Source organism: Mesoplodon mirus (genome assembly GCF_964341445.2).
Source record: "Mesoplodon mirus genome assembly, chromosome: 3".
NCBI classification, from domain to species: Eukaryota; Metazoa; Chordata; class Mammalia; order Artiodactyla; family Ziphiidae; genus Mesoplodon; species Mesoplodon mirus.
The window spans coordinates 144,261,566-144,333,420 of NC_138978.1; the positions used below are offsets into that span (position 1 = coordinate 144,261,566).

Below are 71,855 nucleotides of genomic sequence, written 5' to 3' on the forward strand. Positions count from 1 at the left end.
CAGAGCAGCTGCACCTGCTCCCTGGGATTGGCAGACAAGGTGGAGGGCCTTATGGGGGCCAGGGTGCAAGCCCCATCCCCCATGTGCTGCCAGGACCCAGCTCTCCCCTGGGAGGCTGCCTACCCGAGCCCAGCCCACTACACTGCCGGCAAGAGCAAGAGTGGCCAGAGGAACAAAAAGGCTGATGCTCACCTTGCAGACTTCCCTTTCTGGTGCTTCCTGTGCAGCGTGCAAATTTCAACACTGCGCCCTCTCTGCCACCTCTTTTGTGTGGTGCAGGAAGGAAAGAAGGTCACTTCCGGGCATGGGCCCACTTGGGCCAGGCTGAGCTGCTGCAGTGTCGCCCCACACCGCTCGCTGCTGCTTCTGGGCCTTTCCTCCTGCCTTGCTGCCAGCACTCCTACCGCCCCCCTCACTTCCTCCCAAGGCCCATCACTGCGCTCTGTGTGGTGCTTGTACTGGGAGGAAGGAAGGCATCTCTAACTCTCTTCTATGTTCTAATTTTCTTTCTTTCAATCAGGCTCAATAAACTCAGTTTTAATGCTTTGATCAGTAGATCTTAATGAAGGCAGCAGCCAATAATTACATAAAACAATGTATTGGAGAACTACTTTCACTTCCAGACACCATGCCTAATTTAGTGACTGTAGGCAGAATTTGGCTGGTTTCGGATTCGTCAGAACAGGAGCTTGCAAAGTCATGAAGATGGAGAGTTCCGTCCCCACACGCGCTGCGTGGCTGGTGTCTGCGCCCCTGTGCCCCTCTGCTCACCTCACTCTGCCCTGCACTCTACCCCACCCTCCCGGCCACCTCATCTACACCCACATCTGTGGCTGCCACTACCATTTACCTGTTGATGACCCCATATCTCTATGTATCTCCTTCCCGGATCATCTATCTGCCTTGTGTCAGAATCCCCAGTGGGAGGGCCACAGGCACTTCAGAGGCTCCACGTCTGGGTCGGCATGAGCTCCTCACCAGAGCTGCCTCTCCCTCCTCCTTACCTCCAAGGATGGTGCCATCATTTGCCCGGCCTGCACACCCAGGAGCCTGGGTATCTGCCTCAACTCCTCCATCCCATGGGCGTTGATTTTTCGTGATGCCATTTCATCTCGGTGGTCAGAAGATACAAGACCATTAAAAATCATGTCCAAGCATGTGCTGGTCTATTTGTATTAAATGCCTATATCTAAATCTTACAGGCCACTTTCTTCCCCTCATGCCCACGGCAGGTGACCTGGCCCTGCACAGAAGTTGCCCTGGCGTCCCTGCCCAGGCGGCTTCTGGACAATGTCACACAGTGCAGCAGTCTGATGACTGCAGCCCTGGTCTAGATTTGGTCCTGTCTCCACCCTGCCATGTGCCCTGTAATTTGTGTAGGAAGGGGGACAGTGTCCCCCACAAGCATGACAGTGTCATGCTGGTCCTCTTCCCCTCACAGGGCTGATGGCGGCATGAGGGCCCTTAGGGGCTCCTGGAGACACAGGACTTCACCAATATTTGATAGAGCCTGGGAAAGCCTGGACGCTGCTCCAGGAAGGCTCTCACACATAGTCTACACACAGTGTTTTGGGGAATGCAGCCATACTCTGGCCCATGGGTTTAGATTCCTTGAACTCAGAGTGTGTGGGTTTGGAATACAGTATACTCTGGGCTGGGGTAGGGAGAGGCTTCTTAATTATAAAATATATTAAAATAAGCACAGCTTTATTTCTTTAGCAGTGGTTAGGATATGAACTTTGGAGTCGGGCAGAAGCAAAGGCAAGGTCAGTTCTGGCATTTTCTGGTGGTCTGAACTTGGCAAATTACTTAACCCCTGGACCCTTGGTTTCCTCATCTGTAAACAGAGATTATTATAGTATCTGGTCTTCAGGTTGTGGTGCCTTGTGCCTCGGCTGGCACACAGTCAATGCCCCAGAAGAGTAGCTACATTATTGTCACTTAGTGTCACAGTTTCACAGGCCGCTGGAGAAGGCGCCTGGCAGGACCCCTGATGGGCCTCCTTTAAGGAGCCACTTGTCATTGGCACACAGTTAGTAACTGAAAGCTCCAAGATGCTGCCAAGCAACTTGAAAAGATGTGTTAAAAATCCACATTTGGTAAAGGAGAACAAAATTCTCAGTTCGCAGAGCTTAGAGATCAGGCTGACTTTTTTTTTTTTTAATAAATCTGTTCTTTCTGAAGAGTTTTCAGTTTGTAGAAAAGTTGTAACGCTAGCACAGAGAGTTCTCACATACCCCACACCCAGTTTTCCCCCATTGTTTACGTCTTACATTAATGTGGTCCCTGGGTAAACGGGTGATGCTGCACAGCCTCATCCTGCCCCAGCCTTGTGTGCCCAGGGCAAGTCCTCCTTATCTCACCAGCTCCCTGCTGGGCAGGGCTTGCTGTGGCCCAGTTGTTCAGTTTCTGTCTGGCTTACCTTTTTCTGTGGCAAGGCTGTGAGAAGGCTGCAGCCTTTTCATCTATAGAAACAACCCTCGTCCCCACCTGTATCCTTCCCTCTGTGTGCGGAAATGCCTACCCTTGGTATATAGCCATCCGGGGTGATGAGCACGCCCACCGAGCCAGGGGTCTTGCTGACCCCTGACTTGTCCCCTTGCAGGCACTAGTTCCGACAAGAGTCCTTGCAGGAGCCTATGATTTCTAGGTGGTCCGGAGTGGAGGGGCTGGGATGAGGGAGCTTCCTCACAGACTCGTGAGCCAGACCTCTAAGAATCTGTAAGGTGGGTGGGCACATTTCTGCTTTCTCTTTTTCAGATGAGAACTGTTATAGTGGCCTGAAACCTTAGGCTTAACCATCCTGAGCCTCGGTTTTCTTTCCTGAAAAATGCGAATAAACTGACACTCCAGTTATGGGTACGTGGTGAAGAGTGAAGGAATAAGGTGAAAGGCACATTGCCTGGCACAGAGGAGCGGCTGTTATCATTCCCGGCTCCACGGGCCACATCCATCAGGCCAGGTATACCTGTGCCCTCAGCTCACCAGATGCTCCAGGACAGCCCTCTACTGCTGCCCAGGGTCAGGGTCAGTGTGAGGGTGGCAACGTGATGATGCAACCGCCTGGCCTGAACCTGAAGAGTTGTATGTTTGACAGTTGCCAAGACCTGCTCAAATTAGGTCTCTATGCACGACAACATTGCTCCAGAAAAACAAAAGTGCAAAGAACATTTTCTACTTAAGCTGTGTTTTAGGAGGACTCGGGAAGATTGGTATTTAAAATAATCAGTAGCAAATTCTTTTATAAAGTGATGAGTGGTTTGTGTCTCCAATCATCCTCTTCCCAGTTACTGAATTCTAATTTCAGGTGTTGTGGTCTCTTAACTAAGAGATTTAACTAACAACATTGTGCTTTGGGTTCAAGCTATGTATTTGGGAGACAGATATATATATATATATTTCTCATAATATTCAACAAACAAAGAACTCTGGCAGAATTATGCAGGAGTCTGAAGTTCACTAGAAGCCATGTGACAGATCTCCCCAGCGGAGCTTCCAGATGTTTCCTGAAAAAGAAGAGAGGAAGAGTGAGGTCTCTGCATCATGTCGCAAACCTGAGTGAAGCCAGTTCTGGAACTCAAGGCTTGTGGGAGAGGGAATAAAGTCTGAAGGGCCGAGGACCAGGGCCTCTCGTCTCCTCAGATACCCTCTCTGCCCTGTATGGGTAGCTGAGGATGGGAAGAGAAGGAAACAAGGGAGAGAGAGAAGGTAAGAGCAGAAAAAGAAGGCTGGCAGGCACCTGGGGGCTGTTTGCACCTGCTCATCAATGGGGAAGTGGATTTTAAAACACCCCCAAAACAGCCATGTCTTGGCCTTGCTCCCCTTGCCTTGTCTTGAGAGATATGTGCTCGAATACCCTCGAATGCAGGCTTGAGAACCCACCCGAGGCAGGATGCCACGTACGGGCAGAGAGAACAGAAGCCAAGGGAATGAGCCAGGCCAGCGGAGGAAGTGTTTGCCCTTAGTCATGCTGGCCAGGGTGGCCAGGTTGGATAAAATGCCCCTCAGGAAACCTTGGCAGTCAGCAGAAAGTCTAGGGATTGCGCCGTCCTCCAGGGTTCCATCCAGTGAGAGAATTGCACGAAAGACCCTAATAGCCACCCTGTCTGGGGCATCTGCAGTGGGGCAGACACTATATACATTATTGCATCCAACCTTCAGTGAAGCCCTGGGAGGTTGGCACCATCTTCCCCCCTCTAGAGGGTCACTGCCGTGGTCTCACCCAGCTTGTGTGCCAGGCTGGGCATCCACCTCAGGTCCGGGTGATTTGGGAGCAGAAGCTCAGAGCCCCTCTCACCGCGGTGTCTAACGGTTGCAGTAGCTGAGCTCTCTGGGGTCCAGTGAGGGTGGGGAAGCCTGATCAGCAGGCAGATGCCAGGCCTCGAGGCACAGCTGTTAAGACAGAACCTAAAGTAGACGTTTGGTGGTTGCTATTGCTGTTGAAAATCCTCTCCCCCTTAGACGAGACCAGTTAAGTCACACAAACTAGCTGTCAAGATCCTGGATCCCGTACTGGACGCCACCGGGCCTTCAGTTTGGATCTGCCACTCAGCACCCTGAGTCAGTTACTTAACATCTTTGTGTCTCCAGCTCTCCATGGGCATTTGTGAGATGGAACGAGACAGGTTTACCGGATGCTGGACCTGAGCTCAGTGACCGGTCACTGGTCACCGTAACAGGCTGTTGCTGCAGGCTTTCCTTTCTGCCTCTGCGGCGTCCTCCCTAACGAAAGGCAGCAGCATGGAGGTGACTCTCTAGCTTGGCTTTGTTAAAGGATTAGCGCAGAAAAGCAACACAAAAGGCGCGGGGCTCTTCCGGGCTGAATCCAGACTCAAGTCGGCTGCTGATGGGGGCACCGGGGAGCTCGTGGAGGGCCCTATAGTGGAACAGGCCCAAGCCGGTGTCTTTGAGGTCTGCCTCCTAAAAGTCGAAATCAAAGTACCTCCTCTGACTTCTTTCCAAACCCTCCTCACTAAGCAAACGCAGCCTCTCCCAAGGTCTCCGTGGGTTACATTCAGGTCGCCGTGGCCACCGTGCTGGCAGTGGCTGGCAGCAGCTGGGAACCTGGGGCAGGCGTTGGCTGTGAGGAACCACTCGCTCCTCTGGGTGACATGTCATGAGTGTGTTACATGACATCACCTGCAGGCTAGTGTCATGGGAGTGGTGACAATGAGGGTGGAAATGCCTTGGGGAGAGGTCACTCATTCTCCAGGGGCACAGGACCAAGGTGCAAACAAACAGAAAGGCCGGGCCCGCAGCTGTTCTGGAAGGCTGTGCGGGGCTGTCCACACACACACACTCTGTTGCCCGCCCTCCCCATCTGGTCCAGCGGCAACCCCCGCAGGCTGGTCTCTGCCCCACTCAACTTGCAAATGCTCTCAAGGAGGTCACCTGTGCTCTCCAAATGACCAAATCCACTGTTTCATTTCTCCCCGTCCTTTCTGTGCTCTTTTTGCAACATCCGGCCCCATGGACCACTTCCACATTCTTAAAAACGATCTCCTCTATTGGAACCTGGGTTGGAGATTATTTCCATATTGCCTTCTACCCCTTTGGTCATGTTTCTTGGTCTCCTTTGCTGACTTTTCTTCCTTTACAGCCCAGTATAACCTCCAGGCTCCCTTCTCTGCCACTCTTGGGGCATATTCATCCCCACACCTGGCTTCTGCCACCACCTACTCCCAGTTCTCTGGCTCCAGCCTAGACTATTCTGTTGAGACTCTGTATCCAGCTGCCCACTGGCCAGTCCCCCCACAGGCCTGCGGGCTCATCATGCTCTCAGTGTCCCCCACCCCAACCTGCTCCTCCTTCAGCATCGCCTCCTGCAGTGGAGGACACCGCCATCCATCTGGTCACTCAAGCCAGGAGTTGTCCTCCCGACTTCCCCTACATAGGGTTGCTCACCGTATCTCATCTAATCTACCACCCAAACGGTTCTAGACTCCCTCCTTCTCCTCCATTGCCTCATTTCAGCTGATATCATTTCCTCCTGAGTTGTTACCATAACCTCTCGTAACATATTCCTGTCCTCCCACGTTCATTCTCTATCTTGTTACTGGGGTGATCTTTCTAGAGCACAGCCTGGTAATATTCGTCTGCTCAAAGCTTCCACTGTGACTCCATCACCTTCAGAAGATTGCCTCAACTCCTGGGTCATCCTGCTTACCTAACTGGCTGTCTCACGAGGTAACCACAGGCAGCCTTTGGTCCACTAAGCTGCAGGCCCCTGCATGCCTTCAAGTTTTCACCCACAGTCTCCTCTCTCCTAATTCTAATTCATCCTTTAGATGTAGTTCAGGGGTCACCTCCCCCAGGAACACGTGTCCTGATCTGCACTCCCTGCCATCCCTATCAGAGCCTGGCTCCTCCCTCTGGGTTCCCTTGACATTTAGGTCAAACTTTCAGAGAGATTATCACACTGAATAGGGATAGCTGATTTACACGTCTCACCTTTCCAGGGGAACCTCTTTGAGAGCAAGTGCTGATCTTTTATCTTTCTATCTCCAGCACCTGTCACTGTGTCTGTTACTCAATAAATGTTGCTGATAAAAGTCAAGAATGAAGAGGATGTTGAGAAAGCTAATGCAGACATAGCTTCTTAATAAAAACTGTTATCTGGGGTCAAATCAAGGGCTAAGCAGACCAGCTTTCTGGCTCTGATAGCAGTTCCGGTGAGTTTTCAGGAGGAGGGTTTTCAGTTTTCAGTTTTCATGTGAAGCTGGAAGGATCATTAAAGGTCATCACATTTAAAACCCTCATTTTACAGGGAGGTGAAGTGGATTCCCTAGGTCATACAGTTCATCAAAACAGAACTAGCCGAACCTGGGTTCCTAGACCTCATGCTCACTGCTCCTACAATTTCACTGTGCTGCCCGCTGAAGGGAAAATTAGGAGTGTTCTCTAAAAGCTCCTGAAGTCCCTTAGATACACATTATGGCTTCAGCATCTGTGATTCGTTCTAACTTTCTTCTTAACCAATTTATATTATCAATATTCTTAGAGATTTGATAATATATATCCTGAATATACAAATATCATTAAAAAAAACATAGAATTTGTGGGTGGCTCTTTGTCTGAAAGTTTATCCTTGTATTGAACAGAAGCCAGCCTTTCCCTAACTTGTACCCTTGGGTGCAAGCATGATGCTATCCCTCTTTAAAATGTGACAGAGCTAGAACTAACCACAATGTGGTCTCAAAGAAAAATTTCTTATCATCCTTTTCCATCAGCTGCCTGCCATTAAACCCAAAGCTATCTCTTAGCTTCATCTTGTCCTTCTGTTTAGATCAAGTGGTGGGTCGCTATTAGGGTCAGTTTCCATAACATCTCATTCTTTCCTCTAGAACATGGTTATTTATGTCGTGCACCTTTCTTTAACATCTTTTAGCTTCTACTCTTTCTAAAGAATCTCTCTCTCTCTTTTATTTCTAGAAATCTCTAGTAAGCACTTTAAAGAATTTCCATAATCCATGACTTCAAATGGCTCCAAGTAATTGTGGAGATAAGACACACAAACATCTTCTCTGAGATTTGACACGCTAAATATGCAAATCTCGTAGTGACCTGTCAGGAAAGGTCTGGGGGTGGGCTGGGGCAGACGTACTGACTCCTCGTTTATCATGCAGTGATTTACAGCCCTCTAGTGGGTCTTTAATGTAACATATAAAGGGAAGCCGAGGGCAATGGAGTATGATGGCTCATTTGTTTGTTCCTTCGCTGGTACATTCTTTCAATGTACAAATGCCAACTGAGTGCCTACTATGTTCCAGGCACGTTTTAGGTGCTGGAGATATTGCAGTGAACAAAAGAAACAACAAAAAAATCACCTGCATTAGTTACTTAAGACGAAGAAAACAGTGAGTAGAACAAATCTGGGACAAAGCTCAAGAGTATGATTTTGGACATGTTAAGTTGGAGGTGCCCATTAGTCTTCCAAGGAGCTTCTTTTAAAAATTTGTTGGTGTCTTTGGGAACACCTGTAGAGCACTTGTGAGCAGAACACACAGACATAGTGCAAATAATCTCTTTATTTGAGATTTCACCAAATTTAAATTAAAACTGACAACAATGAGCATATTTAGCAAGAAAATTGTGATGACACTGAATCAGACCCTGGGTGTGGGAGCCTGGTTATAGACAAGTTCAAGCCTTGGTCCCACCCTTATGGAGCTGGTCATCTCTTAGTTCTCTCTTTCAGTGTAGTCTTTGTAGTCTTCTCCATTTCTGTCTCAGTTCTTTGTTTTCTTAATTCTTAGCAGAATTTGTAATGGTTGCATTTCTCTGTCTCCTTGGTACATCTACTGTCTCCACCTCCAAGACTGCACGTCAGTCCCACTCACTGGGATATCTTCAGCACCTGGCGGGGCCTCGATTTATATTTGTTGAAGGATGAGTTTTCGATTTAATAGGTCAGGTAAGATAGATATACATGAGCAGCAAGTAATTCAGACTATTATATGGCACATCCTAAATGAGTAAAGAACACAGTCAATTGCTCTTTTAGGAGGGCACCGTGGGTTGAAGGCAGCCAGGGAAATTTTCAGGGAAGTAACTGGGCTTGAGCTGAGTCTTACAGGATGGGTGGAATATGAAGGAAGGAGGGAGGAAGTGGTGGGGGAAGGGGTATTTCCTCTAAAGTGTTCCTGATCGACCTCCACATGTTCCTCAGCCACCAATGTCTCTTTCTTCTCAACGTCTAGGCTGTCCTGCCCCTCACTCCCACCCAATGATATGGGCTAACTTTGGCATGTTTTTAGGGTTTGTCATGCCATACCCATGTCACTCTTTACCATCTCTGTCTCTTTTCTAATGAACACTCAGCATATTAATTCCTATCATTATATCTGGCACATAAAAAGTGCTCAATAAATATTTGTTGAATGAACATATGTGCCTAGGAGCCACTCTCCATACTCTTGGGATGGCTCTTTACCCAGTATTTAGTCTCTGCCACAGGGCTGGAGGCTATCAAAACGTGAGTACTTGAGGGCTCATCCAAATTCTTTCATGATTATTAATAAGCTGCTTTCTCATACTTTCATTTAACAAAGATTTTTTGCATGCCTCTTTTATTACAGGGCTTATGCTAGCTACAAAGAATTTGAAGTTGAGCCACTGTGAGATCCATATAAACAAATAATGTTAAATAACAAGTTAAAGTGGACTTATGTACAAAGTGGTTTATGAACACTATAGATGGAGGAATTGCTTGTTCTAGGATGCTAGGAAGGGCTTTCCACGGTACAGGAGAGAAAGTTGGCACTGAGTCTTGAAAGACAAGCTGTGTCCTCTAGACAGACATGATCAGGGGTAGGGGAGTGGATAAGGGAGTGGGATCGATAGTATCCCAGACAAATGGAGTAACAGGTGCAAAGGTGGTGGTGGTAGGAGGGAACTGAGAAAGTGTGCCGGGTTTGGGGAACTGGGGCAAAGCATCAGAGCATAAGAATGGCCAGAGAGAAGGTGCAGGGTTGGATTTGAGGCGGGCCAGTGAAAGAGCTCCAGGGACGTCAATCTTTAAGAGGTACTAAAATAAAAAAAATATGAAGCCAATTAACTGAGCCACTTGTGGCTCCTTACATAACTTTTGAAAACTAAACTGGTTCCATTCCCTTGAGGTAAGACAGTGCCCTTGAATGTTACTTTAAAAATCTCCTGGCTGGCAATTCCAATTATGTTATATTCAGTGCAGGTAATAAATTCCTTATTTTTAACATAGAGAGGTTTGTAACTCTTATTAATAGGAAATCAAGTTACTTTCAATCCCATGCTGAACAGATATTTAAAGAAAATTGACCTATTTATGCATTGCCAAATTATTAGCCTTCTTGTAAAGTACTCCTCCACCTTTGGATGGAGGTCTCCAGGTCCCCTCTCCCAGCTAAAAGTGGGACTGTTCCATCTGGCTGGGCGAGCTGAAAATGTTGGTCTCTGTGCATGCCCAGAAAAGGCTGCACTCAGTGAAGTATTGTCAATCAGCTATGTGCTTGGCACCACTGATAACCTATTTGGTAGTCTTTTCTAATAAAAAAAGAATTTGTAGGAGTCAAAGGTAAACCTCTCTCTGCCTTAGAGCCACCATATTCTCCTGGATATTCCAAAACACCAGGGACTTCCATATTCCACCCTGAGATTTTGTACACATCCTCGCACGTTAAACAGGCCTCTAAGTTTGGTGTTCAAAGATATAGTCTCTCTATGAGGACTACATCCTAAAGTCATGTGTGAACTTTAAATCATTACTATGAGTATCCACTGTTTTTGCATTTATCCTTCTCTTCCTGGATGTTGGACCTAAGCAAATACTATAACCTTCCTGTGCTTCCATTTCCTCATCGGAAATAACGCCAATTCCTGCTTTATAAACGAGACAATACATGTAAAGTGCTTGTCCTGCAAGCACTTTACACAGTCCCGCAGCACTGTCAGCACTTATTCGCGCACCCTTCAAGGAGAGACAGTCCTTTTCATCTCTGTACTCAGCTCTTACCCAGACTTTAGCGTGACCCTGCCCCGGGCTCAGGGTACAGGAACCTGAGAGAGGAGGGCGCGTGCAGAGAATGGGTTGTGTGAGAGGTCAGAGTGCAAAGGCAGCTGGTTGAGGCAGTGTGCAGAAAAGTCTGAAAAGAGGTCTCTGGACTTCGGTTGCCTTGGCGATCTCAGCCAGAGGAACAGGGTGGCGGATTACCGCCTGGCACTGCGGCTTTCTGTGCCCCGCCCTCTCTTTGGTTTTAGCTCCGCCCCTTTCTCCCGAGACGTCGGAAGCGGACGTCGACACCGACGCCGACGCGGTTGCCTAGCGATACACTTTTCCCAAGATGCCCAGGGTGTTGTGTTCTTCTTAGCCAATCAGAAAGGCGAAGCGGCCTTACCGCAGGCCAATAGACTGCGAGGCGGGGGCCCGCGACGGTTAAACGGGCCTGGAGACTGGGGCGGCCTGGTGCTGTGGCTTGAGGTCTCCGACTCGGTGGCTGCAGCTCCGCGACGGTGGTGCGACGTCCAGGTGTCCTGCGTGAGTCCGGCCATGCCGACTCGGGCGGAGGACTACGAGGTGCTGTACACCATTGGCACGGGCTCCTACGGCCGCTGCCAGAAGATCCGGAGGAAGAGAGACGGCAAGGTGAGCGCCGGCTCGGTGACTGTCTCCGCCCCCGCCGCGGTTGTGCAAACTGCGGGGGGCGCGCCCTCTGCCCCCGAAGGGAAGCGAGGGGCCTGGGGCTGTGCGTCTGGAAGGCAGGGTGCTCAGAAGAGTTAGCCATCTCCCCCCAGGTCTGTGTCGGTCCTGGGTCTCTAAAGGGATGGGAAACTGTGTCCCTTTTTCCTTTTTTTTTTTTTTTTTATTTGTGAATCTGTCCTTAATCTTTAAATAAAGTTAATAGAATGTGCCAAATAGAATATTGTCAAATACATAACACCGCTTTTGCTATTTACACGAGACTACGTATTTTTATATATTTATGTTATATATATATTTTTCCATCTTTTTTCCTTTCTCTTCCATTTTCTTCCTTTTTCCCAATTTGACCTGCTAAGGGCCTTCAGTTGGTGACAGCTAGCTGACTCCTGAGCTGTTTTTTGTTGTTGTTTTTTTCTTTTTTTGCGGTACGCGGGCCTCTCACTGTTGTGGCCTATCCCGTCGCGGAGCACAGGCTCCGGACGCGCAGGCTCAGCGGCCATGGCTCACGCTCACGGGCCCAGCCGCTCCGCGGCATGTGGGGTCCTCCCGGACTGGGGCATGAACTCGTGTCCCCTGCATCGGCAGGCGGGCCAGGGAAGCCCTCCTGAGCTGTTTTTAGAGAAGAGCCCTCTCGGTCATGACCATCAGCACCTCGAACTTTTATGTCTTGTAGTCAGAATTCATTTAAAATACCCATTATTCAGATTGTTGAATTCAGATTTCCCAAGGTGTGTAGGTAGACTTTACGCAAAGAAACAATGGAGAGGAAATTGGCTCTGACGGGAGGACCTTTACTAAGTTCTCTTACCTTGGAAATCTTGACTTGGAATGCTCGAGGACTTTGACTACCTCTGCACCAGCTTTGACTAAGCAACGGAGGTTAGGGGGTTGGGGGAGGCCTAATGTACCTCGTCACCCTCTGTTGCATCATTTACTGCTGAAAAATTAGGGGAAGATTATGAAAGTAAACTCAGGGGTCCTTAGGTTCATTGAACTACATTAGTTGATGTCACTGTATGATCTACTTACTAGAGAAGTAATTTTTAAAAGTTTTAAAAAAGGTTTTGAGTATAATGAGTTTATTTGTACCTTGGAAATTTTTATTTCAGATATTAGTTTGGAAGGAACTGGACTATGGCTCCATGACAGAAGCTGAGAAACACATGCTTGTTTCTGAAGTGAATTTACTTCGTGAGCTGAAGCATCCAAATATTGTCCGATACTATGACAGAATTATTGACCGAACCACCACAACACTGTACATTGTAATGGAATATTGCGAAGGAGGGGACCTGGCTAGTGCAATTGCAAAGGGGACCAAGGAAAGGTAAAATCTCTTAAATGGGCCTAGTTTTGCTTCTGTTAAGCATCCTGTATTAGGATCAGGGACAGAGTACTTAGTAATGGGGAAGAGTCTTCTGGTGTTTGTTTGGTGGGTCCACGGTACTTTAGAAAATCCCTGGTATGTCAGCACCCATATTTCATATCAATTTATTTCCCTATGTGTACACTTTGAAAACTAGATAATTCACATCATCCCATCTTTGTAATGGTTTTATTCAGAAGTTATAGGCTATATAACTGCTTTGATTTTAGACAATACTTGGATGAAGAGTTTGTTCTTCGAGTGATGACTCAGTTGACTCTGGCCCTAAAGGAATGTCACAGACGAAGTGGTGGTGGTCATACTGTGCTGCATCGGGATCTGAAACCAGCCAATGTTTTCCTGGATGGCAAGCAAAACGTTAAGCTTGGAGACTTTGGGTTAGCTAGGATATTAAACCACGATACGAGTTTTGCAAAAACATTTGTTGGCACACCTTATTATATGTCTCCTGTAAGTATTTCAGAATTTAGATGCTTTTTAAACATCTTAATGCTAAGCACCCAACTTTTTGTTTGTTTAGTAATATCCAATAGCCAGGAATTAACAATACTGTTTTATTTTTAATTTATATTTTTCCAAATGGACCACCAGACCATTAAGTTCCTGTATTAGCAATATAAATCAAGCTTTCATTGAATGACTACCGAGTGCTAAGCTCTGGGATCACAAAGATGAGATAGGTTTTGTCTCTGCCCTCAAGAGCAGCACTTCCCAAAGTGCCATAGGTCCTGGACACCAGCTGGAACTCATCTGGGGTGATCGTTTGAAATGCAGAGTCCTGAGCCCCAAATCCAGTGAATTTGGATCTCTGGACAGGTCTTTGCACTCAACTTTTTTTTTCTTTGTTTGTCCTCCACCACTTTTTATTTTGGACTTTGTATTTTAACAGACCTTCTAGATGATTCTTACGCATGGAGATTCAGGGCTCAGGAGACTCACTCACTTCTGACAACATATTTTTGCAGTGTTAACTTTTTGTACTTATTCTTTTTTTATTGCCTTTTCCTACAGTGCAGCTGCAGAGTCCACCCATTTACCTGTTTCCTCAGTTGCTGAATATTTTGTTTCCCAAATGTCTCACCATTCTAAAGAGCACTGCTATGCATGTCTTTGTATGAATGATTCTTTCTTCCTTTTTGGTTATTTCCTTGGTGTTTAGATCTCGAAATGAAATTTCTGGGTCAAAGGGTATGAACTGTTTATGGCTCTCTAGTGACTTTTGAAAAGCTTGAATCAATAAGTGATAGCACCAATGTGTTGTATATGAAAGATGAGCAGATAAAGATGGAGACAGATTTATTTTTTTAGCTGTTCACAAACATTTTCAGGATTTTCTCAGTCTTTTTTAGTTATGTTAACCAATCTGACTACAGTATAAAACTTTGTAAATTAGTGATTTTGTTTTTGACTCAGATTAGACATGGCCAGAGCAGTGTCATTTTCTCACTGGATCAGATTCCAAATAGAAAGGCTTTGATATAAAGGAAAATTATCCAGAGGTGGTTCTTGGAAAATTTGAAACCTGCACAATTCTTGTGTTCCTGTTCCCTCCTGCCCTTGTAAATAGATCAGTTTAACCTTCCCTATGGGATTGATTGTCAGGAAGTGGTACCAGACTCCCCTGTTGGACTTTAAATTACTAAGAAGACTCCTGAAGATTTCAGTACAGTACTTGCCTCTGTGCCCTCTGTTGAGAATAAGAGCCATGGTGGACTCTTGTTACTGTAGGTGTGGAAGAAAGGCAAACAATTAAAATAGGAAGTGAGAATATTACTTACTACTGTGGTATATAAGTGGACTAAGGGAAAAATATATAAATGAATGATTCAATTAGCCATTTATGTCTATATTCATTTAAATGTGGGCGAGATGTTATTCTAGAATTTTCTCTGGTTCTTTTAAAATGGAGTTTCTAGATTATGAATTCTTTGAGGGTAGAGGGTAGAGCTATCTCATGCTCACCTTTAACTTGCCAGTGCCTTGCCTGTAGTAACATAATAAATATTTGTGAATGAAAAATAAGTGAATGAATTATATATGACAAAGTGTATTAGGATAAGATCATTGCCTTTTTTCCATTATAAATTTGAATATAAAGTATAAAGTACCATCTTTTTGTTGTTATGACACAAGATCTAATGTAAGAGGAATCAGCCTTTTGTATTTGAAATTTTTGTTATAGATATAAAATATTTATAATATAAAGTTTGTTCCCTTCTTTTCCTTGAGTGAATATTACCAAACTTTAAGGTTCCATTTTTGTCCCAGGACTAATTTTATAAGTTTTAAAACAAAATGAACTTTAAACTCCTGTTTTCTTACCTTTTTCTCCCCCCTTAAGGAACAAGTGAATCATATGTCCTACAATGAGAAGTCAGATATCTGGTCACTAGGTTGTTTGCTGTATGAATTGTGTGCATTAATGTAAGTATAATGAAGACAGATTTTTAGTCTGAGGTTTACACTTAGAGAGATTTGTCACCTTTCACCGGGTTCAGCTTTTTGAGCATCCATGCACATTCAAGTCTGAAAGAATCATACCATAGGTTAAAATTAAGGTAGATGGACAGGTTAAAAAAAATTATTTACAAATTAATAATATAATCCCTGAGGTTGGATCTAGACTTGTTCAAGCTTCTAACCTGGTTAGATGTTTCTCTGTTAGACTGAGCTTAGCTCAAGGGGAGAGCATATAGGTCAAGCCTGTGGAAGAAATGAAATAAAGATCTAGAGAAGCAGTCTAGGGTTTGGACAGGAAAGAGTTCTGATTCTTTCCCTTTTTTCTTTCTGTTTTTTCCCTTCTAAAGTATTCTGTAGAGCAGTGGTTCTCAACCAGCGAAGGGGAATTTTGCCCCCCTGTTTTGCCTCCCATGGGACATTTGACAATGTCTGGAGACATTTTAGTTGTCACAACTAGGGATAGCTACTGGCATCTAATGGACAGAGGTCAGTGATGCTGCAAAACATACTAAACAATGCACAGGACAGTCCCCATAACAGAATCATATGGCTCCAAATGTCAGTAGTGCCAAGGTTGGGAAACTTAGCTACAGAAGAAGATCCCAGAAGTAGAAACATAAATACAAACTGGAACTTAAACTCTGCTTTTGGTTTGCTTCTTATTATATATCTTCATTTTTACATTAAAAAAAAATTTTTTTTCCCCAGGCCTCCATTTACAGCTTTCAACCAGAAAGAACTAGCTGGGAAGATCAGAGAAGGCAAATTCAGGCGAATTCCATATCGTTACTCTAATGAATTAAATGACATTATTACAAGGATGTTAAATTTAAAGGTAAAGTTTATAAGATGATATACTGTATGTTTCCATCTCTCAGTTAAGTTTTGCAGTGTATGCTCTCGTGGAGCAATGAGTCTAAAGAAACATTAAATATATTTCTTTAGCTAAATCTACTGTTACCACGAGTGAAAACATGTATCCTTGGCACATTGCTGGCCTGCCTTCTGTGCTTTCTTTATGTCTCCTCCCACTCTGCCATGCTAACAGATGGTTGGTAGCAAGCAAAGATTGCAATAAGGATCCAAATCCTCAGTTCCCCTTGTCCTTGCCTACCTCAAAGAGGCAGGTGGTACAGGAAGGGGCCAGGAATAATACCTTATTACTCTGCCTCTAGCTCTGAGAGATTAGAGATCATTAGAGATGGGAATGGTGGGGGAGGGCTGGCTAAAAAGAGTAGAGGGGAAATCAAGAGATTATGTAGAAAAAAAGCTGGCAGTGGGATGGGGAGGGAGATGCCCTAGGGATCAGGCTGTGTAAGAATAGAGTTAAATGCTGTGGGAGTTCAAAGAGAAGGAAGGATGCAGGTAAAGTAACAGGATTGAAGGTCGGTGAGAGAGCATCCTGCTTAATGTAGTTTGGAGATGCAAGGGCAGTACGTGCCCTGAAACAGACCGACCCTAGCAACGCTACCCAGCACAGCACAGGGAATGAGCCTTCTTAGGCTAAAAGGGGAACAAAGGTAAGTTAAAATCTGCATGACTTTGTGGACCCAGAACCTCATGAGTTAAAGCTACCAGTGAACTTATTTTTCAGGTGTTTAAGACCCATGTGTGTGTGTTGGGGTGGGGGGAATGGGCAAAATGGGCGAAGGGGGTCAGTTGCATGGTGATGGATGGTAACTGAGCTTGTGGTGGTCATCACTCTGTAGTATATACAGATGTTGAACTATAATGCTGTGCAACTAAAAAAAAAAAAAAACCATCTGTAAAGGAGTCCTTTCTTTTGCCTTGGAAATATATGCTGTTTTAGATGTAACTGATCTTTCAGGATGAGTAGTCCATTGTGTAGTGTGCCTGTAACACTGAATATTTTTTTCCCAGGATTACCATCGACCTTCTGTTGAAGAAATTCTTGAGAATCCTTTGATAGCAGACTTGGTTGCCGAAGAGCAAAGGAGAAATCCTGAGAGAAGAGGGCGGCGATTAGGAGAACCAGGAAAGTTGCAGGACTCCAACCCTGTATTGAGTGAGCTGAAACTGAAGGAAATACAGTTACAGGAGCGGGAGCAAGCCCTCAGAGCAAGGGAAGAAAGCCTGGAGCGTAAGTCTGAGTGGGGGTGAAGCACAGAGAGCTCCAGAAAGCTTATTCTAATGTATGTGAAAATCTATCTGAACAGAGGATCTCATGTCTATGTTCTATTAGAGCGTTTTTATAAATACTTGCGAAACCAAGATATTCACATCAAGCTTGCTGCATCTTCATGTTGAGCCTCTTTCTCTGATATCAGCTGTTGTCGTCACATTGTCGGGCCCTAACTGTGACAGCCCAGCACGGTAGCCATCACACTGTACTGTAGAGTCATTCTTTTCTTTATCTTTCTTAATATACGTACCCTGAGGTTTCGCATTGTAAAGAAGGTCTTAGAATTTGCCAGCGCTTCTCCCTTCTGATACGCTGCTCCAACACAGCCCGGGTCTGAAATCCTACAGTGTGTAAGACTAGATGTATTTGGGCAGTTCCACAAAGCATGTGGGTACAAGATATTTAAATACTCTGATGGGTATTGACGGACTGGGTGCTAATGAGTTTTTGATGTTGAAACTCTGTCTACCCCACTAAAGTGGGAGCTGCTACCCAGGTTTTAGGACTCCGCAAGGCAGCAGCAGTGCAGCTCTGCATTTTGACACCGAGGGATGAGACGGGCCGCAACTGTCTTCTTCCCCCCCATGGCTCACCCGATCTCGCTTCTGCAGCTCTATGCCAATGCAGACTTCACAAGTGTTTTTCTATTTAAACGTACTTATAAAGCATCTAAATGCGTTTTTTAATGTCTTACTTCCTAATGATAATTGTCTAGTACTGTGAGATACGCTGTCTGTGGGAGGTACAGCCTGTGCTTACCTGAAAATCTTTGTCTCTTCTGTCAAAAGAATTCTTTAAAAAAAAAAAACAAACCCACAAAAAACAAACAACCAAAAACTTTGCATGACAACTTTCCCCAGTGTTTTGTAATTTCACATAGCAGCTGAAATCTGAACTCTCTGAATGCTGGGCCGTGAATAAATAATAGCCTTTGTTACTGATCTAAAGAAGTACCACCTAACTGAGCTGTGGTTTTTTCCCTTCTATTTGGGTGCTGTCCTTCACCCAGAGGGCGAAGGGTTTGTACCGTGCAGCCGGGTAATGCCCGGAAAATGAACTGTTGCCCCTTCTCCGCGGAGAGCGGGGTTGGCAGTAGCTCTTTGTTTTCCCCCATGAGTTAGTCCCACAAATCACAACCAAAGGTTGAAGCTGACTTTGTCCTTGTGCTTAAGCCAGTCCTTAGGAGAAAACCTAAGACAACATACAACATGCTAACCACACAGCATTATGAAACGGGAACAGTCTGGTTGGCTGGAGTATACAGTAGGAAACCCTTCACAAAGCATGACTCATCGGAGGTCAGGCTGTTAGCCTTAGCGATAAGGAAAAGCGGTAAGATTACCAAATGTGAATTGTTTATGCCACTTGTTAATTTCTTTCTTTCTCGTTCCATTCCCTTCTTAAAGAGAAGGAACGTGAGCTTTGTGTTCGTGAGAGACTGGCAGAGAGCAAGCTGGCCAGAGCAGAAAGTCTGTTGAAGAATTACAGCCTGCTGAAGGACCAGAAGTTCCTGTCTCTGGCGGGTGGTCCAGGTATGAGAACCAGCTCAGAGAACAGAAGTTGGTGCCACAAATGAGGAAATGGGCACCAGTGTTGCCCCGAAGGTGGCTTTGGCAGCCCTTTAAATTTCCAGAGTCTTGAATTTTATGATGGAGTTAATTGAATATATGCGTTTCAGTGGAGATAAAAATTCTGTTTTAGCAATGACTGACTTAACTGTGATCAGAGATATGAGGCAATGAGTCAGGATGATTTCATCTTCGGTTTTATTCGCTTTATCAAACTGTGTGTTCAGTATTTGATATTTATTTTTAAAAACTAGGTCATTTAAAAAAAATGCTGTGCCTTTCAGATTTTTCTCTGGGTATATTTTCAAAACTCTACATTTCTCTCCATTTTCAAGTGAAAATCCTAGCACCTTACTATTACCACACAACCAACTCATATTTGCCACATCCTTCATAGAAAGTATGGCTTAAAAGGTGTGATAAACCAACTGTAGAATAGGCCATCACTTTTGGATCTTTGCTAAGACCCGTTTCAATTGAAACGTGTGTATGTCAAAATGTGATTGCTTGATACCTGCATATGCTCTGTAACAAGTGCTGGAAACAAATGAAACTAGTGATGGAAGTAAATATCTTTTTTCTCAGTATTGCTATCTACCATTTCAGTATTTTTATAATATTTATTTCAGCTTTTCTTAGATTCCACACTGCCATCCATAAAGATAAACTAGACTTAAATCATGATTACTGTGATAGAGTGAGGAGGAATTTTTATCTGGGTAAGTGTCATGCATCAAGCCCATTGCCAAGAATTATACTGAAGGTCCTGTTGGGGACGGCTCTCCCAGTTAAAGAGTTTATTTACATCTTGCCCTGAGAGTCTTTGAGCAAAGGGTGAGAAGAGCTGGCGAAGGATGATGTGTTTCACTTCGTAGGATACGTAGGTAGAAGAATCTACCGGTATGCGAATCATGGCAAAGACTTAAAATGAGCCGTGGGAATGGTGTCCAGTGTGGGTAGGAGGTATTTTAAAGTACTGTCAGAGCCTAAAGCATGTCAGAGCCCTAAGAAAAGCAACAAAGCAGTGGGGAGGGGGTGCCCTTGTGAACTCAAGACAGTTGGAAATATCCTCTCCCCATCCTTGGGTTATAAAATTCAGACATGAGGAAAACAAATAAATTGAGATCATCACAGTAAGCAACAGCATCTTTTTAAAAGCTCTAATTAGTCTATTTAATGAAATACTAATTCTTTTTTTAAACACTTTCTTATAAAACTGTCTTATTAGTAGGATTTACAGTTTACACTGTCTGTTTACAAATGTATAGGTGTTTGTGGTAATAAAGGTGGATCTATTTGAAACAATGGAGTTGAGGCCTAAAAGCAATCTCCTAAAATGCTTTGCAGAGAAGCGGTGTATGAAATAGGAAGTTGGGACAGTCGGAGGGCAGCGTTTCTCTGTGCAGCCTGCTCCTCCCTCAGGGCGTCTCCGTTTCTTTGGACTGGAACATTCATCTCTAGATAGTCACGTGACTTCTTACTTCCTCACTCTCATCAGGTCTCTGCTCAGAAGTCACCTTATTATGCAGCTTCATCACTGCAAACACCCCCAGCACCTCTGTCTCCCTCTCTCCATGTTAATTTCCTTCACAGCACATACCATCCTCAAATATTCCTTATATGGGCTTGTTTATTTGTTTATGGTCTATCTCCTCCTACCACAATAGGGCCTTTGTTTGGTCCACAACGGCCCATACAGTGAGCTCAGTTAATATTTGAACACATTTCCTTTAAATGAACACAAAGGAAAAACCAAAAGGTTCTAGAATTCAAACCTTCAAGTCCCTAACCCCCAGATAGTTGTCAGTTCCTAATAGTGTAGCCACTTTAAGTAAATTATTATTTTTTTCATGTTAAAAGTACAGTTCACTCACTGTTAACTCGATTTACTTTTACCATGCTGAATCTTGCTTAGGTTCTTTTTGGAAGAAGTTTCTGGTCAGTTAAGCCGCTTTAAAATGTGTTCTTAAGTATTTAGCCAAAACTGTAGGTGCTCGCTATGAGAAAGAGCTTCTGCTTCCGTACTTTTCTGGAAGTAATGTGTTCTAGGTAGAATGGCACTTGCTTTCAAGAATAGAGATAAATAACATTGGTTTCCAGAAGTTTTATATTGTGGCCCATAATCCTCAGTGCATTTAACCTTAAGAGGAATGTTGATTGTCGAGAGAATAAAACATAGGTTCCTTGATTTTGGGCTACAGATTAAAAGGCTGATTAATTTCTGCCAACCTCATGCCCCTAACCTGTTAAAAAAGAGACAACAGGTCCAAAATGGAGTCACTGGTCACCAAACGTCACCAAATCAGGACTTAATACCTAACTTACTGGCAGTTTCAGCCTCTCTCAGGAATGGAATCTTAAACCAGTCAATCTGGAATTACCTAGTCAGCACTAGTGAGGTCATCTGCCTGATAGACCCCTACTGTCCCCTAAAGGAAGGTGACCTTGCCACAGACAATCCCCCCTTTGCTGGTGTAACTTCCTGGTCCCGCCCCCTTCTACCTATAAAAGCCTTTCCTTTAGTACAGCTCCTTGGAACTCCTTTCTGTCTTCTGGATGGGATGCTGCCCGATTTATGAATTGTTGAATAAAGCCAGTAAGATCTTTAATATTTGCTCAGTTGAATTTTGTTCAACACTCCTATCCCAGAGAGAATAAACAGGTACCCAGATTTCACATGCAAACTGACAATAAATATTTTGGTAAGTCTGATAAGTATGGAGGAGTTCATCTCCTGTTCATGAAACTCAAAAACCTTTTTCTTTTTTTTTCTAAAGAACTTTTTGATCTTACATCCTCGATAATGAAGAAGAAAGTTCATTTCCGTGGGGAGAGTAAGGAGAATGTCATGAGGAGTGAGAATTCTGAGAATCAGCTCACCTTCAAATCCAAGTACAAGGACCTGAAAAAAAGGCTTCTTGCTGCTCAGCTTCACGCTCAAGCCCTGTCAGACATTGAAAACACTTACCAACTGAAAAGCAGACAGATCCTGGGCATGCGCTAGCCTGACCCAGAGACACAGACCTGTGTACCACTGTAATGTTGCCAGCCCTTTCGAGATGAGTATTCCACTGCTGTAGCCTGTATACTTGGTACCGCGAGCCGTGCCTTTTCTATAGTAAGCAGGGTGGTTTGGTATTACTCTTGCTGTTCTTCAGCAAGAATTGTACCAATGGGGCTTCCCTGGTGGCGCAGTGATTGAGGGTCAGGATGCAGGGGACGCGGGTTCATGAAGATCCCACATGCCTCGGAGCGGCTGGGCCCATGAGCCATGGCGACTGAGCCTGCGCGTCCGGAGCCTGTGCTCCACAATGGGAGAGGCCCGCGTACCACAAAAAAAAAAAAAAAAAAAAAAAAGAATTGTACCAATGTCCACCCCTTTCATTTTTCTTTCTTTTGTAAAGAAGGCTTCATAGAAAGAATAACACTTTCTTGGCCGGTTGGGTTTTTAATCCTGTGTGTGATTACTACTGGAACATGAAATGTTATATTCTATATGTTGGGGTGGGGAAATAATATTAGAAAAAGATATTTACCCAGGAGCAGCACTTACTGAGAAGTTTTAAGGGACTGAAGTGGTGTGCTTACAATTGTCACGTCTAGAGTTAAAATTTAAGTCTGAGGTTTTAAATGTTCTTGAGCTTAGAGAAAACCTAATTGGGTATAGATTGGTCACTAATACCTTGACATCTCGCTTATAAATATCCCCTTGCTCTGTAGTTTAAATCTGTCACCTTTTGTGAAAATCCATCACTATGGTGTCTCTACTCTTTTTCTTCCCCTTTTTATTCTATTTAACAGTATGTGAGCTGTCTGTCATTTGCCCACTCTTTTTTCACTAAATAAAAGAATTCTTTAGTTTTCCTGTATTCATGTCACTTGTATTTGTTGATCTTAGTTGGAGGGAGTCTGGGTTTATGATATTTAGACATTGGAGGTCAGGGAAGAGAATGTGATGCTCGCAAGAGCTATACGGCACTTTACTACCCATCTCATTTGTCCATCTAAGCCAGTGGTTCTTACAGGGGCAGTTTTGCCCGCTAGGATATATTTGCAATGTCTGGAGATATTTTTAACTGTTATGATTGGAGGGAGGGTGCTACTGGCATCTAGTGGGTAGAGGCCAGGGATGCTGCTAAACATCCTATAGTGCACAGGACGGCCCTCACAACTAAATGTCAGGGTACCACTCCTGAGAAACCTGATCTCAGCTGAAACTTGTTGGAATATACCCCACCCTTGAAGGAAACTTATTTTGGTTTTGATGGATTTTTTTTACATGTCTGACTTTTAATATGAATTAGCAGTCCTTGCTGTGCCCATCACATTTTTCATGTGATGTTTTCCTGGCAATGCTAATCCTTTTAGCTTAATGAAATAAGACCAAATTATGAAGGGTTATAATGTCATAAATGGGAAGAAATAGCTCCTTTATTAGCTACTTTATTATAGGTTTATTACACAGTTGATAACGTAGTTCTATGAAAGATATAATATCGAAATACAATCAGAAACTGATTACCAGGCCTTTATGGTATACCCACAGATTAATCCTAACAGGACCACTTTGATGTAAATGTTGAGTATAATTTGCAGGGCCTAGTGCAAAATAAAAATGTGGCTCAAAAAGCAGGAAACGGGCTTCCCTGGTGGCGCAGTGGTTGAGAGTCCGCCTGCCGATGCAGGGGACACGGGTTCGTGCCCCGGTTTGGGAAGGTCCCACGTGCCGCGGAGCGGCTGGGCCCGTGAGCCATGCCCGCTGAGCCTGCGCGTCCGGAGCCTGTGCTCCGCAACGGGAGAGGCCACGACAGTGGCAGGCCCGCGTACAGGGAAAAAAAAAAAAAAAAAAAAAAAAGCAGGAAACAAGTACCATTAAAGGTACATATGGGACTTCCCTGGGGCGCAGTGGTTAAGAATCCGCCTGCCAATGCAGGGGACACAGATTTGAGCCCTGGTCCGGGAAGATCCCACATGCCGTGGAGCAGCTCAGCCTGTGCGCCACAACTACTGAGCCTGTGCTCTAGAGCCCATGAGCCACAACTACTGAGCGCGTGTGCTACAACTACTGAAGCCCGCGCGCCTAGAGCCCATGCTCTGCAACAAGAGAAGCCACTGCAATGAGAAGCCCATGCACCACAATGAAGAGTAGCCCCCGCTCGCCACAACTAGAGAAAGCCTGCGCGCAGCAACGAGGACCCAACGCAGCCAAAAATAAATAAAGTTTATAAATAAATAGATAAAAATAAAGGTATATATAAAGGCTTGTCCTTTCTTCCAAGGTCCCTCTGCTTACTGTGGTGGTGTTTGCTATTTAATTTTATAAGTAAAGAGAATTTGAAATTTTAAATTATTAGCATGAACTTTACTATTCATCTTTTATGTAGTGCGATGCCAGTTTTAAATGCAAGTAGCAGCACATTTAGCTCATCTGTGGGATCACTGAAATTATGTAATTCATGTTTTGTGACTCAAGCTGGCCAGAAGAGACACACACACATGCCTGTGACAGGTGCCTGGGGACGCATGACTCTGGCGCCTGCCCTACACACTGCCAGTTTGGAGAAGTGGAGCCCACAGCCTCCACTGCAGCAGATAGGTCCCCCCAAGGATCTTACACCTCCAAGCTGGGACTTTCTTTGTACCTTGATCGAGGTGCCTGGGTCGCCCCTGCCAAGATAAGGCCTCTAGCTGGCTGCCCACCAGCCATGCTATGGGGCTGCCAGCCCAGGACGGGGGGAAAGGCATTGGGAGGCAGCTGCCGCCATACCCTCTCCCGAGAAACTTCTGGGTGCCCTTCCCCTGCCCATGCTGAGGCCCCTCTGGGAACAGAGTGTGGGAGGCTGGGTGGGGCTCGGTGCCCCAGGGGCAGGAGGTGGGACCATGTGAGCTGAGGCCCTGAGCCTATACCTGCACCCCTGCCCCATTGGACTTGACGTACAAAACACGAATTCAGTAACACATGAATTTCAAGACTGCAAGCACAGAGCATTAGACTCCTGGTGGACCCTTCTGAATGCCAGCTCCTTCTACGTGTGAGGCCTATGTGACTACACTGGACCCACACTCGTGAAACCAGCCCTTTCTTTAGGAAACTCCTTTCCTACCTTAGGAAATGAGGTTTCTTTCCAGTTTTAATCCTGTGGCATGCAGAGCTTCTCTAGTTTCCCCTATCTCAGACTCCACCTTTGCTTTCATTCCTTCCTTCAATCAACCAACCAACAATTACTGAGCACCTACTACAGCTAGGCACTGTTTAAGGTGCTGAAGTTACAGCAACGAAGAAAGACTAAAATCCCTGCCCTCAGGGAGGTGCCGTTCAAATGGGGCAAGATAGTAAACAAAGAAGAAACAAGTAGGGGGAGTCAGTGCTGAGTGCCACTGAGAGGAATGAAGCAGGAAAGGGGCGGAGGATTGGGCGGGTACAATTTTAGAAGAGGTGGTCATTAGTGTTGAAGTGGGGTGGAGGAGAAAAGGAAAAGGGAGGTTTGAGTGGGGTATGTGGTCGGGGAAGAGATATCAGTAGGGGAGGGGAAAGTCGAACCTGACTGGGAGATGTGATAGAGCAGGACTTGAAAGCGGGCAGAAGCTTGGAAACTGAGGAGAGATGTTTTTATTTGCTTATGCATCTCCACCCGTAAAGCTCGGAACATCTGAGGGTATTTGGGCAATGATGGTCGTAATCTAAGAAGAGGATTTCTTTGACGGGGGAGACGGGAGAGTCCTCCCAAATGATGCTTCTTCAGCATCACTTTCTAAGATATTTCTAAGGTGCATTGCATGACATCAACACCATACTTACCATTACAGTCTTTTATTGTTTAAACAATAATGAATTTCACCAAGCACAGCCTGCTCATAGGCATTTGAAAAAGGGTCATTGGATTTGAGAAAGATTAAACAGATGCTCTGAGAGACAGCAACCACAAGGTGGCACCATGGGTCTGTTAGACCGGAAAGCCCACCCTGTCCATACAGCCTGTGCAGTTGGTTTGCTACTGAGAGATTGCACGTGGGCCTTGGTTAAATGCCTTATTCTCATTATTTCATTCAGTCCTCACAACACCCCCTGAGAAGTTTACCCCCTGAGATAGTGTCACATTCTACACGGGGGAACTGAGGCTCAGAGATCACAGCTGGGAAGAAGCACGGCTGGCTTCTGCAATATTTCTGACTCCAAATCTCATGCTCTTGACTATAACCCTCTACCGGCCTGCCTCCACAAGACAGCAAAAGTTTACCTTTGTCCCCAGGCCATCTAGTTTCCCCTAATGATGAGTTAAGGGTGAGATAACCCATAGCCTTACCCAAGACACTTGAATGATGCTGAGCCGGCATGGTTAGGGTCCAGGGGCCTTTCAGACCTGCTTGCTTGGGGAGACAGGTTACTGTTCGGGGAGGGGGTGCCCAAGAGGTGGTTTTCCAGTGACCCTCACAGGACCCCAGGCCTTCCCCTCTTTCTTCAGCATCTTCTCCAGGGCCACCTTACTCAGGCCTGTCCTCCCTGGAGATATTTTGTTTCCAGGTGACTTTCCTTCCAGGATAAAGCCCATATCCCTCAAAGACTCCAGGTAAGGCTTCCCTCCCAGAATGAACTGAGGATGAAAGCAAAAGATGATGCAAGGAAGCTGATTAGAAAAGAATGGAGAGAATGTCTATGTTCCAACAAGAAAGGATTATCATTCATTGGCCTTGATGGCTTGGAAAATATGGATCCATATTGGATGGATGGGTTGCACAGCGAGGAGGATGATGAAAGCTGATGGAATCCATGGGTGTGTGAGGGCCCGCCTTCCCCGTAACCCCGGCTCACCCCACACTGGAAGGGCAGAGGTCAGCGACCTGGGAACCTCCCACATCTGAAAGGCTGGGTTCAACACCGTACTCAGAGGGACCAGTAGGGGCACCCTTGCTTACCTCCACCAAGGCTCCTCCTACCTTTCTGACACCATGGCCACAGCCAGGGCTCTGAGGCTCCACAGCTCTGCTGGAGCTACTGAAACCCTAGACATCTAAGGCTGCCCATCACTTGACACCCAGCTAGGAAGGAAATCCCCACTCCTCCCACCTGCCCCGACTTTCTCTTGAGACAACATGCTGGCCCTCTCGATGCCACTGGGTGCTCCGTAATCTTAGCCACACATTCACAGGAAATGTTCACAGCAGTTGATTTTATTCAATACATTTGTTTTTAAAGTCCTTAAATTATGAAGTGATAGCATCAATGTAAAAAATCTTAACAATATGTCCATTGCATTTTGTTCAGAGATTGTGACCAGATTTTAGAATGTGATTTTTCTTTGCAGCTTAATATGTGACCAGTGAAACATTCTATGAATTACAGGAGACAAAAAAAATCTATGTTCTTTTGTAAGATATGATAGTTAGTTTTCTCTGGACAACCCTGACTGATACATAATGTATATCTTTTGATACGCATATTTAATTATGTCCTTGCTTATTATTCATCTGTTTAGTTTGTTAAAAACTCAAAATGTGTCAAAATCTTTCACTGCTATTGTTTTTGTTTCTTCTCCTATTTCTAACACCTTTCCCTTCAATACATTGAGATAGTGTTATTTGTCACTTAAAGGTTTATGAGAGTTTCAGGTTTGAGAATTATATCCTTGTTAGTAAAATGGTTCTCTTTGTGTAAAGATGTTTGTAAAAATTAAGTTTTGTCTGACATTGATACTGTTCACAATCAGTATACTGTCACTGATACTGGTATTGTTTCTTGTGAGTTGCATTTGCATAAAATACTTCTGTTGTGTTTACTTATAAATTTGATTGCAATTTTGCTAAATAAGTTTCTGATAAACAGCATATAATTAGTTTTTTTTTTTTAAACACAGTCTAAACGTCTTTGTCCTTTAATGGAGGAATTCATCTAACTTAGATTTATTTTTGTAAATTGTAAATTGGGTCTTTGTCCTTTTGTGGTATTCTAATCCATTAAAAAATGTTTTCTTGTTATTTCTGTTTTCAGCCCTTTGATAAACTACATTTTCTCTGCATTTATGATTTATAGTTTTTGGAGCATATAAGCAGTTCCTAATTATATGTGTAAGTAGTTCCTCATTTAATTATATCATTGGTTTCCAACAAATTTTTCAATAGCACTCTGTTAACTTGCATTTCTTTAAATTAAAGTGGAGAAAACAATAGTAAAAAAAAAGATTCTAACAATATGGAAATATATATAGTAAAAATTAAAAAGTAAAAGTTCTCTCATCCATGATCCCACTTTCTGTCTCTCTTTTCAGAAGCAGCTGTTAACTGTTTGGTGTTTCCTTCTAAACCTCCTGTGTGTGGCAGGGCTGGGAGGGGCTTTCGAGTGGGGAGTCGCTATGTATGGAGGTCTGTGGTGTGTGTGTGTCTACATATATGTATCTATCTGAGTATGTGTATTTAAAACACACTCACACATAGGATCTTAATACATGTACTGCTCTTTTATTTGCTTTTTTCAATTAGCAATAATCCTTTCCTTTTGGTGCATATAAACTCTCTTCATTCTTTTCTGAATAGCTCCTTTGTGTCAGCTTTTGCATTTATCCCAAACTCTTTCTAGGAAGGCAGCCTTACTTTGAGTCGAGGAAAACAGCATACCTGGAGTACCCAGCATCTGAAGAACACAGCCTCGTCTCAAGCACTCAGGGCCTTGGGGATGAGGTTGGCACACACCTTTGAAATACTTATTCCCACAAGGCAGTTTACCTGCTCCAGTCACAGAATCACTGGCCCCAGCTTGGCCCTTGAGAACCTTCTTGGTCAATAAACTGGGGAAATGGTGGACCCAGCAAAAGGAATCCTCTCAAGCAGGGCTGGCTGCCCCAGAGCATGCTGGGTAAATCCCCATGATGCTTGATGGAGAGTCCCAGGGTTTGGAACAAATCTGACACGAATCTCCCCTCTGCTCCTTCTCAGCACAATGTTGGCTCACCTGCCAAGAGAACCACGTCCAAGGGCTTCCTACTGGAGGTCAACTCTGAACACAGAGAGCTGAGAGTCTCACTTAGACACTCAGCAAGGGCCCTGCCTTTGGCCTGTTTGTTTAACCTCTCTGAGCTTGAGTTTCCTTATCTGGAAAAAAGATTAAGTGGAACAGGGACTTCCTTGGTGGCACAGAGGTTAAGAAGCTGCCTGCCAATGTAGGGGATGTGGGTTTGAGCCCTGGTCTGGGAAGTTCCCACATGCTGCAGAGCAACAAAGCCCGAGTGCCACAACTACTGAGCCTGCGCCTTAGAGCCTGAGAGCCACAAGTACTGAGCCCACATGCCACAACTACTGAAGCCCATGTGCCTAGAGCCCGTGCTCCGCAACAGGAGAAGCCACCGCAATGAGAAACCCGTACACCGCAACAAAGAGTAACCCCCGCTCAACGCAAATAGAGAAAGCCTGCATGCAGCAACAAAGACCCAACACAGCCAAAAATAAATAAATAAATAAATAAATAAATAAATAAATAAATAAATAAAAAATAAAAACACCAGCATCTCATTTAAAAAAAAAAAAAAAGGTTAAGTGGGACAAACTGTAGTCAGGGACCTAGAATTGAACCTGCCCATGAATTTATTCCCCCTGACTTCAGGAAAGATTTTAAAGTGGCTTATAAGAAAATAAAATGCATACATTAAAATTAAGGAAGAAGGATGGAGCCAAGAATGGGTTCAGGCTGAGGACTGCACGTAATTAAACACGTACTATTGTTGGGCCACAAATTTGACTTTAAACTTCCTAGCAGCCAAAACAAAAGGGGGAAAATGCTTGGTTTTCCCCTATTGGCCTAGAAAATAAAGGCAGTCTGCTTGCTCAGGAAATGTGGGGCCATTGGGGTGCTAAGGTGAGAGGGTCCCCCCTTTGCACCCTTGTGAAGAGGACCTTCTATCCCCCATGTGGGATACTGGCATCACCCAAGCTTGAGTCACTGAAAGCTGCGATAACTGGGAGAACAGTTTTTGAAATAGTGTGTTTTTCTTTTTCACAGTCCTGTAACTTTGCCTCTTTCCCCACCCCTATTTTCAAGAAGCATGCCTTGGGGAGGATCAGGCCTGTTACAGTAAGAATGTTGAGAGAGACCACCAGTCCCTCCCATCACGAACCTTGTGCAAGCCTCTTAGATAGCTTCCTCCACCAGAGAGCAGACAGCAGAAGCAAGAAGAACTACAATCCCACAGCCTGTGGAACAAAAACCACATTCACAGAAAGAGACAAGATGAAAAGCAGAGGGTTATGTACCAGATGAAGGAACAAGCTAAAACCCCAGAAAAACAACTAAATGAAGTGGAGATACGCAACCTTCCAGAAAAAGAATTCAGAATAATGATAGTGAAGATGATCCAGGACCTTGGAAAAAGAATGGAGGCAAAGACTGAGAAGATGCAAGAAATGTTTAACAAAGACCTAGAAGAATTAAAGAACAAACAAATAGAGATGAACAATACAATAACTGAAATGAAAAATACACTAGAAGGAATCAATAGCAGAATAACTGAGGCAGAAGAATGGATAAATGACTTGGAAGACAGAATGGTGGAATTCACTTCTGCAGAACGGAATAAAGAAAAAAGAATGAAAAGAAATGAAGACAGCCTAAGAGACCTCTGAGACAACATTAAATGCAATAACATTCGCGTTATAGAGGTCCCAGAAGGAGAAGAGAGAGAAAGGACCGGAGAAAATATGTGAAGAGATTATAGTCGAAAACTTCCCTAACATGGGAAAGGAAATAGCCACCCAAGTCCAGGAAGAGCAGAGAGTCCCATACAGGATAAACTCAAAGAGAAACACACCGAGACACATAGTAATCAAATTGACAAAAGTTAAAGACAAAGAAAAATGACTGAAAGAAACAAGGGAAAAGCGACAAATAACATACAAGGGAACTCCCATAATGTTAACAGCTGATTTCTCAGCAGAAACTCTACAAGCCAGAAGGGAGTGGCATGACATAGTTAAAGTGATGAGAGGGAAGAAACTACAACCAAGATTACTCTACCTGGCAAGGATCTCATTCAGATTCGATGGAGAAATCAAAAGCTTTACAGACAAGCAAAAGCTAAGAGAATTCAGCAACACCAAACCAGCTCTACAACAAATGCTAAAGGAACTTCTCTAAGTAGGAAACACAAGAGAAGAAAAGGAACTGCAAAAACAACCCAAAACAATTAAGAAAATGGTCAGAGGAACATACATACATGGTAATTCATGTTTAATTACCTTAAACATGAATGGATTAAATGCTCCAACCAAAAGACACAGGCTCGCTGAATGGATACAAAAACAAGATCCATATATATGCTGTCTACAAGTGACCCACTTCAGACCTAGGGACACATACAGACTGAAAGTGAGGGGATGAAAAAAGATATATTCCATGCAAAAGGAAATCAAAAGAAAGCTGGAGTTGCAATACTCATATCAGATAAAATAGACTTTAAAATAAAGAATGCTACAAGAGACAAGGAAGGACACTACATAATGATCAAGGGATCAATCCGAGAAGAAGAAATAACAATTATAAACATATATGCACCCAACATAGGAGGCATAACAATACATAAGGCAACTGCTGACAGCTATAAAGGACGAAATCAACAGTAACACAATAATAGTGGGGGACTTTAACAGCTCACATACACCAATGGACAGATCATCTGCACAGAAAATTAATAAGGAAACACAAGCTTTAAATGACACAATAGACCAGATAGATTTAATTGATATTTATAGGACATTCCATCCAAAAACAGCAGATTACACTTTCTTCTCAGGTGCACATGGAACATTCTCCAGGATAGATCACATCTTGGGTCACAAATCAAGCCTCAGTAAATTTAAGAAAATTGAAATCATATGAAGCATCTTTTCTCACCACAGTGTTATGAGATTAGAAATCAATTACAGGGGAAAAATGTAAAAAATACAAACACATGGAGGCTAAACAATACGTTACTAAATAACCAAGAGATCACTGAAGAAACCAAAGAGGAAATCAAAAAATACCTAGAGACAAATGACAATGAAAACACAACGATCCAAAACCTATGGGATGCAGCAAAAGCAGTTCTAAGAGGGAGGTTTATAGCAATACAAGCCTACATCAAGAAACAAGAAAAATCTCAAATAAACAATATAACCTTACACCTAAAGAAACTAGAGAAAGAAGAACAAACAAAGCCCAAAGTTAGCAGAAGGAAAGAAACCATAAAGATCAGAACAGAAATAAATGAAATAGAAACAAAGAAAACAATAGCAAAGATCAATAAACTAAAAGCTGGTTCTTTGAGAAGATAAACACAACTGATAAACCATTAGCCAAGCTATCAAGAAAAAGAGGGAGAGGACTCAAATCAATAAAATTAGAAATGAAAAAGGAGAAGTTACAACAGACACCACAGAAATACAAAGCATCTTGAGACTACTACAAACAACTCTATGCCAATAAAATGGACAACCTGGAAGAAATGGACGAATTCTTAGAAAGGTATAACTTTCCAAGACTGAACCAGGAAGCAATAGAAAATATGAACAAACCAATCACAAGTAATGCAATTGAAACCCTGATTAAAAATCTTCCAACAAACAGAAGTCCAGGACAAGATGGCTTTACAGATGAATTCTATCAAACATTTAGAGAAGAGCTAACACCCATCCTTCTCAAACTCTTCCAAAAAATTGAAGAGGAAGGAACACTCTCAAACTCATTCTATGAGGCCACCATCATCCTGATACCAAAACCAGACAAAGATACTACAAAAAAAGAAATTTACAGACCAATATCACTGATGAATATAGATGGAAAAATCCTCAACAAAATACTAGCAAACAGAATCCAACAACACATTAAAAGGATCTTACACCATGATCAAGTGGGTTTTATCCCAGGGATGCACGGATTCTTCAATATATGCAAATCAATCAATGTGATATACCATATTAACAAACTGAAGAATAAAAACCATACAATCATGTCAATAGATGCAGAAAAAGCTTTTGACAAAATTCAACACCCATTTATGATAAAAGCTCTCCAGATAGTGGGCATAGAGGGAAACTACCTCAATATAATAAAGGCCATATATGACAAACCCACAGCAAACATCATTCTCAATGGTGAAAAACGGAGAGTATTTCCTCTAAGATCAGGAACAAGACAAGGATGTCCACTCTCACCGTTGTTATTCAACATAGTTTCGGAAGTCCTAGCCACGGCAACCAGAGAAAAAAAAGAAATAAAATGAATGCAAATTGGAAAAGAAGAAGTAAATCTGTCACTGTTTGCAGATGACATGATATTATACGCAGAGAATCCTAAAGATGCCACCAGAAAACTACTAGAGCTAATCAATGAATTTGGTAAAGTTGCAGGATACAAAATTAATGCACAGGAATCTCTTGCATTCCTATGCACTAATGATGAAAAATCTGAAAGAGAAATTAAGGAAACACTCCCATTTACCACTGCAACAAAAAGAATAAAATACCTAGGAATAAACCTACCTAGGGAGGCAAAAGACCTGTATGCAGAAAACTATAAGATACTGATGAAAGAAATTAAAGATGATAGAAACAGATGGACAGATATACCATGTTCTTGGATTGGAAGAATCAATATTGTGAAAATGATTATACAACCCAAAGCAATCTATAGATTCAGTGCAGTCCCTATCAAATTACCAATGGCATTTTTTACAGAACTAGAACAAAAAATCTTAAAATTTGTATGGAGACACAAAAGACCCCAAATAGCCAAAGTAGTCTTGAGGGAAAAAAACGGAGCTGGAGGAATCAAACTCCCTGACTTCAGACTATACTACAAAGCTACAGTAATCAAGACAGTATGGTACTGGCACAAAAACAAAAATATAGATCAATGGAACAGGATAGAAAACCCAGAGATAAACCCACGCACCTGTGGTCAACTAATCTATGACAAAGGAGGCAAAGATATACAATCGAGAAAAGACAGTCTCTTCAATAAGTGGTGCTGGGAAAACTGGACAGCTACATGTAAAAGAATGAAATTAGAACACTCCCTAACACCATACACAAAAATAAACTCAAAATGGATTAGAGACCTAAATGTAAGACTGGACACTGTAAAACTCTTAGAGGAAAACATAGAAAGAACACTCTTTGAGATAAATCACAGCAAGATCTTTTTTCCCTGCCTTTTTTTTTTTTTTTTGGCGGGACGCGGGCCTCTCACTGTTGTGACCTCTCCTGTTGCAGAGCATAGGCTCTGGACGCGCAGGCTCAGCGGCCATGGCTCATGGGCCCAACCGCTCTGTGGCATGTGGGATCCTCCTGGACCGGGGCATGAACCTGTGTCCCCTGCATCGTCAGGTGGACTCTCAACCACTGCGCCACCAGGGAAGCCCTAGCAAGATCTTTTTTGATCCACCTCTTAGAGTAATGGAAATAAAAACAAAAATAAACAAATGGGACCTAATGAAACTTAAAAGCTTTTACACAGCGAAGGAAACCATAAACAAGATGAAAAGACAACCCTCAGAATGGGAGAAAATATTTGCATATGAATCAACGGACAAAGGATTAATCTCCAAAATATATAAACAGCTCATGCAGCTCAATACTAAGAAAACACCCAATCTAAAAATGAGCAGAAGACCTAAATAGACATTTCTCCAAAGAAGACATACAGATGGACAAGAAGCACATGAAAAGCTGCTCAACATCACTAATTATTAGAGAAATGCAAGTCAAGAATACAATGAGGTATCACCTCACACCAGTTAGAATGGGCATCATCCAAAAATCTACAAACAACAAATGCTGGAGAGGGTGTGGAGAAAGGGGAACCCTCTTGCACTGTTGGTGGGAATGTAAATTGATACACCCACTATGGAGAACAGTATGGAGGTTCCTTAAAAAACTAAAAATAGAATTACCATATGATCCAGCAATCACACTACTGGGCATATACCCAGTGAAAACCAGAATTCAAAATGACACATGCACCACAATGTTCATTGAAGCACTATTTACAATAGCCAGGTCATGGAAGCAACCTAAATGCCCATCGACAGACGAATGGATAAAGAAGTTTTGGTACATATATACAATGGAATATTACTCAGCCATAAAAAGGAATGAAATTGGGTCATTTGTAGAGACGTGGATGGATCTAGAGACAGTCATACAGAATGAAGTAAGTCAGAAAGAGAAAAACAAAATTTGTATATTAATGCATATATGTGGAACCTAGAAAAATGGTACAGATGAACTGGTTTGCAGGGCAGAAATTGAGACACAGATGTAGAGAGCAAACATATGGACACCAAGGGGGGAAAGCTGCAGAGGGGGTGATGATGGTGGTGTGATGATTTGGGAGATTGGGATTGACATACACTAATATGTGTAAAATGGATGACTAATAAGAATCTGCTGTATAAGAAAATAAATAAAATAAAATTCAAAAAAAAATGTTGAGGGAAATAAAAAGTCGCTGTTCAGCTTGTGACTTCCAAGGCACTGATGCAAGATTTTTGAGTCTGCAGCATTCAGAAGTTGGGTTTCAGCAAGAAGGAAAAGGATTTCCCAAACTTGCTGAGCTCCCATGAATATGTTAAGAACCAGGCCAAGAGGACCAAATTATAGAGTCTGACATCAAAGAAGACAGAAAGCACCCATGATGTAATGTGAGCAGTTGTGCTTCTCAGACTATAATGTGCACACGAATCACGTGGGCATCTTGTTGAAATGCAAATTCCAATTAAGTAAGTCTGGGTGGGGCCTGAGAATCTGCATTTCTACCAGGGTCCCAGGTGATACTGATGCTGCTTGTCCATGGACCACGCTGGCAACAAGGGTGTGAGAGATAGCAAGGTGAAAAGTGAAGCAAGAATAACCCTCCCCGCCTGGCCAGGGAATTGCGGGAAGAAGATGGGCCGAGGTCGGGGACGTGCTGGCCTTCTTGCTCGAGGCGGAAGTCCCAGAGTGAGGAGGGAAGCTGAATAGACTGAGGGGAAAGGCAAAAGCAGAGGGTCTTTGGGTTCCTATCCCCATTTAGAACTCTGGTAGTGGGAGGGTTTTTGGGTAGAGGAAGCCCTGTGCTGGGAACTATGGCAGTGCAGGGGTTAGAGGGTGCCCGGTTTGCCATAAGCCCTGGGCACCACATGATGTAGAAGAGACTGGAAGAGACCCAGCTTGCTTCATGTCCCCATGGCAGGGTTCCAATAAGAATCTGGCTGGGGGGAATTCCCTGGTGGTCCAGTGGTTAGGACTCTGCGCTTTCACTGCTGAGGACCTGGGTTCAATCCCTGGTTGGGGAACTAAGATCCCACAAGCCGTGTGGTGTGGCGAAAAAAAATTTATTTTTTAATAAAAATAAAAAAGAATCTGGCTGGGTCCATAGGGCTACACAAGGGTCTTGGGCTGAATAGGAGTTACAGCCATGCTTTGAGAGTCAGCAGAGCTTTTGGGAACATGTCTGTGTGCCAAGAGAACAGGCCAAGGGTTACACCCGCCATGGATGCCGGCAGGAAGTGTCCCTGGGACCGCAGGGACAGACTGGCCATCCTAGCTCATGGACCAGACAGACAATCACCCAGAGCAGAGAGCCATGGAGGGACCAGCTGGGGATCTGTCCCCACTAGAACCCTGAGCAACGCAGGAGGGCTACTACTCCTGACGCCTCATTACCAAGGGCACTGGGAGAGGCGAAATGGCTCATTAGAGTTGAACTTTGAATTCACTGAGTATTCACCCCAACCAGTCAATTAAAGTCAATTAGCCTAGTGAACGTTTCTCTCACTACCCTCCCTACCAGGTGGAGATTGTGACAATATTTATTAGATGCGTTACAGGTAACAGAGGTCACAACTTTGCTCATCTGGGCCAAGTGTACTCATTTTTTTTTAAGCAGGCATAACAAAGATGATCTGTAATGCTGATCCATAGAGTCCTTGCTGCCTTGAAAGAGAGCGCATACACAGGCAGCGTTTCGTGGGCTCAGCAGAGACACAGGGACGCAGGGCTGGGACCACAAACCTGGGAGGGGTGATGCTTCAGTTGGAGGTCTGTCCAATTTGAGCAGAAATCCAGAGAGGAGACACCTGGATTGTCAGAGAGGGAGCAGAGGAAGGATATGAGGAGGTTTCAGCAAAGTGTGGGAGAAAGCCTCATTCATTTGTCTCGGAGTCTTTTATTAAGCTTCTGCTGTATGCCAGCCACCGAGCCAGTTACTGGAAGCTCAGAGAGCCATTCCATGCTGCGTGTGGCTCACTCTCCAAGGAGAGGCTGGAAGAAGGACAGCGCTTGGGGCGTGTTTGAGGTGGGGTGTTCAAAATACTCCCGAGAATCCCCTTGCTGCCCTGCTCTCTGCCCTCTTCCTTCTGCCCTGGAGATGCTGGTGCTGTGGAGGTTCGTGGGTGGAAGACCCATGTGGCATGTCTCCTCTCCCATCCAGGTTTACCCTGGGGAGGAGGGAGCAGCCATTTTTATTTATTTGTATTTATTTTATTTTATTATTATTATTATTTTTGCCCTCTGTATTTAGAAAGAGGTTCCTAGCGACCTGCCCTTTTCCCCTCCTCTCCCTCTCTACCCCCCTCACTCTCACCCCCCGCCCCCCCACATTCCCCCCCCTCCCGCAACACACACACACACACACACAAACACACACAAGGAGGCTGATGGGTCTGGAGCCCGAAGTTCAAGCTGGGTCATGAAGTCAGGTGGCATCAGCTGCTGGGAGCCGGAGAACAGCTTGGAAGGCCTTTAAAGTCTCTCGTAAGGCATAATTGTAAGTGTATTACTACATTTTGCAGAATTTTTCAGCTGTGAATTCACTTTCATGCAGTATAGCCCTTCATTTTACAGTGGGGCCCTGCAGGGTCCGAGAGGAGGCCTGGCCCAGGGTTGTCAGGCACCTGACAGCCGGTCCTGCACCCAGTCACCCTGTGCAAGGCCTCTTGAAGGCTCCTGGCTGCTGGCCTCCAGCACGCAGGAAAGGATTAATTATTAATTTTTATAACAACCCAGGTACTGATATCCGTGAACCGCAAGCCCTGACACTTCTCCTCCAACGTCCAGCTACTTAATTGTGGTTTTTAGCTGGGTCAGCATAACAGTCTCGTAACCTCAGAAGTGGAGAGCCTTGAAGGCCTTCATCAGCCATTCCTCGGGGCAAAGGCCAAGTTCACAGGGGGCAGTGGTGGCGTGGGAGCCAATAACACTCTCTAAGAAACTCAGATGCCTTCACTGCCCATCAGAGCTGGGCCTCATCATACTCCCTTTCCTGGCATTAATTGTCTCTTACCTTCCTCATATTTAGCTGCAGTTTTCCAAGCACTTTTACAAACACAAGCTCAGTTGATTCCCAGACACTGCTATCACAGGACTGGGCAGGTAATTGACTCTCTAGGAGAAAATAAAGATTCAGAGAGGGAAGTGACTCACCCAAGGTCACACAGGCTCAAGCACTTTGTCCTCAGCACCACCCACCTGGAGGAATTCATAGCTGGATCAACCTTTTAATGCAGGATGTTAATTACAGTCCTTGGATGTGTTTGGGGTCCATGAATCCTCAGGAAGTATTGGCAGCATTTGAGCATCTTTCTGAGATAAAGTCCATAATCTTCACCAAACTCTCTCTGACCCCAGACAGTAAGAACCACTGCTTTAAAATAAGCAGCTAAAACCCCTCTGTGCTCCTGCCTGCAGCTGTACCCACCCAGTGAAGCCTCCTCTTGTTGGGTTCTGGGATTTGCTGGGCAAAGTTGTGGCCAGGAGCTGGGCCGGGCTGGGAACTTGGCTGTCCCCAGGTGTTTAGTTGCCCTTGAATCTGGGACTGTCTGGGCAGCAAACACCAGGCTTGAAGACCTGTAATGCAAAAGGTCCCATTTACAATAGCCACACCAAGGTGTAAAGCTTACAGGAAATGCACAATACTCATAATAAAAAATCTGCCAAACTACACTGAGGGACATTAAATAAATGGTAAAACACGCCATGTTGAGAACTCATTACTGTAAAATGCCATTTGCTCAAATTTATAACTTTTATGCAATTCTAATAAAAATATCTAAGGTTTTTTGTTGGTTTTTTAAATCTGACACATGAATTTACATGGAACAATTCGCTTGGAAAAATAAACATATAAGTGGAGTCATGAAATTTGGGGGAAGAAAAGAATAGTGTGGATTTACATTCCCAGATATTAAAACACATTATAAAGCTTCAGAGATGAATACAGAGAGGAATGGAATCAGGACAGGCAGCTCAATGGAAAAGAGAAAGCCCGGGAACAGACCCTATGTATTAGAGAAAATTAGTAGTATATGAGGAATGTGATGTTCAAATCAGTGTGGGAAAGATTAGCTGTTTAGTAAAAGATGTTAAAGTAATGTGGGGAAATAAAGCTAAATCCCTACCTCATCCCCTGTACCAGATTAAATTCAAAATCTCTGTTTCTTTATAGTAAGAAGGGCTATAGTTCCTGCCTTGTAACATAATTGTAGGTGTATGTGAGATAATGCATGTCAAGTTTTTAGTATAGAACACACCTGATAAATATTTCCTAGTATTATTATTGGTGTTATGATTACTCCAGATGGATTATAATCCAAACATGTAATGACAAGTTCATAACATTACTGAAATTTCAGGTATAACCTCCCTGATCTCAGGGTGGGAATGGTTTTCATAGAAGCAAAGGAAGAAACCAGCAAAGGCAGGATGTGCCAGGAGCCTTAGAAGGTTCTTGCCCTGTGACTCAGCAATTCCACCACTAGGATGTCAATCCTAAGTATGTTCTCAGATCAATGTGCGAAGATGTTTACTAAACATTTTTTTATAGGAGCAAAAAGTAGAAACAACCTAAATGTCAAAAGGGGAATGGATAAAAAAACTTGTTCAACCACATGGTGGACTCTATGCAGCCATTAAAATTTTTTAAATTATCTCAGTGAACATTAATTGATTGATTTGGGGAAATGTTTAGGTTAGAATGCTAACCATGACCCAAAGTATTCAAAAGTATATATAGTATGATAGCTTGAACCTAGCAAAATATACACCAAAACAGTTATCTCTGTGAAGGGAATAACTTGAGTTTTTTTTTTTTCTTTATTCTTTGCAAATTCACTATGTTAAACCTGCTTCTTTTATGATTCTACCACATTTTTAAAAACTTTTAATTTTATATTGGAGTATAGTTGATTAACACTGTTGTGTTAGTTCCAGGTGTACAGCAAAGTGATTCATTTACACATATACATGTATCTATTCTTTTTCAAATTCTTTTCCCATTTAGGTTGTTATATAATATTGAGCAGAGTTCCCTGTGCTATATAGCAGGTCCTTGCTGGTTATCCATTTTAAATACAGCAGTGTGTACATGTCAATCCCAAACGCCCTAACTCTCCCTCTCCCCCAACCCTTCCTTCTTGGTAACCATAAGTTCGTTCTCTAAGTCTGCGGGTCTGTTTCTGTTTTGTAAACAAGTTCATTTGTATCGTTTTTTTTCTTTTTTTTTTTTTAGATTCCACATATAAGCTATATCACACCATATTTGTCTTTCTCTGTCTGACTTCACTCAATATGACAATCTCTAGGTCCATCCATGTTGCTGCAAATGGCATTATTTCACTCTTTTTAATGGCTGATTTGTGCTTTTAAAAGTTATTTATCGAGCAGAGATTTTACAAAAGATACTTCTTCACCCTTGCCTCTCAAACTGGGGTAAGTTTGGGGTTTCTGCTAATCGGTCATCACAGGAACGTGTCCACAATTTACTTGAATTATCTTCCTCTAGGTGCTCCTTTTATAGTCAAACAAATCCAAATGAATTGTGGGAAGAATACAAAATGCTTATAATTTCTCTTTTCAGAAAGAGACGCACGCAACACTGGTGCCTGGATGGAGCTGCTTCGGGCAGGTCCCATGGATGAGCTCTTGGGAGGGCTCAGCTTCTTCTGCTCATGTGCTACTTTGGAGAAGCCTGCGAGGAGCCTGCTGTCATAGCCACGGCCCTGAGGTCAAGTGTGTCCCCACCCCCAGGCCTGAGGTGGCCAGCTGTGTGCTGGGTTTTCTTGAGAGTTCAAAGTCTCGGCCATCACAAGTCCCCAGAGTCAAAGATTTCCCTCAGGTGGAGACTCACCTCCCAGAAGCCTCCAAAACAAATAGTGATAAGCAAACGAGACGCAGGAAGCTGGCCGCCAGCCAGCTTGGGGCTGAATGCCAGGCTTGGGGTGGCAAGAGCCCAGAAGAGACCTAGCGTTCCCACCACACCAGCCTGTCGGGGCAGCTCTGGCCCAAGCATCTCCCCCTCCCTCAGCAGCCGTCCCCTCTGAGCAGGATGAGGTGCAAAAGTGGGAACACAGCCTGCCCAGGTGAACCTTGGCCGGGACCAGGGGCAGGGGCAGGCTGGCAGGAGTGCCGTGAGGCTGGCAAACTCTGTGCAGGAGCGAAGCTTGGGTTCACATCATCTGCCCATACAATGCCAAGGCCTAGGGCGATGACCGTGGGGACAGCTCAGGCTGCCGGAGGGCGCCGGGGGACAGACACCCAGTTGCCAAGCGTTGGTGTAGCCCGTGCTTTCTGGGCCAGCGAGTCCATGGACATCAGCCCAAGCCAAGGAGAGCAGCCTCGAAGATTCAGGGGCGTGTGGGGCAGTGAACGTCCCACAGATGTGACCATGCTCTCACTGTGGGCTGCAGCCTTAACCTTGGCTTGGTATGTCGAAGGGTCTGGAGTGAGGGAGGTGGGGAGAAGGGGGTGGAGGCCACAGGACAACGAGCATTTATTGAGCCTTTACTCTCCATTAGACTCTGTATTGGCTATAACATGTCATAGTTCACATTTTTCATCACAATTACTAGATTATCTCCATTTTACAGCTGGGGAGACTGAGGCTTGGACACGATGGATGGGGGTGGAGGAAGGCCATACAGCTAGTGGATCACCAGCTGGAGGGGGAAGGAGTCACATGCAGATGGAGATTTCTGAGTCAGGCTGTTTCTACTGTCCTGGGCTCTATGTCATTATGGAACGCACCCCTCAGGCCCCAGCCCTGGCCATGGACCTGCCACTGCACCACTCCAGGCCCCCTCTCAGGCCCACAGGCCCGACTCGTGACTCCTGCCTTCTTTCCCTGATCAAGTCCCAGGGACCTTGCTGAATATCCTGTCTCTCCAGGAAAGCTGTCACCCACTCCCGCGTTCCCCCCCCCTCCCCCCGGGGCCTGGCCCAGGACAGAGCTGGGTAGTGGAATGCTGACTACTTTCTACCTCCTTCCCTGGGCTGGTTTTCCTCTGCGAAATCAGGAAAGGGATCATCAAAATAGCAAGCATGAAGCTGCAAAGTTTTAGAACCGAACGGAGCTCTCATACTGCCCCCCACCCCCCGTCCACCCCCACACCCCGCCCCACTCCTGCCCTGGTCGGTAGTCCCTAACTTCCTCTGAGAAGGTAACTAGAAACTCAAGTAGAGTTGAGTTGATTAAACTCCCTGCCCAACCCTGCTTCTGCACTTTCCCCATCCTCCCCCTGGTCTCCAGAGGTGTTGAAGGCAGGAGGGCTCCCCCTTTCTCCGGTGGACTGTTTGCTTCTCTGTGATTTTCTAGTCCATCCCGCCACTCCCTTCCCTGGGGCCAAGGCTAACTTGTGACTTGCAGAAAATGGAGATCAGTTTCAGGTGTTTTGCATTCCTTTTCCCAGGGGAGGTCACAGCAGGATGCCTTACCCGGGGTTGGTTCGTAGGCCCTGGGCTTCTGGGAGGGGCCGCAGCCGGCTGACACTCAGGCAGGGGGCCCTGCAAATGCTGTGAATGTTTGGGAGGCTAAGCTCACCTCTGCCTCGTCAGAAGGGAGGCGAGTGGAGTCCCACAGGCCCAGCTTGTAGGGCCTCAGAGTAGGGAGGCTGTCATCTGAAGGAGACTTCTTGGGGTCCCCATCATCTAGCCGCATGACATCCCCATGGAGGGTGACATCATCTCATATCTGGTCTTCCAGAGGCAGGAATGCCAGCTGGGCTGCTCTTCTTCATAGTCTGTTATGTTAGTGTAAACAACTCCCGACCCTCCTTGACCTGGGAGGTGGAGGCTGGCACAGGATTCGCTTGCGCAACCGTACCTTGAAAACACTGAAGCTCGGAGTCCACTGCGTTAGTTTTCTATGCCTAATCAAAGATCTGAAATAATATCTATGTCTCCAGCCAGCGAGGGGCAGCCAGCATGGGTAGCACATGGCTGGTTAGCCGTATGATGGATGGTAAGGACATGGAGCCGCACAGATCTCAGCCACCAGCTGTGTGAGGTCAGGCAGGACGAGAGCTGGGAGCTTCCATTTCCTTGTCTGTCCAAGTGGGATGGGAACCTCTATTTCACAGAGTCGCTGAATACATAGACAGCAATTACATCACTCCTGGAAGGCCGACAGCACTGAATTTATGTTAGTTGTGACTATACTTAGAGTCACAAAGCACTGGGGGCCTCAGTCATTCACTGACCAATAGTCATGAATAGTCATGACTGTCGTTCAGAAGATCTGAGGACCAGCCGGTGGTGGCAAGCGAGCCCTTGCCCTCACTCGGGGAGTACAGTGGGAAGACAGACAATAAACAAAGAACTGCACATGGTAGGCCCTCATTAAATATTTGTTGAACAAATTGCAAAAAGAGATGAACCTATGACGGGAGTACGCAAGGTGCCATGTGGGGAGGCATGGGGGCTTCCCCAGCCCAGGCCTCCCTGGAGAGGTGATGGTGAAGCCAAGTTTCAAGGATAAGGAAGGTTTGGCCAGGTCCTTCTCAGCAACCTTAAATGGGCATTTTCCAAGAGCTTAGGCAGGCTGGAATGCTACTCTTGGTTAGAAGGATAAACCATTTCAAGAGTTCAAGGTTCACGTGCAGATCAGGCCCAGAGATGACTTTTTCAGGTCTGGTGAGCATCCATTCTCTGACCAGTAACTTTTAGTGGAAGGAAGCTACTGGACAGTCCTCTCTCTCCCTTCCCACTCCTCCCCTTGGCCCTGCTCTGTCCTGTACACCAAGAATTCGGATACAGTCAGAAACCTTGGGAATTATCTCCTGGCAGACTTGTTTCTCACAAAGGCCTCCTTGCACTTGCACATCCAAACTATTTTATCTAGTCTATTAAAGCTTGTAATGATAGGGAGTTTAAGAGTCTGGAGCCAAGCGCTAACATTTGCTGAGCAAGATCTCCTGTCAAGTTCATAACAGCCCAGTGAGAGAGGTGCTACGGTTATCAGCCCAACTGGAAGCACACGAAAGTTAAGCAACTTGCGTAAGATCACATCGTTAGCTAGCGGCCAGGCTGAGATTCAAATCCACACGTCATACTCCCCAGTGCTTGGGCTCCACCCTTGAGCTGTTGGCTAAAGTTGGCCTAAGGAATTTCCCTCCCTCACCTCAGAGCCTGTGTCAACACCGACCCTTCAGATCTTCAGCACTACTGGGGCATTTCCCTCCAGAGGTGACTTCAAGACTCATGGAGTGTCACATTTACTGATGGGTCAGAACTGTCCCCAAAGGAGAATGTAAAGAGCCCTGTCTTGTGAGAACCCCCAGGACCAGCAGGCACCTCTGCTCTGGCTCCAGGGCCCTGGTCAGCTATAGCCAGGGGTGGGCAGGCAGAAACAGCATGAGAGAAGCACCCAAAACAGTGTCTACAGGCCTATTAGGGGTGGACCGGAGGGCTGCTCCCTGGGGTGCTGAGCATCCCTGAAATAAGTATGGGAATGGTTTCTGTCTCTGCTCAGAACTAAGACATGATAGCTGATCCATCTTCTGCCAAAGAAAACAAACCATTGAGGAGGAATAAAATATATATTTGTCCCTGGTCTACTAACCTCTACTGAAAAGTTTTCCACAGGCTGCCTTGTGCAATGTTGCTGGATCAGCAAGCCTGAGGTTGACAGTCACCTGAAGTGAGTGGTACCATGTGGCAGGTGCTATTTACTGGGAATAAGTTATTTATCATCAGAATTTAAAGCACGTTATTGTGTCTCCTGTAGTGAGCACTTTTGGTTGTACTGCCTTAGCCAAGGGCCTGTTAGACTGCTGTAACAAAGACGTCCAATAATGATATAGGGTAGAGATCAGTAAATTTTTTCTGTAAAGCACCAGAGAGTAAATATTTTAAGTCATACAGACTCTGTTGCAGCTACTCAACTCTGCCATTGGACCGTGAAATAGCCATCAGACAATACATAAGTGAATGAGTATGGATGTGTTCCAATAACACTTTATTTATAAAAATAGGCAGTAGGCCTCTGTTTGCCTACCACTGCTGCAGATGAATGATGATAGAAGTTTCTTTCTCTTGCATGTAACAATGGTGTAGTGAGCGGTTCTAGTCCGGGGGACAGTTGTTTAGGGATCCAGGCTCCTTCCATTGACTTGCTCTGCATCTTCCATCCTCCAGAGGCCATGTCCTCCTCTGTATAATGGAAGGTTTAGGGAAAAGTAAAAAGAGCATGGAGGAGGGAGACCCACTGCCTTAAGGCTTAGAGATGAAACAAGACCTAATCACGTTCCCCTGGCCAAAATTTAGTCCTCCAGCTCCACATAACAGCAGAGGAAGCTGGGAAATGTAGTCTGGTTCTGTGTCCAGGAAGAAAGGAGAAGGATGTTGGAGGATGTCCGACAGCCTCTGCTATACCCAACCAGCCTCATTTTCCCTTCCCCTTCTTCTCACCACCTCCTCCATTGTTTTGTTCATGTGTCCATCTTCCCCCCACAACCCCTGCCCAATAAGGCTCAGGGGAAGTTGACTCCATCCCTATCTCAGAGGTTGGTCTGACTGGTCTAAGGATAATCCCAAACCTTTCCACACAGCGATTGGGTCAGGGACCTGGACTTTAACCAATCAGTGCAGAGCATTTTTCCTGGCCACAGGGATGACTTAGGAAAGAGAACGTGACCCTAATGAGAGGTTTGGTTTATTAGGGCCATCTGGAAAAGAAGCCTTCTTTCCCTTAAAAGAGAGTCCTTCTCTTCAAAGTGGTGTGAATCCTGAGGTCACTGTAGCTATTTTTTTTTAATTGTGGTAAAATATACTTAACATAAAATTTATCATTTCAACTATTTTTAAATGTACAGCTTGGTGACATTAAGTACATTCACATTGTTGTGCAAACATCACCACCATCCATCTCCAGAACATTTTTCATCTTCCCAAACTGGAACTCTCTACCCTTTGAACAATAACTCCCCAATATCCTACTCTCTTCCGCCCCTGGTAGCCATCATTCTACTTTCTGTCTCTATGAATGTGACTACTCTAGATACCTATGTAAGTGGAATCATGCTGTATTTGTCCTTTTGTGACTGGCTTATTTCACTCTGCATATCTTCAATGTTCATCCCTGTCACAGCACATGTGAGAATTTCCTTCTTTCATAAGGTGAATAATATCACGTTGTATGTATAGACCACATTTGCTTATCCATTCATCTGTGAATGGACACTTGAGTTGTTTCCACCTTTTGGTCATTCACTGCAGCCATTTTGCTCCTAGGACCTGAGCCAGCTTGTGCATGAAGCCAAGGCTTGGAGGAAAACACAGCTAAAAGAATCACAGGGACTGGGCTGAGCTACTGGCCCTAGCTAATCCCGAGGGCTGCCCTACCTCTGGATTAGCAGATCTGTGAAATGATGAATTTCTTCTGATTGAACTGAGCTTTAGTTTCCTTATGGCTTTAACTGATGCATCTCTCAAGAAGTTGCCTAGTTTCACAACTGGAAAAGAAACCCCAAAACAAGCAGAACCACAGAAAAGGAGAAATGTTTTGTTGACATGAATGCCAGGAAAAAAAATTTAAGGCACGTTTTAAAATAGATTTTGTAACTATATCTTTGCTAGTTACTTCTCTCCTGATGAGTGGAAATGACTAATGGTATGAGTGATGGGAAAGCTGAAAAGACAAATCCAGTTAGGTGAAAATGTTTGGTTATATACAGCGTATGTCATAAACACCTTATTTTGACCTTAAAAAATAGAAGACCTTTTTTGAAAGGAAGAATCGGGTTTTCTTATACGTTGGCTGAATAAACGCTGTGTGAATATTTAGAGGAGGGGAACCAGATTATGAGCCTGCCTAGGGCTCTCACGTCCCCATCTGCCTCAACTATGGAAGAAGCTGGAGGGTTGGGGCTTGGAGGTCTCCTCTGAGCAGTGGCACAATTTGTGGGAAATGTCCTGAACTCACTGGCCACCCAGGGGTCTTTCCCAGCTGAGTGACCCTGGGAAAATCTAACTTCTCCGGGCCTCTGTTTCCTCATCTGTAAAATGGGTTTCTTGATATCTTTCTTATCTACCCTACAGAGTTGTTAGTGAAACTGATAAGTGCTGTGCACATTTAAGTTTCCAGGGGGAAATGTATGAACCCATTTTCTGTGCGAAGTTCAGCAGCCTGAGGGTGGGGCCGTAATCCCTCTTACAAACAGCCAGGACTGCCCTTTAGACTACAGTATGGGAACCCAGCAGCCAGAAAGCTTGTGGCAGCCGATGATCATGTGTCTCCCAGGGAGGAGGAGATGGGCTCCTGGCCTGGGTTCCCCTCCTGAGCAGGTGGGTCCTGACACTGGGGCTGGTCACGTTCACACATGTTGTCCAATTTAAGCTGCTACAACTACCCTGGGGGATACTATCCTCATCTGAGAGGTGAAGCAACGGAGGCTCAGAGGGTTTACATCCCTATTGTCACATAGCTCATGAGTGGCAGAGTTCAGATTTGAACTCAGAGCCTGTCTTGGTCTCTGGAGCTCGCCCTGCTATTCCATGTTGCTCTTGTCTCCAAACGCTGGACCCTTCTCTTACCATGTCCCTAGGCCTCTGAGGGTTCCTTCCCTCTGCTACTGGGCTATGATCCTGGATATGTTGTTGGTTGGTGGGAGGCATCTTGGAGGAGAGCAGATCCTCAGGGTAGAGACAAGGGGTTCCCGGGACACGTGTCAGCTCACGCGGCTCTGCGTTCATATTCCTCACTCTTGCCCTGCCTTTGGAGCTGCCTCTAGGAATAAACATTGACACTGAAGAGGTTGGGCCCATGATAGTTTTTCAGCGAAATAGTTCTCCATTTATTGGTCCCTAAGATAGAAGACTCCCCTGGAGGTAAGACCACGTGTCGTTGGGAAAGAGAACCGGAAGAGCGAGCTGCCCACCTTCTCGGGGTGCCACAGACTTATGGAGCCTTGGCTGTAAAAGCAGGTAGGCCTCCTCCATCACCTCGGCTGCCAGATGGCCTGGCACACAGCAGGCACTCAGTCGATGTTTGTTAAGTGAGTGAATGGATGAACGTTGGTGGCTGTGAGTGATCTCCCTGCTCTGCCTCACTTCCTGTGCCCTCTGTACTGCACTCTCCTCCTGAGGGTCCCTCCTACATCTCCTTCTAGTCCCCGCCTCCACCCTCCTGACCTGAGTTCATCTCCCTCCCCCTGTCCCACCCTAAGTGCCCTTCCTTCCCCCTGGTGGCCTGCCCCATGATAAGAGCTGTTTAGCTGCCTGTGCCCAGATAATTCTCCTTTCTGGCCTCTGCTGAGTTCCCCTAGCCTGTGACTTAACCAGGCTGGCCAATTTGACCCAACCTTTGTCCTCCTTATAAAAAAATATTAACTCTCTTGAATTCAAATGCTTAATTTAAGGAGGCTCCCAGAGAGAGACTTAAGTTGTAAGCTGTCCAGAGGGAGCAGAAATGCAAGGCACTGTCCATGCTGTGATCCCGAGTCTTGTGCAGGCAAGGAGATGCCATGTGTTCCCCCTCTGGTGGTTTCCAGGAGGCAGCCTGTCAGGCACTATGTTCTCTTTGGTGGGAAAACCGAGGGACAGGGTGCTCAATCTGGGTCTCCCCAAACCCCCAACTTTCATTTCTTTAAAAGCTAGAGATAATGTAGCAGATCTAGATTGAGTTATATTTGCTGAGCACCTAATTCTGTCTTCACCACTTTCATATGCATTTTCTCATTGAGCCTTCACCAAATTCTCAAAGCCACCTTGTGAGGTAGGTGGTATTGGGGTCTTATACAGGAAACAGGAACCCACTCAGACAAGTTCCAGTAGGAGGAAAGGTTTGTAGAAAGGATTCATTGCAGAGATTTCAAGGAAAAATGACGTGCAGCTGCATGACTTGTGAACATTTGAGAGGGGAGGTGTGTGCAGACTCACAGTGACTGATCTCTGCTCTGGTTGTCATCAGCACTGCTTCGTCCCACCTACTGCCCTGTGTGTGCCTATGAATTTGCCTCCCCATGCAGCAGTAGCTGCTGTCCTGACCCAAGTGAATGAATTCAGAGGCTGGCCTCAGTTATCAGATTTTTTCAAGACTTTGAAGTAAGAGTGTTGTAGCCAGACTAATGCAAACCACTCCCCCACCCCCTGCCACACACACACAAAGATGTCCATGTCTTACCCAGCAATTTCACTCCTAGATGTATATCCATTAGAAATGGAAACAGGTATCCGCAGAGAAACTTGTACACAAATGTTTATGCAGCATTATTCACAATAGCCAAAAGATGAAAACAACCCATTAACTGATGAATGGATAAACAAAATGTGGTATATCCATACAATGGATTATTATTAGACCATAAAAAGGAATGAAATACTGACATATGCTCCAACATGGATAAACCTTGAGTCCATTGTGCTAAGTAAAAGTTAGACACAAAAGACAGTATATTGTATGATTCCATCAACATGAAAGTTCAGAATAGAGAAATCTATGGAGACTGAAAGTAGATCAGTAATTGCTTAGGATTATGGGCCAGGGTAGGGGAGGGTAGGTGGGTGAGAGCTGAAGGGTATAGGTTTTCTTCTTGAGGTGATGAAAATGTTCTAAAATTGACTGTGTTGATGATTGCACATATCTGTGATATACTAAAAAGCATTGACTTGTGCACTTTAAATGGGCAAATTGTATGGTATGTAAATTATATGTCACTCAAGCTGTTAAAAAAACTAACAGAAAAGAGGTCCACCTCATAATCTTCAGAACTTGTGAATATGTTACCTTATGCAGAGGGGATTAAATTAAGGATCTTGAGATGGGGAGATTATCTTGGATTTTCTGGGAGGGTTTAATGTAATCACAAGAGTCCTTATAGGAGAGAAGCAGGAGAGAGAGAGAGAGAAAGAAAGAGAGTAGAGATTTGAAAATGTTACGAGTTTGAAGACAGCGGAAGGGACCATGAGCCAGGAGTGAAGGTGGCCTCTAGAAACTGCAAAAGACAAGGAAACAGATTATTCCCTAGAGCCTCCAGAAGGAATGCAGCCCTGCGGACACCTTGATTTTAGCCCGGTGAAAGCCATTTCAGATTTCTGATCTCCAGAGCTATAAGACAATAATAATGTGCTGTTTTAAACCAATAAGCTTGTGGTAGTTTGTTACAGCTGCAAAGGAAACTAATACAAAAAGTTACAAAGACAAGGTCAAGGGGTGGTGGGTTTTGAAGCTATAAGGTCAATTTGAACCAGTAAATGTAGAGAAAGTAACGTGGCTTCCGCCAGTAAACCTTCCTTGGCCTCCTTCTCCCACCTTAGACTATTTTGGAGGTCACCTCTGGGATCCTACAATGCCAGAGTTAGTACCATTACTGCATGGCAGCCCTTGATTACCTCAGTTTCCCTCATTCGGTTAGAGATTCCTGGAGAGGGCAGGATATTAAAGGCTCATTTTTGCATCCCCAGTGCCTAGAATCGTGCCTGGCACATCATAAATGTTCAGCTATCTGGTGACTAAATGAGTAAGGCTCCCGAAGCTTAGAGATCATCACAAGTAATGATAACAGCTGGTCTTCATTGAATTCTTACTGTAGTCAGTGCTTTCTATTCACTTCCTTTTTTTTTTTTTTTGCAGTACGCGGGCCTCTCACTGTTGTGGCCTCTCCCGTTGCGGAGCACAGGCTCCGGACGCGCAGGCTCAGCGACCATGGCTCTTTATGATCTCCATGGCTCAAAAGAGAGAAAAAGTCACAGGAAAGGGGAACATCCTGCCTAGCCTGCCTCAGATCTGCGTGGCTCAGAGCCTCTGCTCCACACCTGTGCTCTCCAGTGCCACGGGCTCCACGTGGCTACTTATACTGAAATGAATTACAATTAAGAAAAATGAAAAATTCAGTTCTTTGGGCACACTAACCACACCTCAACTGCCCAATAACCACACAAGGTCAGCAGTTACCCTGCTGGGCAGTGCATACCTAAAACATTTTCATCATCACAGAAAGTTTTATTGCACAGCATTGTTCTCAACCACTGAGCCTGTCACTAGATCAAATAAAATAAGTCATTTCAAATCCTTGATTGCCTTGAAAAAAATAGAAGCAGACCCAGCTCTTCATCTTTCCAAGGCAGGAGTATGGCTTCTTAAGAAAGCTTGCATCTCCTGGCTCTCATGAGAGGTGGGGTCCTCTCTCTGGAAGACTCAGGGCAGATACAGGCCAACTCTTCCCCTCACCTGAATAGATCTGACACACAGGGTGCTGCCCACCGGGAGGGTTGTGTGGCTGGGTCACAGTGAGGACTCTTCCAGTTGACAGCTCCCTCCCTTTCAGGCCCAGGGAGGGTGTCCTTGGGGCTTCATCCTTCTCCCTCTGATAAAGCAGGCCTCAAACATATCCCAGGTTTGCACAGATCCCATATGTTTGTGTGCTGACCAGCTTACCAGAAGCTTCCAGAAGCACAGCGGGAGGGGATAGCAGAAACAACAACAATACTAAAATAACATGTAGGGAGGGCCTCCTGGAGGCTTTACACTGCTAGGGTTGCTTTATAGGCATCATCTTAGTTAATCCTCACAAGTAGACATCGTTTTAGCTTCGACTCACCGACGATGATGCTGAGACCGCAAAGCCAGGTTGGCTTGCCCAAGGTCACACACAGGAAGTGGCAGAGCTGGGACACGAACTCCAAAATGGCTGAGAAAAGAAGCCATTTTTGTGTGATGGCCCCTCCGTCTGGGGAGCCCATCCCCTAGATGCAGTTTCCCCTGGAAACATCATGAGATGGAGGGGAGGGGAAGAGCCAGAGCTTAGCAAGCTTGCTGCCAGCCCTGAGTGTTCCCTGCCAGGCCCACGGCCTTGGCTGCTTCCCCGTGTGAGCAGAGAGGAGCAGTTGGGGTTGAGTAAGCTGCCAGCAGAGATCTTCCTGTTTGCCCTCCACAAAGGCGTATCTGCTCCTGGGATCCTGGCCCCGTGACGCCTGCCATTCCTCACTGTCTTCCTCAGGGACCAGGACATGTGGTTCTGCCTGTGGGGTAGGGTGGTGTTTCAGGGGACTCCCTCTGACCCAAGATTATGCAGCAGGAGGGGAAAATCTCAGGCCAGTAACACAGTCTGTGGTTTCTTGGGGAAAACCACAGAAGACTCAGCTCAGAATGGCAAAACCCCCAATCTCCACCACACAGGGTGTGGCCCGGGAGTACCTTGGCCGCCAATACCTATGTTAGCACAAGACTCCACTCGCAGCACCTTCTTATGGCCGTTAGCTCTTCTGTCTGTCTGTCTGTAACCCCTGGACCAGGTGGCTGTGCTGTTGGTGGCCCTGTGATGGGAACGCTGGCGAGGGGGGAGGGTGTGGCAGTGAATAGTGAGGAAGAGGGCTTCTAGCTCTGCCCTCAGCAAACTCCCAGCATGATGCAGAGACATGTGTTTTTACCCCAGAGAAGCTCCCAATCTGATGTGAGAGACATACCCCCTTCCCTCAAGGCTCGCAGTGTTTGAGAAGCCTCCTAGAGAAAATTCTGATCTAATGAGGGAGGTAGGGAGCATCCACAGAGAAGCAAAATTTAGAGAAAATTCAGGAGTCCTTTCTCAGCCCTCCTCCACCCCAACCCACACCGGCCCCATCCTCCCACCCCTACACCATTCGCCTACCACACCTTCTTTGCTATTTTGATCAGTGGGTCTCACCTCCCTCCCCCCATGACCTTGAGGAATTCCCAGCCCAAGGGCAAGAAACAAGCCCTTGTCTCCTATGAATATCCGAATGCAAGACAGGTGGTGCTGTTTGATGCATCACCTTGATTTTACTTGGACTGATTTTTGAAAGTAAGTAATTCATGAATGTTGATACTGTATTTCTGGTAACGTCTTCAGGTACATATTTTTGTGTGGACATCTGTTTTTATGTCTTGGGTATGTACCTAGGAGTGGAATTGCTGGGTCATATGGTAGCTCAGAGTTTGGCAGTTTGAGGACCTGTTTTACATTCCCACCAGCAGAGGATGATGGTTCTGATTTCTCCACATCCTTGGGCAATTCAGTGTGAGACGCCCATTGGATGGCCGGTTGGTGATGTCGAGCCAGTGTGGAGTTCAGGGAGAGGTTGGGCTGAAGACTCTAAGGTCATCAGTGTAGAGATGGTGGTTAAGGTTCTGACACTGCATGATGGCACTAAGGAGTGAGTGTGGGCCTAACAGCCAGAGGTTGGCAAGATGAGGAGGAACCGGCCAAAGAAAATGACAGGGGGCCTTGGGAGAGGTAGGAGCAGGCTCGGGAGATCAAGGAGGCCAAGAAAGGAAAGTCCTTCTGGGAGGATGGAGGGAACAAGCCAAGTCAGATGCTGCTGATGAGGAAGACAAGGGTAAGACCTGACCACTGCATTAGGCTACATGGAAGTTTCTGATGACCCTGACAGCAGCAGTTTCACTTCAGCAGTGGGCAAAAGCCTGACTAGACTGGGATCGAGGGATGGGAGAAGACCCAGAGACAGTGGGTGCAGACAATGATTGAGGAACTTTTTTTCTATTTTTTTTTTTTTTTTTTTTTTTTGTGGTACGCGGGCCTCTCACTGTTGTGGCCTCTCCCGTTGCGGAGCACAGGCTCCGGACCCGCAGGCTCAGCGGCCATGGCTCACGGGCCCAGCTGCTCTGCGGCATGTGGGATCCTCCCGGACCGGGGCACGAACCCACGTCCCCTGCATCAGCAGGCAGACTCTCAACCACTGCACCACCAGGGAAGCCTTGAGGAACTTTTAAAAAAAACAGATTTATTTTTTTAAAAAATGTTTATTGAAGTATAGTTGATTTACAATATTGTGTTAGTTTCAGGTATACAGCAAAGCGATTCAGATATATGTATATATACACACACACACACACACACACACACACACTTTTTCAGATTCTTTTCCATTATAGGTTATTACAAGATACTGAATATATTTCCCTATGCTATACAGTAGGACCTTGTTGTTTATCTATTTTATATATAGTAGTTTGCATCTGCCAATCCCAAACTCCTAATTTATCCTTCCCCTACCCCCTTTCCCCTCTAGTAACCATAAGTTTGTTTTCTACGTCTGTGAGTCTGTTTCTGTTTTTTAAATAAGTTCATTTGTGTCATATTTTAGATTCCACATATAAGTGATATCATATGATATTTGTCTTTCTCTGTCTGACTTACCTTACTTAGCCTGATAATCTCTAGGTCCATTGTGTGGCTGAAAAAAACAGCTTTATTGAGATATACTTCTCATAGCACCCACTTAAAGTACACAGTTCAGTGACTTCTGATATATTCACAAAATTGTGCAACCATCACCATAACCTAATTTTAAAACATTTCCAACCCACTCCCCAAAGAAACCCTTTACCTTTTAGCTGTCAATCCCTAATCCATTCTTCCCCAGGCAACCACTGATCTACTTTTGGTCTCTATGGATGTGTCTAGTCTGGACATTTTACATAAATGAAATCTTATAATGTGTAGTCTTTTGTGACTGCTTCTTTCACTTAGCATAATGCTTTCAAAGTTCAGCCATGTTGTAACTATGTCGATACTTTATTCCTTTTTATGGCTGAATGATATTCCATTGTGTGTATTTCCCACATTTTGTTTATCTTCTCTTCCATGCATGGACATGGGTTGCTTCCACCTTGTTGCTATTATGAATGATTCTGCTGTGGACTTTTGTGTATAGACATTGGTTTTTATTTCCCATGGGGAGGAGTTTTGTTGTAAATAGGGAAAGATAGAGTGGTAGCTGGATGGAGAGGTTTAAAAAGAATATATTTTTTAAGACAGTAGAGTGATCCCGCCAGGAGGGGAGATAATGGTCCAGGAGAGGAGAAGCCACGTCCTCAGGTAGGTGAGAGGGGTGTGCTGTCGTGTATTAGCCAGAAGCCATGACAGTTTGTCTCATACCTGGAGGGAGGCCTCTGGAAAATGAGGAGGTGGGAGCTTCTGGAAGGTCTCTTTTTGTTCCCAAACCTTTCTTATCATGTGTGACAACTAGGGACACTGTTTCTCCTCCTACTTCTTTCTGACCCCTTCTTTACCCTCTCATTCTCTTGTTCTCCTTTCTTCTCCAATCCACCTGACTATGGGAAACCCTCAAAGTTCCCTTCTTGCTCATAAAGCCTTCTCTCTCTTCTAGGCAGACACTCACTCATCTGTTTCTTTCTCTGGGTGTTACCTCTCTCCAAAGTGCTAACCCCACTTCACCCCCATGAAACCCCTCAGTTCCCAGTTAGGCTCATGAAGTCTCTCAAACCCCCATTTCTGAGTCTCTATAGTGACTATGCCAGGCATCACTAATCCATTTGTTCATTTATTCATTCATTCAGCAAACAGTTCTGGAGACTCTCGCAGACACGAGGCCCTGAGCTAAGTGCTGGACACCCTGGAGTCATCTTTTAACTCCGTCCCAGTCAGTCACACAGTTGGGTCAGCATATCCCCCGTATATTGGGGCCCTCACCTCTTCACCCTGGGTGATCATCCCTGGATGTCTTCCTGCTCACAAGCATGGGCTATAGAGACAGACAATGGGGGTTGAAATCCTGGTTCTGCCAGTTGTTCACTGTGTGTCTTTGGGCAAGTTCTTAACTTCTCCGAGTCGTCATGTATAAAACACAGTCAGTAATCTCTACCTTACAAGCTTATTGTGAGGTTAAATGTGATGATGCATTAAAGCTCACAGTGCCGAGCACGCAGTGAACATTCAGTACATGTTAGCTGCTATCATTATTATTATTCCAACGATTATCATGTAATTCCTCTGCTCATTCAGTGACCCCACCCTCTCTTTCCAAAAAGGAGCTCTGGTTCCTTGGTCTGAACCCTTGAAGCTCATGCCTTAGCTATGCAGACCCATCAGCTTCTCTGCTCGAACATGAGCCCTCCTATGAGGTCGATGAGTTTCTCTGTTCTTCCCGCACCTGCCATCCTCCTCCTCATCACCTTGACTTTGCTCATGGGCGGGGGTTGTTGGCCTCTAGGGGAAATTCAAAGTTCTTCTCTCCCTTCTTAGTCCCCACCGCACCCCATTGCACTGCCACCCACGTAGGGGGCACTGACTGCTGGGCTTGTGGGAAGAGGCTGTGTCAGGTTTGTGGTGGGTGAGCGTGTGGGTGGGGCTTTTTTGCTCCCTGCTGTTTCCACAAGGCCAGGTGATAACCTGAGCCCAGGCTGCAGCAGACGGTGGGATCGGGGATGGGTGGCTTTGTCAGCCCTGCACAGTGCTCCAAATCGGTCTCAAGGTGCTAGGGCTTACCTGATAATGTAATAAGGGAAAATGTGTATGTGTGGAAATGATACAGCTGTATCTATTGTCAGCATTGCTGGGGGGAATAAACATGCTTCCTGTATGTTTAGACACTTTCAGGAACTTTTTTCTTTTTCATTTCATTGCTATAACAACCCTGCGTGGTAGCTGTTGTTCTCACTTTATAGCCGAGGAGACTAAAGTCCAGAAAGGTTAGGTCACTTTTCCAAGGATACACAGCAAGCAAGCCGTTGAGTCATTAAGTTAAACTTGGGTCCTTGGACACCACAGAAACCTTTGGAGTTAACAACATGGCTAAAGTGGGTGTGGGGATAGGGGGTGGCACGTTCTTCAGGGTCTGAGGAAGTGTTTTTTTGTTTGTTTTTTTGTTTTTTTTGGCGGTACGCGGGCCTCTCACTGTTGTGGGCTCTCCCGTTGCGGAGCACAGGCTCCGCATGCGCAGGCTCAGAGGCCATGGCTCACACGCCCAGCTGCTCTGCGGCATGTGGGATCCTCCCGGACCGGGGCACGAACCCGTGTCACCTGCATCGGCAGGCGGACTCTCAACCACTGCGCCACCAGGGAAGCCCTGAGGAAGTTTTCTGAAGCTTGATGACTAATCTTGGCAGGCTTGTGAAGGGGAGATGAGCCCAGAAGCCTATCCATAAAGCTCCACTCACCTCTTTCATGATGTTCCTGTGATATTTTGGAACTACAGAATTCTCAGAACTCTGTTTCCTTGTCTTGGCTCCCTCTGAGCGCCCAGGACAGAGCCCTTCATGGGGGGGGGGGGGGTGACGGGGTGGGACGGTCCCCTCCGAGCCCTTCTCATCCCATGCTGAGATCTCTGCTTGCTTCACACCTCCTGGTGCCCCAGCTCCTGGGCGAGGAGGAGGATGAGCGTCATTCCCGGAATGGGCATCCTGGAAGGTTGGCACACTCTTTCTCCCTCTCTGGCTGGCACCATGCTGCATCCCATGCCAATGTGTGGGTGTTTAGCCATGGGAGCCATGAGTTCCGGCAGGGGCTGCACTATGCCAGCCTGCTGAGGTCACCCCCGACCCGCCCATCCCCTTCCCCTGGCTTCCAGGCCTTCCTCTTGGCCAGCTGCCTCCCACGCAGGGCTGTGGCCCGCATGGACCCTGAGACAGAGGCTCACGGAGGCATCTGGTTCGGCCCCCCGCCGAGGGCAATTCCACGGGAAGGCGGGGTTAGGCAGCCTGCTTTACTTTCTACGGCCCACCAGCCAGGTTGAGGTTGGGGGTGGAGCTTGGGGGACGGAGGGGCTACGGCCACTTGCTTTTCTTTTTCTTTTCCTTTTTGGCCGTGCTGTGTTGAACTAAGGTTCCCTGACCTGGGATGGAACCCATGCCCCCTGCAGTAGAAGTGTAGAGTCTTATCCAACTGACTGCCAGGGAAGTCCCGGGGTTATGGCCGCTTTGATCCCGAGATAGCCTGCAGCAGCTCCTCCAACCCTGGGCTCTCAGTCAGCCTTATTGCAGCCTCCACGCTAGTCTGGTGAGCCCCAGGGCTGGCTGGGGGTGGCAGAGGTGCTACCATTAAGAGTGCTCCGACATCCGCCTCTCAGAAATATATGGGGGTTGGATGCGTTGCTTGGCAGCGGTGAGTGGAAGGGGTATGTGTGGAGTTTGGGAGGGGGTGTGGCCTCAGAGGCATACATCTGGGCACCACCGTTTGTTTCTGCGGTAGGTCCTCGCAGAAACCTCCCATTATGCTTTCCCCTCCGGAGGCAAAAACGTTCCTAGGGTCCATTCCCTAGCTGTTAGGTCTCCAGGGACTGGGCGATGCTGCTCCCTCCCATGAAACAAAGCTATAAACTGTTGTTCTGCCTTCCTAGGCCACAGGCCCCACCGCCCACGGTGGGCCTGCCTCTCAAGGCCAAGGTCAAAAATCACTCATGAACTTGGCAGAGGAACCTCAGTGGTCTTCACTCTGCTGCCTTCCCCATCTCCCCAGCCTGGAGGAAGGATGGGCTAAGAGATGAGCCTGAAGAAGGAGAAGCCATGAAGGGGGCTGGAAATCATTCTTCTCATTTACAAACGGGGAAGTGGAGGCTGAGCAGTAGGATGCCTTACTGAAGAGTAAAACTGAAAGCCTGACCCAGGTACTAGATTATATACACTAGCTCCTGTGTCTCTAAGGCACATACATCATCATGCTAGTTTGACAACTGAAGAAACCGAGGCTCAGGTTTAGGTAATTTCCTAGAGTCACATGGCACAAAAGGAGTATTGTGGTTGCTACCTCTGGCCAGTGGCATCCCTCCCCTCCCCCAACCCAGACCAGGGACAGCCATCTCAGTGCTTTGAGAATGAGCCTGCACCCTTGAGGCTCCAGGAAACACAGAGGGTCTGGAACCACAGAGCCCCTTGGTTGAGCCTGCTATCCCCAGAAGGGCACGCAGTGCAGACCCTCAGAGGGCGGACTTGAAGCCAGTCAGCTCTTAGTTCACTGCCGGCTGTAGCACTTTGGGCAAGTTATTTACCACCCTAAGTCTCACTCTCTTCATCGTGAAAGTGGGCCTTCACGTTATAGGCTGTCGTGAAGATGAATGAGATCGCGTCGGGAAGGGCTCAGTATGGGGCATAGATTCTGCGCTCTCAAGATAGGAGCCGGTATTGTTGCTGTCATCCCAAGACCTGAGGCTCTGGCATCACCTCTCTCCTGTTAATCCATCTTGTCTCTTCTCCAGGGGCGACATTTCAGATACAAGGAGGCTTAGCCATGGAAGATGGGCCAAACATCAAGGGTTTAAGGCTGACCTCCAGTTTAAGAGTGTGAATTACCTGATCTCACGAGTGGCACCAAGGCCCAGGCTCCACAGCTGCCTCCCTCTCCCAGCCCAGGAGTAAGGATAACTAGAGCCCCGGGATTAGGGGCTAACTGCCCCTCCCTCCTGCCCCTCCTCTTCTTGGCAGTTGCTAAGTGTCAGAGTCGAGGTGAGGCAAAAGGCTGTCACAGGGGAACCTGGGGTTCCCAGGTTCACATGCAATAGTTACCTGTCCTCTGATTTGGAACCACAGACAGTAGCCACCAGCCCAGCCAGCCCTGGTTCCCCAGGAAGACCAGGAAAGAGTGTGGAGGGCTTAAGACTCACAGTTCCCTCTACTGATGGGGCCAGAGAGCCTGGCCTTCCCTCCTCTGGAGCTGAGCAGTGAGTGCCTAGGCCGTAGTGTTGACAGTCCACCAAAGCCTCCTCTGCTGGAGGGAAGGAAGCAGAATGAAAACAGCTGGGCCTGAGAGGGCCCGGGAATAACTCTCTGGGAGTGTGACAGGCTGGTCTGGAGGAAAGAATGCTGTTTCTCTTCCCACCCTTTCAACAGCCCTGCTCTAGTGGCAACATGTAGAAAGGAATTATTATTATTCCATTTGAGATATAATTATAGCAGCTGCCAAAGCAAAGCCTCGCACCCTGGCGCTGAGAGGAAATTAGGCTTGTAAGTGCGTCCTGGACATACCACCCCACTGCCCTCCCTTCTCTCCTATCTGCCCGTCCAGCTCAGCGGGAGCTGTGGCCCATCCCCACAGACGTTCATGGGACTTCTCTGCCTCGGGGACAGTGAGATCATTTTGTCTCCCTTCCCACTCCCCACTGCCTCCGGAAGGCCCTACTTTTAGCTGCAGCCTCCACTGAGTCCAAACTCAGCAGCCCCCTGTGGGTGGAGCCCCCAGAGCTGAGGTCACTGGTCTGGGAGGGCTTCGCTCTGGATTCTGTCTCCTGTGGGGCCTCTGGGTGGGGGGGAGGGTGGTCTCTGCAGAAGACCGCAGCCACAGGACCCGAGTCAATGCGGCAGAGGGCGGAGGAGGTACAGGGATCTGGGCATGCAGGGGGTTTTGCAATCAGTCCTTTGACTGGCTGGGCCTCCCTTCTGGAGATTCCCTCTGGCTCCAGTCCTCCAGGGGGTGCTGAGGAAGGCAGAGTCAGGAATGTTGCCAGGTACTGAGAGGGCCCTGTGACCTGCCTTGGCAGGGAAGTCTGGCTGCACGTTCTTCTAGGAGTTGTCCAGTGGGGAAGGAAGGTGGTCTGGTTACCAGTTGGCTTCTTGGCCATTTGTTGTGGGTGCAGTGAGTGGCACCAGGGCTGCTGAGATAAGATAAAGCCTCTCCACTAAGAGGCCCTGAAGTAGAGATACCAGTTGCCTTCTTCTCCTGCTGGAGGTGATGACTCATGAGAGAGGCAGGGTAGGGAGGGCCCCTGCAGTTCTGTCTCTCTGTAGGAACATGTGACAGGAATCTCCGCAGCCCAAGAAAGGCCTGTGAGCCTGGTGAGAAGGACAGGCAGCCCAGAGAGCCACGTGACTCCACCGAGAGTCTGAGATGTGAAGATGGGGGCAGCCTGTGCCCCGCGTTTCAGGCGCCTCACTATTGGTCCAAGTTCTCTTATGGCAAAATCACTTGCGATCTATGTTCTTGGCTTCCTTTCTGCTCCCATAGAGTGTACTTTTGTTCAGTCAAATTACTCAGGGGATTGAGATCATCCATAAGGAAGAGAATACCTATAAAGTGACCCTTGAATGATGGCCCGAGTTGCTAGGAAAGAAATTTGTGTTGATTTTCACCATTCAGAGAATCTACAAAGAATCAGGTAAGGGAACAAAGTTCTAATATATTAACCAGTCAGAGGCATCACATACCTACAGTCCGAGACTTGTTCTCTTCTCTCTACCCTCTGTCTGTGGTTCTGACTTTTCCCATTCTTTTTCTTAACACTTGTCCTTCTATGTTCTGGGTCTCTCCAGGGGCCAAGGGTGTTAAATGACAGGTTTGCCCACGAGCAGGGGATGCAGGGGGCAGGGCAAGGAGACGGGCCAACCTGTACTTGACAGTCAGATGTGAAATGGAGCCACAGGGCTAGAACAATGAAATCTGCCTAGGGTGGAGTGGAGCATTGGAGAAAGCTTCTGAGACATGACATCTGGACTGGGCCTCAAAAGATGAGAGGTTCCTCAAGTGGATGAGCTCAAGAGGGTCTCTGGGCCCAGGTAGGGTTGCCAGGAAAAATGCAAAACATCCAGTCACATTTAAACTTCAGATGGAGAGTACTAAACTTTAGTACATGTCCCAAATACTGCTCTAGACATGCTTATACTAAAATGGGGTTTGTTATTTATCTGAAATTTAAATTTGACTGGACATCCTGAATTTTGACTCACAAAATGTGGCAACCCTAGTTCAGGAAACAGCGGGAGCAAAGATGGAAGGAGCAGTCATGGGAAGGACAAGTGATGATCAGGCTAGTTGGAGCCACAGGCCTCAAGGCCTCAGCAGCCATGATTGATTTTACCCACAGGTGCTGACTTAGCTCAGGATCACAGACCACCTGCCAGCGAGTGCCAATACTTGGGCCGTTGCTCTTAGCTGCTGCGCCAGCTCTTTCTTCTAGGACTACCTCATTACCAGCTGGAGAAACCCAGTATCTGATTTCTCTTTTTCTTTCCCAAGCTTCTGCATCCAGCCCCTTCCCTTGGGTCAGTGGTCAGCCAAGCTATTCAGCATACGTTTACTGAATACCAGTCCTGTGCCAGGCACTGTGCCTGGCACTGGGGATACGGGACACAAAGAACAGACAGAGCCCTTGGCCACATGGAATTTACAATGTACACTTTTTAAAACCTCTTTTGACCGTATATGGGATGAGTGGGAATAGGCAGTAAAAATGTACATATAAAAACATGTACAAACACAATTTCTCCTATCCTCTTTTTTTTTTTTTAATAGTTATTTCAGAGAAAGGAAACTTCTGAGCCAGAGGCCTCTCCTGGAAATCTTAACTTCTTCTGCATTTACATCGTGGATCTGGAACAACTGAGTCCTCAGAGTTCTCTCTGTCATTCGCCTCGTGCCCTGGGAGCAGGACACTGTTAAAAGGTACAGGAGGATGGTGACTGTCCCACACCCCAGATGCTAGTCTGATGTGGGACACAGAGTGCCTATGACAAACAAACACCCCCCCCCACTCCCCAATCCCAAACCACCTCTAATATAAAAATTTAGTTAGAAACACAAATCGGTAACAATAGGACCATTATTTCCATCAAGGCTAATGAGGGCCTCCAAGTGTCAGGCATGTACTGTACGTGCTCTGAGCACTTCTCATGCATCGTGCCATGTAGCATCTGCCCCGGAACAGTCCTGTGAGGTCGATGCTATTATTGGCCCCTCTTGGCAGCTAAAGAAACGACAGCCCAGAGAGAGTGGGTAATATGCCCAGGGTCCGACAGCTGGCAAGAGGCAGAGCCAGGTCTGAAGTCGGGGCTTCAAGACTGCAGACCTCCCAGATATAACCACAACGCTAAAGACCTGGAGGGATGGTCTGTGCACTGAGGTCTGGAATTGCCCATGAGTAAACGCAAGTGTTTGTACATTTCCACAAGTGTGTTTGCATCCACACCAAGGAACTGGTCTCAGCCAAACCGTTCACTGGCTAAGGGCAGTAACTGAGCCAGGAGACTTTAAGTAAATTATCTATAGGGTGGAGATACAAACCTTCCTTCATTGTTTTTTCCTGCCTGGAGGATCACTGTCTGGTTTGGAATCTCTAGGGCAGTAGTTCTTAAAGTGTGGTCCCCAGACCAGCGGCATCAGCATCCCAGCACCTGGGAACTTGTTAGAAATGCACATTTTCTGGCTCCACCGTGACTGCCACTGAATCAGAAACACCGGGGCTCAGCCACTTGTGTGTAGCAAGTCCTCCAGTGATTCTGTTGCTGCCTCGCGTCTGAGAACCACTATTCTAAAAGGGCTTACACTTTCCAGATGCTGCCAAGTTTCTAGGGCCTTTCCTCTATTGATGAGGCAGGAAGCTGCCCTAAGGGGCTAATGGCTGGGACCAGGGCTCACTGGGCCTAGTGCCTGGCACATGATAGATACATAATAGATGAATTTTGGATAATGAATAACTGGCACCCAGGGTTCACATTTCTGTCACTGCGACAGAAGGGGATTGTCACCAGGATGACACCTTGGCCGGACTGCAATGCCAGGATCCTCAGGGGTTCAGGCAGGCCAAATGCACCCTGAAGAGCAGTGGGTGAAATTTTACTTCTGCTTAAGTCTCAGGGTGAACACAGACCACGACAGGGCTCACCATGCTTCCAACCTTTGGAGTTTTAAGCAGGAGGTATCAAAAGGGTTAAAAATTACCACAGGCATAACTGGCCTATCTAGTGGTGTGCTGATAACCCAGCTCTCTGAGTAAGGGGCCCTGGTCTGCAGCATTTGAGATTCCCATGATGTAAATACTTTCACCCCGGCCCATGGATACATGCAATGCGCTCCCGCACACCGCTGGTCCTAGAAACTTGTTTAAAACTAAGAGACTGTACACTTCTTTTAAAGGTGTATAAATACTATATATGTACAGGGAAAATCAAACAGCACAGAGGACTTTAAATGAGAAACCTCCTTGTCACCTTCAGTCTTACTTCCAGAGGGAATCGCCTGCCATGGTTTCTGGTTTCAGTTCTACTGATGGTCCCTTCACAGCTGCCAGTGGTGAGCGTAACCTGGCAGGTATTAGTCCACCCTCCTCGGTGTCCACCAATGCCGTGGCTTGACAGACTAGGAACCTAGCTCATCTCTAGCATCTTCCACTCCTGGCCACACCCACCCCCACTTGGTTATTTTGATGATACTTTACAATTCTATTGGTTACCTTTACGTCTTTAAATAAACATAGCAGCACTCATCTAGTGTTTGTTCTCAGGACAGGCGCTGTTAGACCTACCTGATACATATTAATGATTGAATCCTCACAGCCCTCTGAGGGTGGTTCTATTTTCATACCCATTTTATAGATGAGAAAACTGAGGCACAGAGAGGTTAAATAACTTGCCCAAGCTAGTAAAAGGCAGAGACGGGATTCAGATCCAGACAGGGTGGCTCCAGAGTCCATGCTTTTAAACCACTCGGGAAAGGTCATATAAAGTTACTTAGCATGGCGGGGCGGGGGGGGGGGGACAGTTGCACGGGGAATGAACAAAGGAAAATACATATATCAGCAAGCTGGAGCCTATTTGCTTTTATTGTCCTACAGTAAGCAAACCAGGGGAAGGATAATGTCTGCAAGCCTGCCCCTGCCCTCTCAGATAGGTTGGGCTGGAATGGCTCAGGGCCCTGCCAGCCATTAGAAATATGGCAGGAGGGAGTCGCTGAAGGTCTGTGGTCAAAATACCATTTACACTTGCATATGAAGACCCAGGTAATTCCATGAAGATGTGTCTACTGATGAGGGCTGTTCTTCCCACCGATTCATCCTATATGGCACTTGGTGGGCCCTTTCAAACTGTGAGGTTTGAACCTTTTTTCAGATTTGGGAAACTTTCTTATTTGATAATTTCTCTCCCTTTATTTTCTCTCTTGGATGTTTGGCTACTTAGATTGATTCTCTGTCAATTTCTTTTGGGCTCACATTCTGGGAGACTGGTTCACCTTTTTCTTCTAGGCCTTATAGTCAATATTTTATTTTAGCAATCACAGTTTTAATTTCCAAGAACTTTTTTCTTTAATCATTCCTTTCCCACATCACCTGGTTTGGGTTTATAGAAGCAATCCACATCTTCTAGGATAGCTCTGAAGTCACAAATTAGAATTATCTTAGAGTTCCCTGAATTTGTTCCATTTCCTTGGGGGCTGGTGGTTCTGATTTCTTACCGTGAGTTTTCTACATCCTGATTTTTCTGTTCTTTGAAGCCAGCTCACATTCAGCATTCATTCATCCCAGCTACATTCATTGAGCCCCTACTCTGTGTCTCTGTGTGAGGCACAGTTCCTGGGGCTGGGAATACGAGGATGACAAGTCCCTGTCCTCATGGAGTTTCCATTTCACAACAGACTATCATGATAGATCAGATTCACTAAGCATTGGCCCACCCTGTGTTTTGTATTCTCCACACTGTATTTCACATTTTGTTTTCTTGTCTGCCAGCTCCACTAGATTGAGCAGGGGCTCACATTTTCTATATTTATTCTAAGGAGGCCCTTGACTGTTGATATATTTACACACACTCACACCCACACACGCTGATGCTGTAGAGGTGTGCTTCTGGAAGGATGGGAGTGAGCAGAACCAAATGGCATTCCTCTGGAAGGTTTTGCAGAGGCATGAGAATCAGTGTAACCCCAAGCCCACTGCCATTCCCACCCACCCAGCACTCACTTTCTAAACAAACATCAAGGCCACCATTGTCTCTTCTCTCTCTAGCAGATACAACTGTCATTTCTGCCTGCAGTGTCTCAGCATCTGACCTTCTGCCTCATAAAGCCTGAAAACCCGCAGTTCTATAAGCATAGTCATTAAAGGATAGTAGGGTGTGTGTGTGTGTGTGTGTGTGTGTGTGTGTGTGTGTGTGTGTGCAGGGGGCAGGGGAGTGTGGAGGGGCAGGAATGCACTGACCAGGTGCTCTCTACTGCTCTCCCAGAGCTGGAGGTCTCCTTCTAGAGGACAATGGGCCACAGGACCAGAACCTCAATTCATTCATTTATTTATGCATGTCTTCATTCACTCAGCCAGCCATCCTTTATTAAGGAACCCTTATGTATTAGACTAAGTGCTATGCTCTAGAAACTTGAAAAAATATATATGGTGGGACTTCCCTGGTGGTCCAGTGGGTAAGACTCCATGCTCCCTGGTGAAATGAAAGCATTTATCTATAGAATGATCTGTAGTTGAATGTTTATGGGGATTTATTAACAAGCGTCAAAACCTAGATTCAACTCAAGTGGCCTTTAACAGGTGAATGGATAAACAAACTGTGGTACATTCATAAAATGGAAAACTACTCAGGAATAAAAATGAACAAACTACTGATACACACAAAGTGGATGATTCTCAAAAATATTATGCTAAGTGAAAGAAGCCAGACACTGAAGACTGCATACTGTACAGTTCAATTTATATGACATTCAAGAAAAGGCAAAACTACAATGACAGAAAGCAGATTAGTGGTTGCCAGGGTCTGAGGTGGGGGCAGAATACTGAGTACCAAAGGCTAAAAGGAAACACTCTGGAGTGATGGAAATGTTCTATATTAACTATCGTGATGGTGGTGGTTACATGACTAGATACATCTGTCATTGACATTTTAGAATTTTACTGTGTATAAATTATACCTCAATAAAGCTCAGAAAAAGTTAAAATAAAAAAAAAAGACTCCATGCTCCCAATGCCGGGGGATGGGTTCGATCCCTGGTTGGAGAACTAGATCCCACATGCATGCCGCAACTAAGAGTCCACATGCCACAACTAAGAAGTCCGCATGCTGCAACTAAAGCTCCCACATGCCACAAATAAACGTGCCACAAAGAAGATCCTGCATGCTGCCACTAAGACCCGGTGCAGCCAAAATAAAAATAAGATATATATGGTACCCTCCTTACAGCTTTCAGGAGTTTACAGCCTAGGAGACTAAGGCATTTGACATTAGTCCAGGAATGAGCAGCATGACCCTGCTTTCCTTGCCTGCCCCGACCCTGTGCTTCCACTGAGTTTAATCTCTGCTCCTGTCTCCCTGCCCTGCTGCTGCCTCCTTAAGTAGGTACTCAGTTCATACACATCGAATGCATGAATGACTGAATGAGTAGCAATGCCTGGCTTGGTGGGGAAATGCCCGGCTTCTTCACCCTGGGAGGACGCAATGCTGACTCCCAAAGTATCACGGAATCCCAGTGAGAGTTTGAGACCCAGGATGAGCAGAGACCAGAACTCTGCAGCTTCCAACTTCCTAGCAGCACCCACCCTGGGGGAGGGGTTGACTCTCGTGGCCCAGGTGCCTGGCTGGGGAGGGCTGAGACAGTTAAAATCTGGATCAAAGAGAGAAAGAGGAATGCAGACTTTCATTAACAGAGGGACCAGCCAGCCAGGCCAAGGCGGGGCACAGCAGGCTCTAGGGTGCTGGGAGTTGCTGCTAATAAGCGTCAGGGTTAAAGGAAGAATTATACGTGTTGACGTTAGGGCCAGGGCCCTCTGGGATGCCTGTTCTGAAGCCAGGGTTGTGGTAACCGTAGAGGAGGAGGCCTAGGCTTCCTCGGGGCGTTCTGCCAGGTAGAGTCCCAGAGCCAAACTGAGCTGTGAAGTCACCGGTCAATGACGAGTGACATTGGAATTCTCCACTTTCTCGGCTTCCCCAGTTAGAAGCAAGTGGCCTGCCCTTCTCTGTCAGAGCACAGGATCCTCCCTCTGCTTCCCAGGGAGTGGGGATGCCCTTGCTCTGAGAAATCTTCTCTTATCCACGCTCTAGTGCAGTGGGGTTGGACTGGAGCTGTGGACCCCGAGTTCGCTGAGGTGGCCGTGGTGCAGGCTGGGAGCTCAGGCTGGGAACCCAGAAGAGGGAACTTCTTTGTCCAGGATGCATGAAAACGCTGCAGGAAACCATGGACGGCAGGGGGCTCTGGGAGTGGAGGGCAGAATCTGAGGGCCGAGTGAGCCTGCTAGCAGAAGCCTTCCCTGCCGTCTCCCCAGGGTGGCTCTTGGCAAGAACACAGGCAGGCAGGACAACGGGAGGACAGAAGAATGTGCAGGCCCCGTTGTGGAGGAGTCCGAGGCTGGGCCTCCAGCCCTGTGGGCATCCAGGGACTGGTTAAGATACCGGGGTTCTGTTAGTAGGGCCAAGGCTGCTGGGCCTATGCAGTGTGGCCCCGGGCATGGGGAGTACCAGGAGGAAGGCCTGGTCCTGGGGTGGATGAGCGGCCTGGGCGAGAAGTCTGGAGATGGAGGCCGGGACCGGAGGCCCAGTGGTAACAAAGGTTACAAAGCTCTGTAAGCTCTTGGGAGGACCCAGGAGGGTGGGAGGGTAGGTTTCCTGAGGCTGGTTGAAAAACTTGGAGGGGCTTGTTTGCAAAACACCTGGAAGACCTGGGTCTCTAGCTAATCAAGCTGCAAAGTTCTGCCTGGCTCACAGTCGGCAGGGGAGGGCGTGCAGCACTGACCACAGTGGAGACATGGGGATATTGGTCCCCAGAGACCCAGACCCTCTGTCCTTGTGATGAAAAGAGAACTGTCTTCAAGAAGAGAGCAGTGAGGTGGGGAGTGCCTTCCACTTGCGTGTTTTTCCTGAGAAATCAGCTTTCCTCCTTCCCTAGCTCCATCTCTCCCTCCCTGGCAACGCTACACAGCCCTGACCTTGCAGACCGAGGAGTGCAGTGGTGCCCGCCTCAACCTGAGCCCCAGGGGAGAACCAGGGAGCAGCAGGGGAAGCTAAGGAGAAGAAAGGGAGCTCCGGAGAGCTTTCTGGTGGTGGCCAAGGCTGGCCTGCCAGGGCGGGCACCTCCCTGCCCGGGCAGTGTGGGGAAGCCCTCGGGGATAGTCCTCTGCCTCTGCTTGTCTCCAGCTGCCCCAGGGATGGCGGGGGGAGGCGCAGGCAGAGCCTACTTCCTCCTCACATTTGGAAACAGCTAGGGACAAAGTCCTGCCGCAGCTCTAGACACCCGCCCCCATGTTCAGTCTGTGAGCGAATGTGCGTGTGTAAGTGTGGTGTGTGTGTGGGTGTGAGAGTGAGTGTATGGGTGTGAGTGCCTGTGTGTTAGTGTGTGTGATGTGTGTGCAAGGCAGCATGCAAACAAGGGTGTGAGGGTGTGAGCCTGTGTGTACGTGTACTGTGCAAGTGTGGTGGGTGTGAATGTGTAAGGAGGCTCCCCAGCCTGTCGGGCCCTGCATTCCCCACAAGGACCCTTTTGAGTTGATCCTGATGCCATCCTGGAGTGATGAGGGCTGATGAGACAGAGAGATCATGTTTCCAGCGGGTCCAGCACTGGGCTTCATGTTCCCTAGAGAGAGAATCCTTTCTGGTTAAAAGGACTGACAGCTCCCGGCCTTTGTCTTCCCCCCTCAGGCCGCATCCCATGAGTATGCGTGTTGTGTAGCTGCCCACAGCATACCGTGGGTTCACTGCACGTGGGATTCTGGGGGTTCATGGAGCCGACCCCAGGTGCACATGTCTCACTGCGCATGGGCGGCTTCTGCCTCTCTGGATGAAGATGTTCTCATTCTGCGAGGATTCTGGACATGGCCTTTGAGCGTCTGTCAGGAGCTCTGTGGCCCCCTTGGGAATCGAGTCCACTGCCCTGATCACCGGGACCTCTTCCTCTCCCAGCCCCATGGAAGGTATGTTTGGGCTTCAGGGGATGGGATGGTGAGGAGGGCTGGCCCACAGAGCCCTGGAGCAGTGTCAGAATTATCTGGGGATTTTGTCAAAACCCAGATTTCTAGGCCTACTTCACATGTATGGAGTCAGAACTCACGGGGCGGGGCCGGAGTTCCGCTTTCTCTCCAAGAACTCCAGATGCTTTTGCTAGTTAGCCAGTTTGGGGGCACTAGGCCAGGAGAACAGGGTCTGACATGGTGGAGTGAACACAGCAAGCTCGGGGCAGTGACCTTTCCCAGTCCTCACAGTCCCCTGAGCTGGTTTCCCCAGCGTGCCCTTCCTTCCCCCTCTAACACACATCAGAAATTCTCAGGGGGCCTTGGGAAAAGCGAGCAAGTCACGACCTTCAGTCTCCTCCCGGTGAATGTGTCAAGGCAGCTGCTCTTGCCAAAGGGGCCCAGGCTGGAGCTGGGAGGCCGAGAAAGCGCTCGGGCCGCAGCTCTGCGCTCACCAAAGGATGATTTTGTCCTGGGCACCTTGACTTTGCCCCAGGCACCTTGGCCAGTGAGGGAGCTGGTCATCCAGCCCGCAGCCAGGGGTGGCCCTGACAAATGGCCGCCAGCCAGCCTCCAGTGTTGTTTGGCTCCGGGAGATGGCTGTCTCCCACAGGAAGCCTTTAATCTTCACGGCGGTAATCTCGAGTTCAGAGGCACCAGCTTCCCTCTCCAGGGAGCTCAGTGAAATTGTGCAACCTGGGCCTTTGCAAGGAGAACCCCCTTTCATCTGAGCCTGGCAAGGGTCTTGTTATCCATGAGGCTTGGGAACAGAGGCACCCTCTGTGTACATGCCATTTGGCTGTGGCTCTGGGAATAGATGGACAAAAGCGGATGGGGGAAGGCGGGTGCCTAGGCTGGAGGTGGGTGGCTGGAGGGCCCACAATCTTCTGGGATGGGGCGCTTTCCAGAAAGTGTCCCTGCTCTCCACAACTGGCTTCAGACACTGCCACATCCCAGTGGGGAGACTCCCAAGAATGGGAATTCCCTTAGATGGGGTGGAAACTGTTGTCTTTTTCATCCTCTGTTCAGGGCTTAATAGGTCTCTACATGGGGCTCTTCATAAGCACCAGCTCCCTGTCTCTTCCCCCAGAGAGCAGAGCCCAAGGAGATGCTCTTTCTGGTTGATGCTGAGGAGAGTGGAGGCCAGGTTTAGAGGACTCTGACCCCCATTCCCCAGAGAAACCAAATGGAGGATATCTCTGTGTAGTTAAATGACCCCGCAAGGTACACTCACTCATTCACTCATTCATTTGACACACCTTTACTGAGGGCTCCTTACACATTCCAGCCTCTGGGGAACAGCAGTGGACAAGCAACAGAGTCCTGTTCTTTCGGAGTTTACATTCCTATGGGCGAGAGGGGAGGGAGGAAGTAAACAAACAAGTTAATACACAATGTAATGTGAGTTAGAGAAAAGGGCTATGAAAAAAATTAAGGCAGAGTAAAGACAGAGGAGAAGGGCTATTTTCGACAGGGTAGTTGGGGAAAGAGGCTCAAGAAGAGTTGACTTATTACACCTTTTTTTCCCTGGTGTTAAAAATATTCTGGACTCTGTCATTGTCCCCACCACTTGAAGTTCTTAGAAATCAGAGGCTAAAGTACCCATTGAGACCCCTTCTTTGTTCCCTCACTACCCCTTTTGTACAAAACTTTCCTGAGAATCAAATATTCCTGTATCTAAATTCACCAACCATAAGCCACAGAGCTTTTATGATGTGATCACAATTGGCAGGCTGATATTGTATCTGTTACATTTAAGGCCACTTCATTCAAACCTGGGGCTGAGAGTAAGTTCTGCTCATATCACCATGGGCTTTAGGTCACTCTCTTAACTTTTGCTCTCCTGAACGGACACTTTGGGATCAGCCCCGTGTGGTCCCCAGCTTTCAGGAGGGTGGAAGGGCAAAGCGTAATCTGGGATAAGAGAAGGTCTGCCCGGAGGCCAGTCAGACAGTGCTGATAGTGGGCACCCCCAGACTAATGGGCATTCAATCAGGGCATTCAATCAAGGCAGAGTGCTTTCCTGGAGAGGCAGTGGGTGTGGTGGATTTACAGGCAGAGTTGTGGCTGGAGTCTCTGCTGCCCTGTGGCTTAGAGGGGGCACCAACTTGGGAATCAGGCAGACCCAGGATCAAGTCATGGCGCTACTTACTGGGTTGCCTCTATTTCTCTGAGCCTCAGTTTCCTCATCTGTAGAATAAGGATCTTTACCTATCGTAAAAAACTGTAGGTCCCTGGCATATGTTAGCCACTTAATAAGTGATATTGGCCGTGGCTCCTTCAGCAAATAGCTTAATCTCTCTCAGCTTTGATTCTCCATCTGTGAAAGCAAGATATCAATATCTTGGACTCATGGGGTTATTGTGAGCATGGGAAGATATCTGTAAAATCTCCTGTCACGGGGCCTGGGGTTCAACAATGTGTGTCTAATCTACAATGGGAGCTCGTCCTAGAGTGAGTCGGCAGGTAGACAGGTGTACAGAGGGGCATAAACAC

At 46.4% G+C, this 71,855-nt stretch overlaps 1 protein-coding gene across 1 annotated transcript; it reads left to right on the plus strand.

Moving 5' to 3' along the window:
* Positions 1-10,902: 10,902 nt before the first annotated feature.
* NEK2 (NIMA related kinase 2) lies at positions 10,903-22,595 on the plus strand. The gene is made up of 8 exons (XM_082612724.1): positions 10,903-11,119; positions 12,286-12,503; positions 12,773-13,013; positions 14,905-14,987; positions 15,732-15,858; positions 16,905-17,124; positions 18,573-18,698; positions 21,512-22,595. The coding sequence occupies exons 1-8, from the start codon at positions 11,024-11,026 to the stop codon at positions 21,736-21,738; spliced, it is 1,338 nt and encodes a 445-aa protein (XP_082468850.1). The 5' UTR covers positions 10,903-11,023; the 3' UTR covers positions 21,739-22,595.
* Positions 22,596-71,855: the final 49,260 nt, after the last annotated feature.

Bases quoted from the DNA above. Each gene is read 5' to 3' on its own strand.
- NEK2 (XM_082612724.1), top strand. From the start codon at position 11,024: ATGCCGACTCGGGCGGAGGACTACGAGGTGCTGTACACCATTGGCACG. The intron at 12,504-12,772 runs GTAAAATCTCTT...CTTTGATTTTAG, and splicing joins GCAAAGGGGACCAAGGAAAG to ACAATACTTGGATGAAGAGT. The intron at 14,988-15,731 runs GTAAGTATAATG...TTTTTTCCCCAG, and splicing joins TATGAATTGTGTGCATTAAT to GCCTCCATTTACAGCTTTCA.